Here is a 72,089-nt window from a genome sequence, read left to right on the forward strand (position 1 = left end):
CCTCCAAGTTTCTCCTACTTTGGAAGATCAAATTCGTGAGGCAAAACTTCTTGATTCCATGGTGAAAAAGGTGAAAAATGGGATTGCCAAGAGCCAACCCAAATACAAGTGCTATCGCATTGATGACAAAGACACTCTTTTCTTCGAGGATCGAATTGTGGTTCCTAAAGGTGGTCTACGGAAAGTCATATGAACGAGGCGCACAATTCCCTTCTATCCATTCATCCTGGAAGTACGAAGATGTGCCATGACCTCAAGCAGTCGTATTAGTGGACTCGAATGAAGCGAGAAATTGCTCAGTTCGTGAATGAATGTGATGTCTCCAGAAGACTGAAAGAAGTACACCAATGGCCAGCTGGTCTCCTCTAACCACTTGCTATTCTAGAATGGAAGTTTGATCATATTGAAATTCACTTCGTGATTGGATTTCCCAAGTCCAAGCGTGGAAATGATGCTATGTTCGTTGTCATCGACAAGCTTACTAAAGGGGCTCATTTTCTTCCTATCAAAGAATCTATCACAGCAGCTCAGCTGGCAGAGCTATACACCTCCAGGATTGTCTCCTTGCTCGGCATTCCACAATTGATATCTTCAAATCGTGGAAGCATCTTCACTTCTAAGTTCTGGGACTCCTTCCAGAAGGCCATGTGCACCAACATTTGCCTCAACACAGCCTTCCATCCTCAAACTATTGGCCAAGTCGAGCGAGTCAACCAAATCCTTGAAGATATGTTCAGGGCTTGTGTCATTTCCTTCGGTATGAAGTGGGAAGATCGTCTTCCATATGCTGAGTTCTCCTACAACAACAGTTTCCAAGCGAGTTCGGGCAAGGCCCCATTCGAGATTCTCTATGGCAAAAAGTGTCGTACTCTTCTCAATTGGTTAGAGACTGGTGAACGCCAACTTCTTGGCAATGACTTAATCACAGAGGCTGAAGAAATGTGCAAAGTCGTCCGGAAAATCTCAAAGCCGCGCAATCGCGCCAGAAGAGTTACTATGATAGCAAGCACCGTGACTTGGCTTTCGAGATCGGAGACTATGTCTACCTTCGCGTCTCTCCAATGAAAGGTACTCATCGCTTCAGTATCAAAGGGATGCTTGCCCGTAGATACGTGTGTCCTTTCAAGATCATTGGCAAAAGAGGCGATCTTGCCTATAAACTTGAGCTTGCGTCCAACTTCGCAAACGTGCACGACGTGTTTCACGTGTCATAGCTTCGCAAGTGCTTCAAGACTCCTGAGTGCACCATCAACTTCAAAGAGATTGATCTCCAAGAAGATCTGTCTTATCATGAGCATCCATTGCTATTCTTGAAGAAACCGAGCGCAAGACTCGCAGCAAGTCAATCAAGTTCCTGAAAGTGAAGTGGTCACAACATTCCGACCGAGAAGCCACCTGGGAACGTGAGGACCACCTTTGTTCCGAATACCTGGAGTTCTTTCAGTCCTAGATCTCGGGACGAGATCCTCTCGTAGTGGTGGAGTGTTGTAACACCCGGATGTAACTTACCATATTTGTAACTCCGACTCTGCCATTTTCGGCTTTAAGTTATGAGGTTTCCCTTCAAGGTTGGGTTTTGTCTTCGTTTTGCATTTTGTTCATTCCATGCATTTCATATAATGTCATCATGTGCATCGCATTTGCATACATGTTTGTCTCATGCATCCCGAGCATTTTCCCCGTTGTCCGTTACGCAATCCGACACCCCTACATGCACCGGCGCACCCCTTTTGTCTCTTTTCGTGAGCGGGTGTTGAACATTCTTGGAATGGACCGAGATTTGACAAGTGTTCTTGTTACACCACCGGTAGACCGCCTATCAAATTTCGTTCCATTTGGAGTCAGTTTGAAGATCCAACGGTTAAGCGGGGAACCGCAACGGCTTTTTGTGTGTTGCAGCCCAACACCCCTCCAAAACGGCCCAAAACTCCATCCAAACCACTTCGATGTCCTCTGTCGTTGGATCATGATCGTGTCGGCGAAAACTACACTCCATTTGGAAACTCCAAACTCCCTCTGCCTATATAAATGCATACCCCCTCCAAATTCGCGGTTGAAACCCTAGTTCCCTTCTCCCCGCGCCGCCGGACGTGTCCGTCCGCGTCGGACACGTCTACCGGCCACCTCACTCCGTCCAATCAATGTCCGCCACATCAGCCTTGTCGCCGCCGCATCCAATCGGGAGCCGCCGCATGTCCGACCGCGTCCCTCCGCCACTGCGGCACGTGGGGCCCAAGGCCGGCCCGCCCGAGCCACGACCGGTCCTGAGTGCCCGAGCCACCGCCGCCGCCTTCACCCGTTCGCCGCCCCTCCGCCCGCGCAGCGCCTCCGCTCCGCCGCCGAGCGCCGGCGCCGGCGCCGCCCACCGCTACTCTGAGCCCACGCCGCCTCTCCCCACATGAGCCAGATCCGGCGACCCCACGCTCGGATCTCGCCGCCCCGAGTCGCCGGCGTCCTCCCCGTCCTTCTCCGGCGACTATTCCGGCCATCCTCGTAGACCGTGCCCAGAACCCTAGATCTGAGGTCTAACCCCCCCCCCTCATTTTCGACCAAGTACTTTTTCTCTGACTTTTTCATGTCCTGTTCATTGCATCATAACTCCATGACCGTAGCTCCGTTTCATGCATATGATATTTCAAAATGTTCATGGAGAGTTGCTCGTAATTTCATTCCATTCTGGCATGCTTGTTTGAGTCCATATTAAGGCCGTCATCGTTGATGCAAGAGTGCTATAAAATGTTTACTGCTACTACTTATCAGATTATGATGTTTTGTCATTTTTCCACATTTGATGTGTGCTTCATATGGGCATGAGCTCTACATATGTTTTGAACTATGCCATGCCATCTTTACAGAGGTGCTTGCCGTGTATTTTTGTGATCTATGTGGTGACTAGCACAAGCATGCAAACTAGGCTTCGTGATATTGCTGTTTTCAGGGACTTGTGATTTTTCTAAATCTTTTGCCTGGTGTTATTTTATGCCATGTAAACCTGTTGCTACAGTGATATCCATGCTTGTTTTGAGATACTTCATTATGGATGTTTTGGATATATGGTTATGCTCTATCCATCCATGCCCCTGTTTGCAATTATAGAGTGAACTAGCATGTCTTACTCTTGCTCTACTTTTGCTATAAAATGTTCCTGGTAGATTGTTTACAAGTTTATGAATTTTGCCATGGTTGTTTCTAGTGATCCATGCATGCTATGAACTTGCTCTTGCCATGGTTAGCTTATTGAACATGTCATCTTGCTGATGCTATGCTTGTTTTGTCATGCAATGCTTTTTGGTGAGTGATTTGAGCTCGCAAAGTTGCCTTCATAATTCTGTTCGTGCCATGGTCTGATTTCTGCTGAGTCTGAAACTGTTAATAAAACTTGCTATGTTTACATGGGTGCCATCATATCTTGCGTGCCTTTTTGGCTCATGTTCATTAAGAGACTGTTGATCTATGCATTTAGTAGATTCATGCCATGCCCTGTATTGCTATGATATGTTCCTGTAGCATGTTGTTTGCTTGATCTAAACATGGCTTCCTGATGTTATTTCTGGCATGTTAGTATTTTCACCAAGTCTGTGAAGCTGATATCTTTTGCACTTTTTCCATCCTTGTTTGAACATGCTCTTGTGTGATTTAGCCGTAGCTCTGTGTTCATGGTTTGTCAAGCATCTTGCGTACATCACTACCATGTGCTTTGTTGCTATGTTGGAGCGTAGCAGCTTGGTTTCTTATTGCTTTCTAGATGGCATCATGCTCTTAATCGTAGAATTGTGCTATTCTTGTTTTGCTTGCCATTTGCAAACCGTGCAACCGTTTCCGGTGATCTTTATATCGATTTCAACCAAAATAATCTCATCTTTCCAGCGGCATACTTGGTTTGCCAAGCTGGTGCCTTGTTCAATCTTTCCCTTCCGAAGCATGCATATGCGTTGCATATGATGTCTTGCATATCATGCCATGTTTTACATCATGTTGCTTGTGCAGTGCACCATGATTGATTGTTGGTCCTTTGCTTGTGTGCTTGCTTTGGGTAGAGCCGGGAGAAGAGTACGTGATCGAGGAACCTGTTGAGTACGCTAGCGAGGATCAAGCTTTCGACAACTCTGAGAACTTTGCAGGCAAGATGACCATACCCTCGAAATCACTTCTATCTTTGCTTGATAGTTGTTTGCTCTATTGCTATGCAATGCTACCTACCACTTACTTTATCATGCCTCCCATATTGCCATGTCAAGCCTCTAACCCACCTTTCCTAGCAAACCGTTGTTTGGCTATGTTACCGCTTTGCTCAGCCCCTCTTATAGCGTTGCTAGTTGCAGGTGAAGTTGAAGTTTGTTCCTTGTTGAAACATGGATATTGTTGCGATATCATTATTATCTCTTATTTACTTTAATGCATCTATATACTTGGTAAAGGGTGGAAGGCTCGGCCTTATGCCTGGTGTTTTGTTCCACTCTTGTCGCCTTAGTTTCTGTCATACCAGTGTTATGTTCCTTGATTTTGCGTTCCTTACGCGGTTGGGTGTTATGGGAACCCCTCGACAGTACGCTTTGAATAAAACTCCTCCAGCAAGCCCAACCTTGGTTTTACCATTTGCCACCTAAGCCTTTTTTCCCTTGGGTTCCGCTGACTCAAGGGTCATATTTATTTTAAACCCTTGGGCCAGTGCTCCTCTGAGTGTTGGTCCAAACTAGGCGATGTCCGGCGCCCCCTGGGCAACTAGGGTCTATGCCAACACGACGTCTGGCCCATCCGGCGTGCCCTGAGAACGAGATACGTAAGACTCCTATCGAGATTTGTCGACACATCGGGTGGCTTTGCTGGTCTTGTTTTACCATTGTCGAAATGTCTTGTAACCGGGATTCCGAGACTGATCGGGTCTTCCCGGAGAAGGAATATCCTTTGTTGACTGTGAGAGCTTGTGATGGGCTAAGTTGGGACACCCCTGCAGGGTTTTGAACTTTCCAAAGCCGTGCCCGTGTTTATGGGCAGATGGGAATTTGTTAATATCCGGTTGTAGAGAACTTGACACTTAACTTAATTAAAATGAATCAACTGCATGTGTACCCGTGATGGTCTCTTTTCGGCGGAGTCCGGGAAGAGAACACGGTCTTGTGTTATGCTTGAACGTAAGCAGCTTCAGGATCACTTCTTGATCAATTTTAGCTTCTCGACCATGCGCTGCTTCTCTTCTCGCTCTCTTTTACATAAGTTAGCCACCATATATGCTTAGTGCTTTGCTGCAGCTCCACCTCACTACCCCTTTCCTACCTTAAAGCTTAAATAGTCTTGATCGTGAGGGTGTGAGATTGTTTTGTCCCCGTGACTCACAGATACTTCCAAACAGATGCAGGTGCCGATGATGCCAGTGCAGGGGACACTACCGAACTCAAGTGGGAGTTCAACGAAGACTTGGGTCGCTATTATGTTTCTTTTCTGGATGATGAGTACTGGAGGCCAGTTGGGACGATCGGGGATCTAGCATTTGTGGTGGTCTTTCTTTATTTTGGTTCCGTAGTCGGACCTTTGATTGTACTTGGATGATGTATGATATATTCATGTATTGTGTGAAGTGGCGATTGTAAGCTGACTCTTTATCCCTTTCTTATTCAGTACATGGGATGTGTAAAGATTACCCCTCTTGCGACAGACCTACCATGCGGCTATGCCTCTAGGTCATGCCCCGACACGTGGCGGATATAGCTGCATTGTGGGTGTTTCAAGTTGGTAATCAGAGCCTTCCCCGACTTAGGAGCCCCCTGCTTGATCGAATCACTGACGTTGTTGAGTCTAGAACAAAATGTTTTGAGTCTTAGGATAATATATATCAAAGAGTAGGATTCTTTTTACTCCTTAGTCCCTTCGTCGCTCTGCTGAGGCCTCCTGACATAGAGTTTTGACTCTTCTCTCCTCAAATTTTAGGAAAAAAATTTAGGATCACGCGGGTATCTTGGAATCGTTCCGATGGTTTTGTGACGAGAACATTTTTCTTGGTGCCTCCTGACATTTAGGAGTTGTGGCAGTGTCCCGGGGAGTTGAGCTCCGAGGTGTTGTCATCACAATTTTATCATTGCAGTTCTGGAATACTTGAGTTCGCCGACATCAGATATTTCTTTTATGCAGTTGTTGGTGAGATAACCTCGACACCACCCAGTACTGGGGCCAGAGTTCGGGAGTATTGCCATAACTCGCATAACGGATTCTTTTCGAAGGTTGAGGTAAATGATTTCCGAAGGTTTCTTGGTTATGTGTTGAAGGATGGATACAGCTGGATGTAGGATTTGCTAGTTTTGGGTGAGATATTATGCTTCCCCTGTATCCCTAACACCTGATTGCATAACCAGAAAGTTTCGGGACTTTCATAGGTGGGAATTCATGTAGCTCTAGTATTTCTTCCCAGAGATATTTGGTTTGTGATTGGGTAGTCCTTACCATTTATTTGTTCATATCCGTACCTTGTTGCTTTATTCATCTACCTTTATCTAATTGGCTTCTCAACCTTAATGGAAGTGTGATGATTTAGTTTGGAATTCATTCGTTCATCCTTGTTTGAATGTTAAGACTTTATGTTGCAATTTCGATCCATTGATTCAGCTTGAATATCTGTTTTTCAAGATGCTAACTGATGTTAACCTCTTTAGGATGGCTCCTCCAACGCATCAGAATCCGGACCCTCCGCCACCACCTCCACCTCCGGAGGCATGGCAAGCTGTCATGGTAGCCATCAACGCCAACATTCAGATTGTTTTGCAACTCTTGCAAGAGCGCAACTCAGGGCAAGGCAACCAAGGAAATCAAGGCCAAGGCAATAATCATCTTTAGTTTGCTACCCTCAACTAGTTCCTTGCAAACCAGCCGAAGTCCTTCACCAACTGTGTCGAGGCCATAGATGCCGACGACTGGCTCATGGATATCTGCAAACATTTTGAGCGTAGCAATGTCAGACTTGAGGACTTTGTCAAGTTTGCTTCGTTTCAACTCAAAGACCAAGCTGTTGAGTGGTTTCAATAATACAGAGATTCCATAGGAGGTCGTGTCATTACCTAGGATGATTTCCGCCGAGACTTCAAAGCTCATCACATCCCACAAAGTGTTGCTGAGAGCAAGCGTGAGGAGTTCTGCAATCTCAAGCAAGGCAGCATGTCCGTGTATCAATACAATATTCAGTTTCAGAAACTTGCTCGGTTCGCTAAACAAAACGTCCCTGATGAAAAGAGTATGATTTATCAATTCAGAGGTGGCCTCAGATAATATCTGCATTTAGCTATCGTGCTTCTTGAGCCGACTAAGTTTGATGAATTCTACAACATGGCACTAAAGCAAGAAGCTGCTCAGCTCAAGTGCGAGGCATCTAAGAAGAGAGTCAGGGATGCAATTCAATCTTTTTCTTCATCTCAAGTGGCAGCTAAGCAACAGAAGTTTTGGTTGCCTCCTCCTCCTCTGTTTCATTAGCCTTAGCAGCAAAAGAGCAAAGGTGGCAATGGATCTTCCCACCCACCCAACCCAGGCTATCAGAACAAAGCCCAGTCTCATACTCCAAGGTCAAGTGCTCCTTATCACCGCCCGCTCTCAGTGGTTACTTGCAACAAGTGTCAGCAGAAAGGGCACTATGCAAACAAGTGCTTCAACCAAAGGCGCCTTCCGCCTCCTCCTCCTGTGAGATCTTCCAATAATGCAGTCGTCAAGCATAATTCCAAGTCGGCAAGGGTCAACATGATGAACACAGCTCAGGCAGAGGATTCTTCAGAAGTGATCATGGGTAATCTTCTAGTTAATGACTTTCCTGCTAAATTTCTTTTTGATACTGGTGCATCGCATTGTTTCATTTCAAGACCATTTGCATCTAAGCATGATTTGCCTTTCCAAGATTTGGCTAGGCATTTATCAGTTGTCTCTCCGGGTAAATACATGAAATAAAGCTCTATGGTTCCGGATGTTCCTATTAAGATGGGCGACTATAAGTTTCTATCTTCTCCAATTGTTCTTGGTGACTCGGATATTGATCTAATTCTCGGCATGGACTGGCTTTCTAAGGACAAGGCTCGGCTTGATTGTGCTGCCAGGCGGATTCAATTGACACACTCTTCTGAGGATGTGATCATCTATGCCGCTCGTGATGAGATCATTCGACTGTTTCTCTCACTGAGAAGGGCGAGTTGAATGCCATCTCTCAGATTCCAGTCGTTTGTCAATATCAAGACATGTTTCCAAAAGAGCTTCCGGGAATGCCTCCTCACCGGCCAGTCAAATTCGTTATCGATCTTGAGCCTGGCACGGAACCTGTTTGCAAGCGTCCTTACAAGCTTGGACCAGAGGAGTTGAAGGAGTTGAAGAAACAACTCAATGAACAAGAGCGTATTGGTCTGATCAGACCGAGTTCACCTCCATGGGGTTGCGGTGTTCTTTTTGTCAAGACGAAGGATGGAACGGAACGACTCTGCGTCGACTACCGTCCATTGAACAAGAAGTCAATAAAGAACAAGTATCCTCTTCCCAACATCAATGAGCTATTTGAGCAACTTGAAGGTGCTCAAGTTTTCACCAAGCTTGACCTCCACATGGGTTATCATCAGATTCGCATTCATGAACAAGATATCCTCAAGACAGCATTCAGAACAAGCTACGGTTTTTATGAATATATTGTCATGTCTTTCGGCCTTGTCAATGGTACTCCAACATTCTCTCGCATGATGAACTTCATCTTCAACCCTTACACAAATGATTTCGTCCTGGTGTATCTCGATGATATTTTGGTCTTCTCTAAGAATCAGGAGGATCATGCCAAGCATTTCAGACTGGTGCTTGACAAAATCAATGAGCATCAATTCTATGTGAAGTTTTCAAAGTGTTAGTTTTGGCTTGATGAGGTTATCTACCTTGGTCATATCATCTCCGACAAAGGCATCGCTGTTAATCCCGAGAAGGTGTCTGCAATTGTGAATTGGGAACCTCAGAATGTCAAGCAGCTCCGCAGTTTTCTTGGGCTTGCAAGCTATTGTCGAAGATTCATTGAGCATTTATCTAAGATTGCAAAGGCTCTTTCCAACCTCATCTAGAAGCACATCAAGTATGTATGGACGCCTGAATGTGACGTTGCTTTCAACACCCTCAAAGAGAAGTTAGTCACAACTCATGTCTTCACTCCTCCTGATAAATCCAGGCCATTCGACGTTTTCTGTGATGCCTCCTTGCAAGGTCTCGGTGCTGTGTTAATGCAAGAGAAGAAAGTTGTGGCCTATACATCTCGTCAGTTGAAGCCCAACGAAAGGAACTACCCCACTCATGACCTAGAGTTGGCGGCAGTTGTCCATGCATTATTAACGTGGAGACATCTCTTGTTTGGAAGGAAAGTGGACATCTTCACTGATCATAAGAGCCTCAAGTACATCTTCAGTCAGCCCAACCTCAACCTCAGGCAGACTCGTTGGGTTGAAATGGTTCAAGAATACAATCCGAGTATTAAATATACTCCAGGCAAGGCCAACGTCATTGCAGACACTTTGAGCAGGAAGGCTTACTGCAACAGTTTGATTCTCAAGCCCTTCCACCAGACCTTTGTGAAACTTTCCGCAAACTGAATCTCCAAGTTGTTCCTCAAGGCTTTCTTGCCAACCTCCAAGTTTCTCCTACTTTGGAAGATCAAATTCGTGAGGCACAACTTCTTGATTCCATGGTGAAGAAGGTGAAAAATGGGATTGCCAAGAGCCAACCCAAATACAAGTGCTATCGCATTGATGACAAAGACACTCTTTTCTTCGAGGATCGAATTGTGGTTCCTAAAGGTGATCTACGGAAAGTCATTATGAACGAGGTGCACAATTCCCTTCTATCCATTCATCCTGGAAGTATGAAGATGTACCATGACCTCAAGCAGTCATATTAGTGGACTCGAATGAAGCGAGAAATTGCTCTGTTCGTGAATGAATGTGATGTCTGCAGAAGAGTGAAAGCAGAACACCAACGACCAGCTGGTCTCCTCCAACCTCTTGCTATTCCAGAATGGAGTTTGATCATATTGAAATGGACTTTGTGACTGGATTTCCCAAGTCCAAGCGTGGAAATGATGTTATCTTCGTTGTCATCGACAAGCTTACAAAAGTGACTCATTTTCTTCCTATCAAAGAATCTATCACAGCAGCTCAGCTGGCAGAGCTATACACCTCCAAGATTGTCTCCTTGCACGGCATTCTAGAAATGATATCTTCAAATCGTGGAAGCATCTTCACTTCTAAGTTCTGGGACTCCTTCCACAAGGCCATGTGCACCAACATTCGCCTCAGCACAGCCTTCCATCCTCAAACTAGTGGCCAAGTCGAGCGAGTCAACCAAATCCTTGAAGATATGCTCAGGGCTTGTGTCATTTCCTTCGGTATGAAGTGAGAAGATTGTCTTCCATATGCCGAGTTCTCCTACAACAACAGTTTCAAAGCGAGTTCGGGCAAGGCCCCATTCGAGATTCTCTATGGCAGAAAGTGTCGTACTCCTCTCAATTGGTTAGAGGCTGGTGAACGCCAACTTCTTGGCAATGACTTAATCACAGAGGCTGAAGAAATGTGCAAAGTCGTCCGTGAAAATCTCAAAGCCGCGCAATCGAGCCAGAAGAGTTACTATGATAGCAAACACCGTGACTTGGCTTTCGAGATCGGAGACCATGTCTACCTCCGCGTCTCTCCAATGAAAGGTACTCATCGCTTCAGTATCAAAGGGAAGCTTGCCCCTAGATACGTGGGTCCTTTCAACATCATTGGCAAAAGAGGTGATATTGCCTATAAACTTGAGCTTCCGTCAAACTTCGCAAACATGCACGACGTGTTTCACGTGTCATAGCTTCGCAAGTGCTTCAAGACTCCTGAGTGCACCATCAACTTCAAAGAGATTGATCTCCAAGAAGATCTGTCTTATCATGAGCATCCGTTGCTATTCTTGAAGAAACCGAGCGCAAGACTCGCAACAAGTCAATCAAGTTCCGAATACATGGAGTTCTTTCAGTCCTAGATCTCGGGATGAGATCCTCTCGTAGTGGTGGAGTGCTGTAACACCCCGGATGTAACTTACCATATTTGTAACTCCGATTCTGCCATTTTCGGCTTTAAGTTATGAGGTTTCCCTTCGTGGTTGGGTTTTGTCTTCATTTTGCATTTTGTTCATGTCATGCATTTCATATCATGTCATCATGTGCATCGCATTTGCATACATGTCTGTCTCATGCATCCGAGCATTTTCCCCGTTGTCCATTTTGCAATCCGACACTCCTACATGCACCGGCGCACCCCTTTTGCCTCTTTTCGTGAGCGGGCTTTGAATGTTCTCGGAATGGACCGAAATTTTCCAAGTTTCCTTGTTACACCACCGGTAGACCGCCTGTCAAATTTTGTTCCATTGGGAGTCTGTTTGATGCTCCAACGGTTAACCAGGGAACCGCAAAGGCCTTTTGTGTGTCGTAGCCCAACACCCCTCCAAAACGGCCCAAAAACCCATCCAAACACTTCCATGTCCTCTGTCATTGGATCACGATCGTGTGGGTGAAAACTACACTCCATTTGGACACTCAAAACTCGCTCTGCCTATATAAATGCATCTCCCCCTCCAAATTCGCGGTTGAAACCCTAGTTCCCTTCTCCCCGCGTCGCCGGACATGTCCGTCCGAGTCGGACGCGTCCACCGGCCACCTCACTCCGTCCAATCAACGTCTGCCACGTCAGCCTCGTCACCGCCGCATCCAATCAGGAGCCGCCGCGTGGCCGGCCTGCCCAAGCAGTGACCGGTCCCGAGCGCCCAAGCCACCGCCGCCGCCTTCACCCGTTCGCGGCCCCTCCACCCGTGCAGCGCCTCCGCTCCGCCGCTGAGTGCCGGCGCCGCCCGCCGCTACTCCGCGCCCGCGCCACCTCTCCCAACCGACGCCAGATCCGGCGACCCCGCCCTCGGATCTCGCCGCCCCGAGTCACCATCGTCCTCCCCGTCCTTCCCTAGCGACTATTCCATCCATGCTTGTAGACCGTGCCAAGAACCCTAGATCTGAGGTCTACCCCCCCTCATTTTTGACAAAGTACTTTTTCTGTGTCTTTTTCATGCCCTGTTCATTGCATCATAACTCCATGACCGTAGCTCCGTTTCATTCATATGATATTTCAAAATGTTCATGGAGAGTTGCTCTAAATTTCATTCCATTCTGGCATGCTTTTTTGAGTCCATATTGATGCCCTCATCGTTGATGCAAGAGTGCTATAAAATGTTTACTGCTGCTACTTAACATATTATGATGTTTTGTCATTTTTTCCACATTTGATGTGTGCTTCATATGGGCATGAGCTCTAAATATGTTTTGAACTATGCCATGCCATCTTTACATAGGTGCTTGCCGTGTATTTTTGTGATCTATGTGGTGACTAGCGCAAGCATGCAAACTAGGCTTCGTGATATTGTTGTTTTCAAGGACTTAGGATTTTGCTAAGTCTTTTGCCTGCTGTTATTTTGATGCCATGTAAACCTATTGCTATAGTGATATCCATGCTCATTTTGAGATACTTCATTAAGGATGTTTTGGATATATGGTTATGCTCTATCCATCCATGCATCTGTTTGCAATTATAGAGTGAACTAGCATGGCTTAATCTTGCTCTACTTTTGCTATAAAATGTTCCTGGTAGATTGTTTACAAGTTAATCAATTTTGCCACGGTTGTTTCTAGTGATCCATGCATGCTATGAATTTGCTATTGCCATGGTTAGCTTATTGAACATGTCATCTTGCTGATGCTATGCTTGTTTTGTCATGCAATGCTTTTTGGTGAGTGATTTGAGCTCACAAAGTTGCCTTCATAATTCTGTTCATGCCATGCTCTTATTTCTGCTAAGTCTGAAACTGTTAATAAAACTTGCTATGTTTACATGGGTGCCATCATATCTTGTGTGCCTTTTTGGCTCATGTTCATTAAGAGACTTTTGATCTATGCATTTAGTAGATTCGTGGCATGCCTTGTATTGCTATGATATGTTGCTGTAGCATGTTGTTTGCTTGCTCTAAACATGGCTTCCTGATGTTATTTCTGGCATGTTAGTATTTTCACCAAGTCTGTGAAGCTGGTATCTATTGCACTTTTGCCATGCTTGTTCGAACCTGCTCTTGTGTGATGTAGCCATAGCTCAGTGTTCATGTTTTGTAAAGCATCTTGTGTACATCACTACCATCTCCTTTGTTGCTATGTTGGAGTGCAGCAGCTTGGTTTCTTGTTGCTTTCTAGATGGCATCGTGATGTTAATCGCAGAATTGTGCCATTCTTGTTTTGCTTGCCATTTGCAAACCGTGCATCTATTTCCGGTGATCTTTATATCAATTTGAACCGAAATAATCTCATCCTTCCAGCGGCACTCTTGGTTTGCCAAGTTGGTGCCTTGTTCAATCTTTCCCTTCCGAAGAACGCATATGCATTGCATATGATGTCTTGCAATCATGCCATGTTTTGCATCATGTTACTTGTGCATTGCACCGTGATTGATTGTTGGTCCTTTGCTTGTGTTCTTTCTTTGGGTAGAGCTGGGAGAAGAGTACGTGATCGAGGAACCTGTTGAGTACGCTAGCGAGGATCAAGATTTCGACAACTCTAAGAACTTTGCAGGCAAGATGACCATACCCTCAAAATCACTTCTATCTTTGCTTGCTAGTTGTTCGCTCTATTGCTATGCCGTGCTACCTACCACTTGCTTTATCATGCCTCCCATATTTCCATGTCAAGCCTCTAACCCACATTTCCTAGCAAACCGTTGTTTGGCTATGTTACCGCTTTGCTCAGCCCCTCTTATAGCGTTGCTAGTTGAAGGTGAAGTTGAAGTTTGTTCCTTGTTGGAACTTGGATTTTGTTGCGATATCATTATTATCTCTTATTTACTTTAATGCATCTATATACTTGGTAAAGGGTGGAAGGCTCGGCCTTATGCCTGGTGTTTTGTTCCACTCTTGCCGCCTTAGTTTCCGTCATACCGGTGATATGTTCCTTGATTTTGCGTTCCTTGCGCGGTTGGGTGTTATGTGAACCCCTTGACAGTTCGCTTTGAATAAAACTCCTACAGCAAGGCCCAACCTTGGTTTTACCATTTGCCACCTAAGCCTTTTTTCCCTTGGGTTCCGCGGACTCAAGGGACATCTTTATTTTAAACCCTCGGGCCAGTGCTCCTTTGAGTGTTGGTACAAACTGGGCGATGTCCGGCGCCCCCTGGGCAACCAGGGTCTATGCCAACCCGACATTTGGCCCATCCGGTGTGCCCTGAGAACGAGATACGTGTGACTCCTATCGGGATTTGTCAGCACATCGGGTGGCTTTACTGGTCTTGTTTTACCATTGTCGAAATGTCTTGTAACCGGGATTCCGAGACTGATCGGGTCTTCCCGGGAGAAGGAATATCCTTCGTTGACCGTGAGAGCTTGTGATGGGCTAAGTTGGGACACCCCTGCAGGGTTTTGAACTTTCGAAAGCCGTGCCCGTGGTTATGGGAAGATGGGAATTTTTTAATATCCAGTTGTTGAGAACTTGACACTTAACTTAATTAAAATGAATCAACTGCGTGTTTAGCTGTGATGGTCTCTTTTCGGCGGAGTCTGGGAGGAGAACACGGTCTTGTGTTATGCTTGAACGTAAGTAGCTACAGGATCACTTCTTGATCACTTTTAGCTTCTCTACCGTGCGTTGCTTCTCTTCTGGCTCTGTTTTACGTAAGTTAGCCACCATATATGCTTAGTGCTTTGCTGCAGCTCCACCTCATTACCCCTTTCCTACCTTTGAGCTTAAATAGTCTTGATCGCGAGGGTGTGAGATTGCTGAGTCCCCGTGACTCACAAATACTGCCAAACAGATGCAGGTGCCGATGATGCCAGTGCAGGGGACGCTATCAAACTCAAGTGGGAGTTCGATGAAAACTTGGGTCGCTATAATGTTTCTTTTTCGGATGATCAGTACTGGAGCCCAGTTGGGACGATCGTGGATCTAGCATTTGGGGTGGTCTTGCTTTATTTTGGTTCTGTAGTCGGACCTTTGATTGTACCTTGGCTGATGTTTGATATATTTATGTATTGTGTGAAGTGGTGATTGTAAGACGACTCTTTATCCCTTTCTTATTCAGTACATGGGATGTGTAAAGATTACCCCTCTTGCGACAGACCTACCATGCGGCTATGCCTCTAAGTCGTGCCCCGACACATGGGAGATATAGCCGCATTGTTGGTGTTTCATCGGTGTCAAGATGAGGAGAAGATATCCACGATGGCGCTCGAACTAAAAAAATGTTGCTAGCCGCTGTTTACTCCTTGAGAAGGAGAATGAAGCCAAAACGGCTGAAGTTGACTAGGCCTTACGAGAGCCGAGAGAAGCGCGGTCTGAATCCAGAGCCGCCCATGAGGAGATCCGGGAAGCTAGGGAGATTGCGGCTGGTGACCATTTTTGCTACACACTAAATTCGGGGATCCGAACTATGCTCAGCTGAACCAATTGTGGAGTTCTCCGGACGAGTTTTTAGACTTGCCGAAGTGTTCTTCCGATGCGGCGCTGTTTTACCAGGTGCGGGAGGAAACGGAGAAGATTTTCTGGTCACAATTCAGTGCGTCGAAGCGCCCCCTGTTGCTAAATGTGTAGATGTCCCAGTGGGCTGAGCTTCATAGGATATCGGGCGCTGCCATGAAGAACGTCATAACCCGGTTATGGCCAACTGAGCCTTTTCCGAATAGTTACTTCGGCTTGGTGCAACGGCTTGTTGACGTGGTGCGACGTATCGACGCTGTGAAGCGGTCGGTGTGCATCGAGGGTGCATGAATGGCCTTTGCCTGAGTCAATACCTTCTGGGGGGAAGATGAAGGCCTTCGATATTGCAGTGAAGAGTTCACCCAAGGGCAAGGACCACCAAGAACCGGAGCATTATTTTGAAGACGTCCTAGTGACTGCCCGCTTGATAGAGGGTCAGTGCTCGAAAGACATACTGTAAGTGTGAGGTGTATGAGAATTGTACGAGACAATTTTATAGTTAATCTGTTTCTATATATTGCTTGAAAGTTTGTGTTCCTCCTGTGCGGCTGTTTTAATATAATCTGAAAGTTTTCCAGTCGTCGGCTTCAGCCCCCTCGTGGGAAGTACGGGGGTGTTCGAAAAAGCATTTGATCACTCTTTACCCAATGTCTCTGTCCGTGAAGGAGGTGTCAATGAAGCGAACCAGGCAACCAGACTATAGGGCGTTAACACTTTCACTTAGCCGTAGGAGTTTTATGGTGGGTCTACGACATAGCCCTGGTATGTATGCAGCTTATTCATACGATGCGTGTACATATTTGACCGAAAAGAGGTCCTTCGTGTGACATGGAGGAATCGCTAGAGATTTCGATAAGTCATCGAGTGGTTGACCACCTCTCGCCGCATCATGATAGTCAGTTTTCGGCTTTCTCTACTGAAGTGCTGAGCCAGGTGAACCAAAAGCACAATCGCAGCAGTTCTCCCTTTACTACCCTATCCGATAGAGCGGAACGTAGGGTATTAGGCACAGGAGCCGAGCAACCCAACTATTGACCCAAGACATGATTCGAATCTGCTGGATATAAGGCCAAACTCGCGACGCCGGAGTATGCTACAAAAGTTGTTCGGACTTTGTTGGCAACTCAATTGTTCCCATACCGAGCCCCTGGCAAGTTTAAGCCGGGGTATATCTGTCAAAACAACCATAGGAGGTGTATTCAATTGCGGAAAGACGCGGATAAATAATACTGGTAATGTGAACTAGGACCTGAGCGATATGCCAAAGATTACTTGATATATATAAAGGCCACGACCCCAGCTATTTGATATGCCCTGGGTCGAAGGCAGAGGAAAAAGCATGTTACAGGCTCGAAAAAGTGTGCGGTCTACAAAAAAGTTATTTTGGACCTCTTGTCACATGTCTGCGCCGCTTGTCCTCGGCGAGGGGGATCCTTGAAGGAAGTAGCCCCGTAGGTGAGTGTACGGATCCGAACTCCGATACAGTCGGCTTAAGATGTTTCTCCTTTGCGCCACATGTTTTTAAGAGGTAATGAAGAAAGAAAAAAGGAAAGTAGATAAAAAATGTTACCGGAGTGCTTGCAGACTTGTCCGTATTATGCTTCCGCCAACGCCCATGGTATTTTAAGTGCATAGTTATGTATGCGCAGCATAGTTTTAACGGGTACATTAGATGGGCAACGGAAGCCGAACTCCAATTTCTGCTCCGGATTTGATCGATCTTCGGGGGGAAATTGCTTCTGGCCCTCGGCACTTGGTTGGTGAACTGCTCCGTCGTCCCTATTGCCTGGTGGCCCCCTTCCCTTGTGTTGGGCGTTGAGCTTGCCGGCGTGCTTGAGGACCCAACAGTTTCTGTTGGTATGATTAGCTGGTTTATTAGGGTGGCCATGAATCTGGCAGGGTCGGTCCAGTATCCTGTCTAGGTTGGATGGTCCGTCTCTGTTCGCCCTGAATGGCTTTTTCCGTTGACCAAGCTTAGGATTGCTGAATCCGGTGTTGACCGCTGTGTCACGCGATCTTTCATTATCATTGCGACTGTTGTGTTTACTTTGCCGTGGCTTGTCGTTGTCGTCTCGGATTTCAGAAGTGCCTGAGTCGCTGGTGATATTGCTTCTACGAGTGAGCCAGCTGTCTTCTCCCATGCAAAAGAAGGTCATTAGAGCGGTAAGGGCTGCCATGGATCTAGGTCTTTCTTGACTAAGGTGGCGTGCAAGCCATTCATCCCGGACGCTGTGTTTAAAGGCCGCAAGGGCTTCTGCATCCGGACAGTCGATGATTTGGTTCTTTTTGACTAAGAACCTAGGCCAGAGCTGCCTGGCTGACTCTCCAGGCTGCTGGACAATGTGACTTAAGTCATCGGCGTCCGGTGGCCGGACGAATGTTCCTTGGAAGGTTTCAGGAAAGGCGTCCTCCAAATCTTCCTAGCTGCAAATAGAATTTTTGGGCAGACTGTTTAACCAGTATCGAGCTGGTCCTTTGAGTTTTAGTGGTAGGTATTTGATGGCATGAAGGTCGTCCCCACGGGCCATGTGGATATGGAGGAGGGAGTCTTCGATCCATACCGTTAGATCCGTTGTTCCATCGTCTGATTCAATATTCATAGATTTGAACCTGTCTGGGAATTGATGCTCCATTACTTCGTATTTGAAGTAAAGAGGGTGCGCGGCGCCTCTTTGTTGGGCACACACTGTGGCATACCTCCGATGGAGTCGTTTGCGGTTTTCTGCCCGGGTGTGGCTAGATTTTCACGTCCGAATAGGTGGCCATCATCGCGTGTCGAGGAATGTCCTTGCGATCTGAGGGTCGCTCTTGGGTGTCCTGCTCTGCTACCCGGGTCCTGGTGATGGTCGCGTGCACAACCCCGAGCTATTTTGTTCTTGTCGGCGTTCTGGGAACGGGGTTCCCCAGACTTGCCTGCCTGCGGCCTGCGGCATGGCTCAAAGGGGGCCCAGCACGGCCCGTCTTCATCAACACAGACCCAAGACCCTCGCGAGGGGCCAAGCCTCGCGGGGCGGATGACACGGAGCTTCCTCAGGCACGGCCTCATCAGGCTGGCTCGCAAGGAGGCGGAGAGATCAAGGCGGGGTACCTCACGAGGTGCCCGTGACGCAAGCCATCATGACCAAGGGTGCCAGGCGGGCGCCAGCCCGTGCAGTGTCCTCCTTTCCTCTTTGGTGCAAAGGCAGCAAGCGCAGGCGAGAGCATCAAGCAAAGGCACCCGTTTCGGTGCAACGAGACCAAGACCGGCCCAATGGCAGGAAGGAAGTCATTGTGGAGCCCAAGCCAGCATCACCACTAGAGCCTTTGGCAGGCGAGGACCAACTTTAGTCAGGATAAGTGTACCAGATGTTCCCCTTCAAAATGGCCAATTGTTGGCGCCCTTCCCGCTCAATATTTAGGAAGAGGCCCAGGGCCTTTGCCTATAAATAGGACTAGCCACCCACAAGGTGGAGGGATCGAAATCAGAGAGAGAATCGAGAAGAGAGAGAGAGAAGGGTGACTGAACTCCTCCTAGCAGTTCATCCCCCCAGCCAAGCACAGACCCTCGCGAGGCTGTTCTTCCTTGTATTGCTCATCATCATCAGCCCAAGAGGCAATCCACCACACCACACACTGGAGTAGGGTATTACACCACAACGGTGGCCCGAACTAGTATAAACCCTGTGTCTCTTGTGCTGTTCTTTCCATAGCTTAGATCTTAGCGAGGCGGAGGTGCGCAGGTAGGTAGAAGGCGAAATCTCCGCGAGCACCCCAGTGTTCGAACCTCAAGGGTCTGCCGGAACCCGAAATCGGACATTTGGCGCGCCAGGTAGGGGTGCGCCGGAATCCACCTTCTACCGCTTCGTGTCCCGTCGCGTCGTCATCACCATGTCCGGCGATCAGGCAGGAAATCCAGATCCATGGGCGGCGTGGTCCGCCAGCACAGAGCCGCTCGCCTCAGGCGACCCCATGCCCCAGGCAGCTCGCGGTCCGCAGGGTGCTGCGGGCCGCGGGCGACGGGGACGGGCTTCGATAGCTCTCACACTGCGGCAGGCGCGGTCGGCAGCAAGGGCCTCCAATCACGCCGCGACCACGACATCGTACACCCGCCGGGAGCAGGCGAACTCGAGGGCCGCGCTCATCATGGCCTGAGAGCTGCTGCAGTGCAGGCTGCTGGAGGGCCGCCGCGACGTGCTGCTGGAGCAGGTGGCAGAGCTCCTAGGCTTCGCCGCCTCGAGGGCTCACCCCTTCTGCACCCAGCTCCCATCTCAAGCCCAGGGCGGCCCGCGCGGGGGCTCCGCGCGCGCCCGCGGGCTCCAAGGCTACTCCAACGACTGCAAAGCTGTCGCCACCGGACCGGTGGCGGCGCTGCCCCCGCTCCCGGTCCGCGAAGAAGAAGGACACGATGTGACCCACGGCCCCAATGGACAGCCGCGCTACCACCCCACCATGGGCGCGTCAAGCAGAGCTGCATGGCACGCGGAGCACTACGGCGTGGCCTTCGGGATGACGGCGCCAGAAGAATACGCGGAGCACTACGGCGTGGCCTTCCAGGAGCCTCGGGACGGTCCCACCGGCCACACTGGAGGCAGCGATTATCGGGTACCGCTAATTCCTCAGGAGCAGGCATACGCTAATCATGGATCGCAGGAGGTGCAGGTCGCCACAGCGAGCAGCTGCCCCGCTCCCACAGTCTCCCACCCCTCGGGAGGAGGGCGCAGGGGGCTGCAGGAGAGGGGCCGAGATCCGACATCACCACCGCGGCGTTCGAAGCAAGGTGTTCTCAGGAGGTAAGCCCTCTGCTAGGGAGGTGCCTCAGGGCCTGCCCCTAGCGGAGGACCCGTGGTCGTCGGGGGAACCGCTGGCAACCGCTCTACCGCATCGGCGGCGTCCTGGTTTCCAGTCGTCGTTGATGGCACTAGAGTGTGGCGCAAGGCGGGGCCCTCGTCTGGCGATATGAAGCAAGGCCGGTACCTGTGAAGAAGGCCCAGTGCCTGTGAAGCTCGCCGCCCCATGACACTCTCACGTAATAATGAGTGGGGCTGTACACACTCGGAGTCTCAAGGGTGCCGGCCTTAGGCCCTAGGGCTCCCTTCCACGCCCAGTGGCAGCACTTAGCTCCGCGCTGGTGAGAAGACGTCCAAGACTAGATTAGGTGCCGGACGCGGCCTTTTGTCTGCTTTCATTGCTTTTCCCTTTGGTTGTCACTTTCCCCCGCTGGATTTAAGTTGGATTCGAATTTGAGATTTGCGTGTGTTCGGGGAAGGGGTGCTTAGTCTCGTTCGAGCAATTTCTCGCGTTTTGATTACCACTTCGCCTTAGCTGCCTCCCCTCATGAGCCCCTCGCTAGCCGGGTCAGGCCCAGCTTGCGCGTAGCCCAGACCGCCGCCGCCGCGTCCTCTCAGGAGGTTTTTTTTACTGCAGATCCTACGGATTCGATCAGGGAACACTCGGGACACCACAGCCTCTCACAGGCTACCTCAGGCCCCGCACAGGACAAAGGTTCACTAGCCGACCAGCGCGTCGCTTAAGCCAACCACTTGGCGCGGGCGCATGGGCAATGTAGCGTCTACTAATACGATGAACACAAGTTTTACATGAGGGGCTCCCCCTCCAAAATGCTCTCACAACCATCAGGCCAAAACCCGAGTTCTATTCATGAAGGGTAATGAAGCAGGAACGATGCACAATCAGTCGGATAAATCCCCCAATGCGTCCCCAAGAGCACCACCCGAACCGTTGCTGGCGTTGCTGGACTCGCCATCGCTGTCTGCGTTGCCGCCAGCGGCGGCAGGGCCGTTCACCACACCGCCCTCGTCGGCAGCCACGATCACACCGTCGTTGTCCGAAGCGAAGGCCCTAACAAGAGCATCCACATTGTCTTCCACCCAGTGCGCCAGGTCGTCTCGGACGGCCTGGGGGACTGGGGCAATGGCGGCGTCGAAATCGAAGTGGGGATCCATGTTCCGGAGATGGCTGAAGATGCGAGAAAAGGCGCGCCCGAGCAGCGCGCAGCTCCTCTCCTCCACCAACCTGTCAGCCCTAACCGACCGCGCCTCCAGCTGCGTCACCACGTCGGTGAAGAACTTAAGGTTGCCGGCGTAGTTGACTGCGTGCGGTTCACCAATAGTCGCCTCGCAGATGTTTCCCAAGGCTGTGTTGGCTCTCTCCCGGAGCGTGGTGAGCATGGGGCCGTGCACATGCTCCAGGATCCGCCGCTGACGTATCTCGTCCGCATTCTGGCGCGCGATGACCTCAGCCTCCTCCACCCGCTGGCGAAGAAGGAGCACCTCGGCCTGGGAGGTGGTGGACTACCCTTGCGCTACCTCAAGGGCGGCCCGAAAAGCATCGGCCCGCCGCGTCTCCTCCTCCAGCTTGGCCCTCAAGGCAGCAGTCCTACCTTCAGCCTCGGCCCGGATCAACCCCAGCCTCTCCTCGAACTCGTGCCCGAGGTCCAAGCGCGTAATCACCACCCGACGTCCGACCTCCTCCAGGAGACGGGCTTCCCGTGCAGCGACATCATCCTCCGCCTGCGTCACCAAGTGCTCCCTCGTCTCCAGACGCTCGTACTCACGGGTACGTTCGGCGGCTTCCAGCATCAGCGCCTCCTCACACTTCTGGAGCTCTGCTGGGTCACCAGAGGCCACCTTCATCGACGCGAGGGCTGCCTCGCGCGGCTCCACTTGCTCCTCCAGTGAGTGGCACCAGGCCAGGAGGTCCCGAGCCCGCTCCTCCGCCGCCTCTCGCCTCCGGTCAGCTTCCCGGGCCTCCTCAACGGCACAAGATCGGGCCTCCCGAGAGGCCACCAGCGACGCCTTGTCCTCTGCGTCGTCAAGATCGCGCTGACGGCGCCCAAGGGCGATGGCGCCCTCCAGCTCGCGCCTCTCTGCAGCCAGGCGCAGGCCCTCGGCCTCAAGGCGCGCGTCTTCATCAGCAAGCTCCTCACCAAGCAGGCTCACCGCGTCAGCTGCCCTTCGAAGGAATCCTTAGCGAAGAGCGCGACGCTCCCAGGCGCGCTCGAGCACGTCTTCCACACCATCATCTGCCCCAAGAAAGCGCCGGGGGCCATGAATCAGCACTCCCCCTCCGGGCAGGGGGCTGGGGGCTAGCACCCTCGCGACGGCCGGGCACGCCACGCCAGAAGCCCGGCCTGGAGCCAGCCCGTCCCCAGATGAAGAGCGTAGGGAGTGCCTCAGCCAATCGTAGTCCACGACCAGGCGAGAAGCCCACGGTAGGCTGCCTATGCCACGAGAAGGCCCGCGAAGGAGGATCGCGAGGTGCGCAGGGCCACGATGCGCCTCGGGCCGGTTCGCCTCTCTGATCGCCCTCACCACAAGGGCTCTGCTGCTCGGAGTAATTGAGGACGGTGGAGGGGGCGAAGCCAAGGGGGACGGCACCTCAGCCATCTCCGCGAGCTCGGCTGGAAGGGGCCTGCGGAGCAAGGATCAGTAAAAGCAACAGAAGGATCGGGAGCTGGGAAAGGAGAAGGCTTACTCATCAGTGGCCAAGTACTTCCTATGCTTCAGCAGGCGACAAGGGTAATCGTCGCCCAGGGCCTCCCTTCTCTTACGGAGGACCTCAAAGTCCATGCGGAAGCGGCCCAAGAGTTGAGCGCAGGGATCAACCTGCGACGAAGATGGAGCGTCAAGGCGATCCGCGTCAGGGGCGCCTTCCTGATGCGCGCTGCCAATCGCCTCGCCGAGAGAAGCGGCTAGAGCCTCAGGGGCCTCAGTCGCAGGCGCTGAGGGCAGCTCCTTGCCACCCTCAGCCTCAGCGGCACGATCCCCAAGAGCTGCTCCCTCATGAGCATCGCCCGGCGCTGTCACCCCGCCAGGAGCCCCCTCGGCCTCTGGCGCCTCATGCCTCCCTGCTCCGCCACTTGAGGAAGAGTCGCCTTGGCCGACTGGAAGGGCAGTCACCGTCACTGGGTTCTCGCGAGACCCCCGGAGGCCGAGAGGGCGCGGCCCCCACTCATCAAAGATAGGCATCTGATTCACAAAATCACCCCTATTCTACAGATGTACAGCAAGGCCCCTCCCTGCTGGATGCTACCAGGGTTGGGGTCCCCAGTCAGGATCAAGAGCACTGTCCTCAGCACTTCATGCGTCAGGTCCTCTTCCTGGAGCCTCATACGATCATCACGCCCGCTGAAGGTCCACATCCGGTGGGAGTGGCGTTGGAGAGGAGCAATGCGGAGAAGCAGGAACTCCTTCACCACCTTGGGCGCTGTCACGCCGGGGGCTCTCAAGCGTCTCCTGGCCCCAGCCCGAATTGGGGACAGCAGGCGAAGTTGGCTCCGATAGCAGGGGGCTGGGCACCCCTGCATCCACATACAGCCACCGCTCGCAGAACCCAGCCGCGGGCAGAGGGAGCCTGAAGTCAATCCCTGAGGCCGCTGTCTCAGATGCGGCAGTGAAGCTCACGCACGCCCAGCATTGGGTAGGGTCGACAAGGCGCAGAGAGAAGAAGTGGCGCAGCAAGGCAACCAAAGGAAGGATGCCCATGATTGCCTCGCAAACAAAGGTGAAGACTGAAAGAAGGGTGATGGATTCAGGACCCAGATGCATCATGTGGATCTGATAGTGGGAAAGCATGGCATTGAAGAAATCAGAAAAAGGGGGGAACCAGACCCGCCCACGGGGCATCGGCGAAATACTGGACCTCGGTGACTATCATGTCGATGGAGAAGTGAGACGCGGGCCAGGCCGTCGTCCTCCCGCATTCATTGAAGATAGTGGCCAGAGCTGAGCTGACCTTGCCCAAGCCCTCGGCGGGGGCCGCCAACGGCGGCGAGCAAGGCGGAGGCATGGGTTTCTCCCCACCTCCCTTCTTCGTTGGAGCCATGGCGATGGGAAGAGGGGGGGAAGGTTCGAGATTGGGTTGAAAATAGAAGCTGGAGTTCAAGCGGAGGAAGGACAGAGGGCGCTCGAGCGACAGAAAGGGGGGCGGCTGTGTACGACTACGAGTCAGCCTAGCATGGCGCAAAATAAGGGGGGCGTGGGGGAACAGTCGGCGTTCTGGCAACGGGGGTCCCCAGACTTGCCTGCCTGCAGGCTGCAGCCTGGCTCAAAGGGGGCCCAGCATGGCCCGTCTTCATCAACACAGACCCAAGAGCCTCGTGAGGGGCCAAGCCTCGCGGGGCGGATGACACGGAGCTTCCTCAGGCACAGCCTCATCAGGCTGGCTCGTGAGGAGGCGGAGAGATCAAGGCGGGGTACCTCACGAGGTGCCCGTGATGCAAGCCATGACGACCAAGGCTGCCAGGCGGGCACCAGCCCACGCCGTGTCCTCCTTTCCTCTTTGGTGCAAAGGGAGCAAGCGTAGGAGAGAGCATCAAGCAAAGGCACCCGTTTCGGTGCAACGAGACCAAGACCGGCCCAACGGTAGGAAGGAAGTCATTGTGGAGCCCAAGCCAGCATCACCACCAGAGCCTTTGGCAGGCGAGGACCAACTTTAGTCAGGATAAGTGTACCAGATGTTCCCCTTCAAAATGGCCAATTGTTGGCGCCCTTCCCGCTCAATATTTGGGAAGAGGCCCAGGGCCTTTGCCTATAAATAGGACTAGCCACCCACAGGGTGGAGGGATCGAAATCAGAGAGAGAATCGAGAAGAGAGAGAGAGAGAGAAGGGTGACTGAACTCCTCCTAGCAGTTCATCCCCCCAGCCAAGAACAGACCCTCGCGAGGCTGTTCTTCCTTGTATTGCTCATCATCATCAGCCCAAGAGGCAATCCACCACACCACACACTGGAGTAGGGTATTACACCACAACAGTGGCCAAAACTAGTATAAACCCTGTGTCTCTTGTGTTGTTCTTTCCATAGCTTAGATCTTAGCGAGGCGGAGGGGCGCTGGTAGGTAGAAGGCGAAATCTCCGTGCACACCCCAGTGTTCGAACCTCAAGGGTCTGCCGGAACCCGAAATCCGACAGTTCTTGCTTTTATGGCGAGGTGGGCGGTCTGGTGTTTGGCTTGAGTTGCCGCTTTACCTGGACCAAGTTGTGGTTGACCTGACGTCTTGTGCAATAATGGCACGGGCTCGAGCGCCCTGTCGTCGCCCTGGGTAGTGATCTACTCTTCGGGTAGCTTTTGGCTGGGCAACTAAGGTCATATTCCTCGGCGGCTAGGACTTTGGTCCATCAATCATTGAGCAGATCTTGGTCGGCTTGAAGTTGGTGCTACTTCTTTTTCAGGCTCCTTGTAGTGGCTATTAGTTGGTGCTTCAAGCGCTCCTGCTCAAGCGGTTCCTCAGGCACGATAAAGTCCACGGTGCTGAGGCTCACCTCATCCTCAGAGAGCGGAAGGTAATTGTCGTCCTCCGAATCTTCGTACTTCGCCTGCTTACCAGGGCTAACCTGCCCATCTTCTCGTTCATCTTGGTCATTAGCGGTATCAACAGGGTCTTCGCTGTCTTCGGCATCATCGTCCATACCGTCAATGTTCTCGGAGTCGCAATCAAGTGTATCGGTCGAATCCTTGACCATGGCTATGAAGTGGGTGGTGGGTGGGAAGCAAAATTCTCCGCCGCCAGCCCCTGGTTCGAGCCTAAAATAGTTCGGTTGTGAGTTCTCTATGAAGGACAGGTTCTTTAATGAGTTTAGCACATTGCCCAAAGGCGAGTGCTGGAAGATGTCCACGGCGCTGAATTCGAAGATCGATAAGCGATCAAGCTCGGTATCCACGGGTTCTCGTGGTTCGAAACTTACGGCCGGAGACGAGTCCGGAGTTTCGGTGACGAAGACATCATGAGAGGTTGAGTCTATGTGCGGCTCCAACTCCATGGAAACTGTGGCCTCCGTAGTGGGATCAATCCTCCCATCCCTGGATGCATGACTTGCTTGGGATCTAGGGCAAGAGCGGTTATAAGAGCAATCTCCTGGATGCGGCCAGATGACAGATTTAGGTCCTGATCATCTGGGAGACCGAGAGCGGCTGCCGCGGTGTCGAATCCGGCGAAGATCAAGTCTCCACAGATGTCCGCAACGTAGTTCAAGCTCCCAAATCTGACCTGATGGCCAGGGGCGTAGCTTTCGATCTGCTCCAGATGGCCAAACGAGTTGGCCCACAGTGTGAAGCCGCCGAACACGAAGATCTGTCCGGGGATGAAGGTTTCTCCTTGGACAACGTCATTATTGACGATCGAAGGGGCCATCAAACCTTTTAGCGACAGCATAGAGGAACTCATATTGAAAGCACCAATGTCGGTGTCAAAACAGCGGATCGTGGGTAGGGGGTCCCGAACTGTGCGTCTAAGGTCGATGGTAACATGAGACAAGGGACACGATGTTTTACCCAGGTCTGGGCCCTCTCTATGGAGGTAATACCCTACGTCCTGCTTGATTGATATTGATGAATAGGAGTATTACAAGAGTTGATCTACCTCGAGATCATAATGGCTAAACCCTAGAGGTCTAGCTTGTATGGCTATGATAATGAGTGTCCTATCCAGACTAAGTCCTCCGGTTTATATAGACACCGAGAGGATCAAGGGTTACACAAGGTCGGTTACAAAGAAGGGAATCTACATATCCGGTCCCCAAGCTTGCCTTCCATGCCAAGGAGAGTCCCATCCGGAGACGGGTGCGGTCTTCGGTCTTCGTATCTTCACAGCTCATCAATCCGGCCCATGGCTAACAGGCCGGACACCCGAGGACCCCTTAGTCCAGGACTCCCTCAGGGAAGGAGGCACTTCCTCATGTCAACGATCCGCCTGTGCATGTCGTAGCTCGTTTACGCCTCCTTGGCCGTGTACACGACATGAGCTTTGTCGAGTTTCTCCATCTAGGCTGAGTACCAGGCACGCTTGTCCTTGTTGCATGAATCCTTCATGTCTCTGTAGTAGGGGTCATTGATGGCCTCGGCGAGGTGAACCAATGAGTACTTCTCATGCTCCTTGCTGCCCCAGATCTTGTATTGGCCCTGGATGTCGACAAGATTCTGGCAGGCAATGCTCGAATTCTCGAGCGCCTTTACATTGTTGGTGATGTCCACTGTAGCGAACATGTAGTGGGGGCTGTTGACAAACCTAGCAAACCGCTCGCAAGGCCTTGTGGCCAGGCAGTAGTGGTAGACGAGGACGTGGTGGCACACGCACATCTAGGCGACGACGACCTTGGGACGAGACCTGGCACCCCTGAGGCGTGGTGTACTCGAGGTCGAACCCGACCACCTTGTACTTCTCCGCGGCAAGCAACAGCTCCATGATGTGGATGGAGTGCTCCACCCAGACCGGGTCGTTGGTGTACACCACCGAGAGGTCCATGAACCTTCTGTGGGTGTCCACCTCGGCATGCACGGTGAACTGCTGCTCATCATCGGCAGCCGCTCAGAGCGCCATTGGAGCCACGCAGGATACCCTCTAAGAATGTCTCGTGGTGGGTGTGCTTCTTGCAATGGTGGTGCGCGATTGAAAGGTTGAAGAGACACAAGGGTTAAATGGCCGATGTAATAAATGGGGGCCGGCCGGCCTGTAATCACACGTCTTGTCACGGCGTTCATAGCGGAGGATTGCAGTGCACGCTTGACAACACTGCACCGCACGCATGGGCTCAAAGAGGCGCCAAATGTATCATTGGTGAGCCTGTTCCCTCACTACCGCGTTGTTTACCACGCAAGCTTCCCACCCGGCTGGTTTGGCCACACGCCGGCTAGAAGAGGGACAAATCATGGGCATTTATTGGCAAAAAGCTTTGTAATAACAAAGTGTGTGGAATGACATTGATCATAAGTTTACCGGTGGGTGATGAGGTCAAAATTACATACAAGGGTGATGATGGACACTCGAGTGCGATAATTAATTCTGTGCTATATAGTGCACACAGTGGAAGAAACCAACTGTGTGCTGTAATTCTAAGATCGCAGTCGAGTTAGCTATATAGATCGTGTGCTGTGAGATCGACAAGGTAAACTGATTCGAGAATGGTTAATAAAATCTAAGACCATTGCATATTAAGATCAAAATAGTTTTAGCAATATACGAGTCTCATACGATGCCATTTCAACGATTGTACCACAAAAGCTCGAAATGTTACAAGGTTCAAATTCCAGAGTTATATGGCCCAAATTGGAACATTACAAGGTTCAAACTGATATTAGAAATGAAATTCAGCTCATCAGCTCAAACGCTCGCACTGATTCGCTGAACATGGATATCAGAGAGGTTCAAACTAATATCACCGCTTCTAAGTCTGGTTTCGAAACCTCCCAATTTTTGCAAAGGGATCGGCCACTGAGAAGTCATGTATGGGGTTGACACAATGACTTCCGATTACTCTGTCATCTGAAGTTCCAAAATGAAATTCAGCATTTTTGGAGCCTACTCCATTCCGGCGCAGGCGCCGACGCTGATCAACAAACCATTCATTTTCTGTGAAATAAATGTAGGGGAAACCTCATTTCCTTTAGCACCCCTACTCTGAGAACAAAGAACCTGGCGAATATAATCTCCGGTAAGGTCCCTCGGTAGGAGTTCAAAGTAATTTCTGAGAGATGCAGATCTACGCATTCAACGTGATTGTTATATTGTATCACATTATCCACCACTGGGCCTAGTCTTATCTGCAAAAGAAGAAAATGCGTTAGTGCCTACATGCAGTTTTGAACATTACTATAGGCCTATTTGGTTGGCAGGATTTGTAAAATGCACTAACATGCCATCTTCGACCTGACATGATTAACATGGGCATTTGATAACATTCTAGAAAAATGTAGCCTTCTTCACAAGAGGCTGGAGTGGACGAAAAGTTCCCTAAGAAAACTTGAATTGGTTAACATTTAACAGGAAAGGAACATCACCTTGATATATAGCTTCTCCAGGCACGGAAAGCATATCAGGAAATAAACAACTTGCTCCAGGTTGGGGCCGATAGATTCTAGTGCCAAGACCTTCACTGTGCGCAGTTTCGGGGTCAAGCTTGTCGGAATCATTTTCTGAATGATAGACGAACAAACATCTTCAAAATTAGAAATAATGTTAATTTGTAGAAGGAGATGTAGAAGGGGGCTGTTGTACCTGAACGTGTGTGGATCCAATAACAAGTTTGGAGTATTTGTGAGACGAGTAGCCCACCACTGTCAATTTTGGCACAGAAATGACATTGATTCTTGATGGACCTTCTTAATCAACTACAAGTAATCTCTCAAGTGCAGGTGTATCCTGAATGACCATACCATGGTACACATCTTGTGATGTCTTCCTGCCGCACCAACAACACACATAAATAGTCTGGAAAGTCATGGAGGTGATGTGGAAGGTACTCAACCCATCACTACAAAAAAAGACACATCTGTGACATTTTGGGCCGAACGAATTTTTTCTGTCATGCTTATGACACTTCTATGAAGATAATTGTGACAAAACCCGGTATCATCATAGATGTGTTGGGCTCCTACTTCTGTGACAAAAAATCATGACAAAAAATGGGCTTTTCGTCCTGGGCGGGCCGGTGACGCAGCTACATAACATTCTTTGGGTTGTGCATGACGGAAAAAACCATGGTAGAAGCGAGGGCGAGGAAAATATTTGGGAGTTCCCGGTTATGGTGGGTGGTCGGGGCCAAGAGATGCGCGTTTCTCTCATACACGTACGTGCGTGTGTGCGAGGCCTTGCACTCTAACTGAACCTGAGCGAGGTGTTGGGCTCTAACTGAACCCGAGTGATTGCACTAGCTACGTTACTGAACCCCGATCGATCCCTTGCTGTTAACTGAACCGAGTGATTCCTTCGCTACTGCTACTAACTAAAGCCGATCGAACACTGCTGCCTCCTTCCCTTGATGAACAGTGAGCGTTGTTGGGGGGGGGGGGTTGAATGAACAGTTCCCGGTGGGGGTTGGATGAACAGGAACCCGTGGTAGTAGAGGTTGTTGCCGCTGGATGAACAGGACCCCGATTGATCGAGCCGGTGGATGAACAGGACCCCGTGGAGGGATGGATGAACATGACCCCGTGGAGGGCTGGTTGAACAGTAGCCGGTGGAGGGTTGGTTGAACAGGAGCCGGTGGAGGGTTGGATGGATAGTAGCTCGTGGAGGGGTGAGGGCGTCCTTGATTAGGGGGTCTCTGGATGGCCGGACTATACCTTCAGCCGGACTCCAGGATTATGAAGATACAAGATTGAAGACTTCGTCCCGTGTCCGGAAGGGACTTTCCTTGGCGTAGAAGGCAAGTTGGTGATACAGATATTCAGATCTCCTACCATTGTAACCGACTCTATGTAACCCTAACACTATCCGATGTCTATATAAACCAGAGGGTTTTAGTCCGTAGGACAACATACACATCAACAATCATACCATAGGCTAGCTTCTAGGGTTTAGCCTCTATGATCTCGTGGTAGATCAACTCTTGTAATACCCATACCATCAATATTAATCAAGCAGGACATAGGGTTTTACCTCCATCGAGAGGGCCCGAACCTGGGTAAAACTTCGTGTCCCCTGCCTCCTGTTACCATCCGGCCTAGACGCACAGTTCGGGACCCCCTACCCGAGATCCGCCGGTTTTGACACCGACATTGGTGCTTTCATTGAGAGTTCCTATGTGCCGTCGACATCAGGAAGGATGGCTCGTCCCGTCTTTAAGGACGGCACCGTTGCTAAGGGAGCTTTGGCTGTCGGCCAAACCCTCCGGCTAGGTGGTTTTCTTATGACCGCATGTTCGGCTTCTACGCCGACGATGACCTCTCAAGCCATCGAAAACAATCTTCATGTTAGTTCGGAACTCGCCGAGCAGTTAGATCCAATGGAGCTTTCCTCCATAAATGAGCTCTTGGATCGCTTCGCCGCCCTGGGAGTCGCTACGGATTACGACCAGATTGGGCCTAAAACCGATCTGAGAGAGATTAACTCTCCCCAAGTCACCCATCACATTGCCATGGAAGAGGGACAGTGCGGTGACCCTTCGTCTATCTTAAGGACTCGCTACGTCCGGATTCCCGATCCCTCCAAGCCGGATACCCGCAGAGGGGAGGATATCACTCAAGACCTGAACTTAGAGTCAGGCGACGGGCTGGATTCATTGGACAACACCCAGGGATCCAAATTTTTGAGTTCAGAAATTCCTCGGCCTTTGAGCCGCAGACAGGGTGAGGCTTCGGATTTACTCCACCCACCCACCCCAACATATGCGATCTATCCAAAATCAAGCAAGAGCCCGACGAAACAGTACATCATTACTGGACTAGATTCCTCCTAGTTAAGAACAGGCTAAGGGACTACCGCGAGGAAGACGCAATCTTAATCTTCTGCAATAATTGCACGGACAAGGGAATACTCAACGCCATAAGTCGCCGTGATATCACACGTTTCGCTGACTTAGCGTCCATTGTACGAAAGTATTGTGCGATGTAAAGCGCCTGGAGAACCAAAATAAAATTTTGGGATAATCCGGCCCTAAATACAAACCCAGTCCGAAATAAAAGGGTGCAGCATAAACCCAGGTCAGATACCAAAAAGCAAAAACCCTCTATAGGGCATGGAACCGTACTGGAAGGATGGCTTAACAGACCCTGTAAAATTCACCGTACAGAGGACGCCACACCAACTCACAGCCTTAGAGCATGTTGGATACTCCGGCAGGTGGCCAAAATTGGCGAAAACCTCCAAATTCCGGAGGCCACAGAAAGCCGCCCCAGAGACACCCATACGGTATTAACAGTCTTCGAGACTTTCGCATCAAATAATATGCGAAAAAGGACACTCCACAGCCTGGCCGAAGTCTATCAAGTAGCAACAATAAACCCATGGAGTGACATGGCTATTACCTTTAACGCCAGTGATGAACCTAGATTCCGAACAGCCCGAGCACCAGCCGCACTGGTCCTCAGCCCAATAGTGGACGGCTTTCGTCTTACCAAGGTACTCATGGACGGCGGCAGCGGATTGAACCTCATTTACGAGGAAACTCTTCAGAAATGGAAATAGACTGGAACCGCATTGAGCGAAGCAGCACAACCTTTAGAGGAATAATCCCCAGTCGGGAAGCGCGCTGTACAGGAAAAATCACACTAGATGTGGCATTCGGCACGCCGGATAATTATAGGTCCGAAGGGATCACGTTCCATGTGGCTCCGTTCAGCAGCGGTTATCACGCTCTGCTAGGGAGGGAAGCGTTTACAATCTTCCAAGCAATACCCCATTACGGGTACATGAAGCTCAAAATGACCGGGCCTAACGGGATCATCACTCTCGCCAGTGATCCGGACATAGCACTCCGCACCGAAAACAAGACAGACGCACTGGCCCTCGAGGCACTATCCGAAGCCCTAGCGGCTGACGAACTGACTGCGCTGCGCTCTACGGTGAATAGGGATGATGTGGTACTCGACAAAAGATCAAAGTCCACCACCTTTAAACCAGCGGACGAAATAGTAAAATTCCAAGTCCATCCAACGGACCCAAATAAAACAGCTTCCATCGGGGCACAGTTAAACCCTGATGTAGACGCTGCACTGCAAGAATTCCTACGAGAAAACTGGGACATTTTCTCCTGGCACCCTTCAGACATGCCAGGAATCCCACGCAGGCTGGCCGAGCACGGCTTAAATATTCAAACAGGATTCAAACCTGTCAAACAGGATCTTGGGCGTTTTTTCCGAACCTAAGAGACAGGCTATGGGAGAGGAGCTAGCAAAGCTATTGGAGGCCGGATTCATCAAAGATATAAAACATCCGGACTGGCTAGCAAACCTGGTGATGGTACCAAAGAAGGACAAATCCTGGCGCCTGTGCGTTGATTTTAAAGACCTTAACAAGGCTTGCCCAAAGGATCCCTTCCCCCTCCCCCGCATCGATCAAATTATTGACGCTACCGCAGGACACGATTCGTTGTGTTTCCTCGACGCATATTCCGGCTACCATCAAATCAAGATGGCAGAATCAGACCAATCCGCAACGGCATTTATCACACCATACGGTCCATTCTGCTTCAACACAATGCCCTTCGGGCTGAAAAACGCCGGCGCAACATATCAGCGCATGATTCAGACATGTTTGGCAAGCTAGATCGGCAAAATAGTGGAGGCATATGTAGATGATGTGGTCGTCAAAACAAGACATGTCAAATCTTTAGTAGACGACTTGAGGCTCACATTTGATAACCTCCGAACATACGACATCAAGCTCAACCCGGAAAATTGCGTTTTCGGTGTTCCAGCCGGAAAGCTCTTGGGCTTCATTGTATCCGGTAGAGGAATCGAAGCAAATCCTGCCAAGATCCGAGCTCTGTCGCAACTGGATATCCCAAAGGACCTCAAACAAATACAAAAGTTAACCGGATGTGTGGCGGCTCTAAGCCGCTTTATCTCCCGCTTGGGAGAAAAGGCCCTACCCCTTTACCGCCTCCTTCGGCACACCGAACACTTCAAATGGACGGATGCAGCCACGGCCGGACTCGAGAAGATAAAAGCCATACTCGCAACAAACCCGGTCCTGGCCGCGCCAATATTGGCGAACCAATGCTATTATTCATTGCAGCAACACATCAGGTTGTAAGCGCAGTGCTCGTCGTCGAACGAGAAGCGGACGGACACAGATTCCCCCTTCAAAAGTCAGTCTATTATGTGTCCACTGTCCTCACTCCTTGCAAATCACAGTACCCGCATTATCAAAAGATCATGTACGCGGTATTCATGGCATCCAGGAAGCTACGACACTACTTTCAAGAGTGTTCAATAACAGTAGCCTCGGAAGTACCACTTAACGATGTTATAAAAAACCGTGACGCAACGGGCCGGATTGCAAAATGGGCCATTGAGCTCCTCCCGTTCGACATAACTTATAAGCCACGGCGAGCCATCAAGTCACATGTCTTAGTCGACTTTGTCGCAGAATGGACGGAGGCCAAACTCCCTAAAGAGTACGGCACATATTCAAATTGGATCATGCACTTCGACGGCTCCAAGATGTTGGCCGGACTGTGGGCTGGCGTCGTTTTGACGTCCCCCACAAGGGACATGGTTCAATACATACTCCAGATTATCTACACGGACTCCAACAATGTAGCCGAATATGAGGCCCTTTTACATGGTCTCCGGATGGCAGTATCCATGGGTATTCAACGCCTAGAGGTGCGCGGGGACTCGAACCTCGCAATATCCCAAATAAATGGAGACTTCGATGCCAAGGATCAAAAAATGGCAGCTTACCGCAATGCCGTCCTAAAAATGTCAGCTCGGTTCGAGGGGCTTGAATTTCACCATATAGCACGGGAAAACAATCAGGCGGTAGATGTCCTGGCATGCATCGGCGCAAAATGCGATGTAGTCCCCCCCAACATCTTCTTGGAAAGGCTGTTCAAGCCATCCGTAGTATGGGAAGGGGAGCCGAATAATAAAACCCCGGACCCAACCACACTGCCCGACACCGAAAATTCTGACACTATCGAAGGCTCTGCCAATGAAATAACACCTTCAGCCCACGTAATAATGGCCGTCATCGCCCCATGGACAGAACCATTCCTCGCCTACCTCACTAGGCAGGAACTCCCCGAGGACCAAAATGAGGCACGCTGCATAGTGCGGCGATCCAAACCCTACAGAGTCCACGAGGGAGAGCTTTATAAGAAAAGCACTACCGGAGTCCTTCAAAGGTGCATCTCTGAAGAGGAGGGGCGGAACCAATTGACTGAAATTCATGCTGGACTGGGCGGTCATCACACTGCAGCTCGGTCCCTTGTAAGCAAGGCCTTCCGTACAGGCTTTTATTGCCCGACGGCCCGGGCAGACGCTCAGGACTTAGTCCAACGATGCACCGGTTGCCAGCTCTTTGCAAACCAAAGCCATATGCCACCCACCGCCTTCCGAACTATCCCCATTACTTGGCCCTTCGCGGTCTGGGGGCTTGACATGGTTGGACCCCATAAAGGCGGAACCCACAAGCAAAAATAACTACTGGTCATGGTGGATAAATTCACCAAATGGATAGAAGCCAAGCCTGTTAAGACGGCCGAATCCGGACCGGTGATAGACTTTATATCCGAGGTCGTACACCGTTACGGCATTCCCCATAGCATCATCACTGATAACGGCACGAACTTCACGGCCGACGAGGTAAAACTCTAGTGCAAAAACATGGGCATTAAGCTCGACTATGCTTCCGTCTATCACCCACAAACTAACGGCCAGGTCAAACGTGCAAATCGCCTCATCATGAGCGGCATGAAACCCAGATTAGTGCGGTCCCTCAAGGAATCTAACACATACTCGGTAGAGGAGCTCGACTCCGTACTCTGGGGGCTGCGGACCACGCCGAATCACACCACCGGATACACACCATTCTTTATGGTGTATGGCGCAGAGGCAGTTTTGCCCTGCGACATAATCCATGACTCACCTCGAATGCGCATGTACGAAGAAAGAGAAGCCAAGCTTGATCGGCAGGACGCTTAGACGCATTGGAGGAGGAGCGTGACATGGCAAAAGCCCGTTCCGCATTCTATCAACAACAGGCTCAAAGATACCAAAGCAGAGAAGTACGGGCCAAAACTTACAACGTTGGCGAATTAGTTCTACGGCTACCGGACAAGAAAAAGAACAAACTCCAGCCCAAGTGGGAAGGTCCCTTCATAATTGACCAAGTCCTGACTGGTGGAGCGTACCGCCTGCGAGATGCATCGGATAACCGACTCGAGCCGAACCCATGGAACGCATCCCATCTCTGAAGATTCTATGCCTAACGCCGGACTCTATGTTCGTCTCCTTCCTCTGTCCATTTTTTATATATTTTCTGTCCTGCATTTCTCTTATTCTTATTCTCTCTCTCTCTCTCTCTCTCTCTTATAGCCCTTAAAGGCTCATAAAGTGACGTGCTATCCGCGCTCATTAAACCTGGGGGCTTCTTTAAACAGAAGCTTATTTATACGGGCTTCATGCCCAACACTTGTGTCACACTTCCGCATGTACCTTTTCTTCACCATTATATGCATCGATATGACTTGAGTTTTGGCCAAGCTGGGTTGCCTGGCTCCTGTGCTTACCCCTACGTTCCCGATTGTTCGGCTAGGTGGTAAAGGGAGCACCTCTGCGATTGTTACTTCTGGGTCAGCCGGATGTGTACCTCAGACTGGGTGAAGCCGAAAGCTAGCGTTCGTAAGGGAATATTCGGTCGGTGAACTAAAGATGATCTTTTTTATTTTTTATGCCCCCAGATGTTTTTCCTGCGTTTCTTTTCGCAGCATGGACATGCACTTTAGGGCATGCCTCCCAGGGAAAGGAACCCCTAAAGGAACTATTCTCCCTGGAAGATGTTTCTTACTAACCTTGTAATATAACATAACTAGTCGGGCACTTGTCTGTTCACGCACTAATGACCCCTACGCCTGGTCTCCATGCATTCCCCGGTTCTTATATAACCGCATGGGAATTCAGACACACTCCGGACCGTCAGGTCCCGAGGCTGAAGCGAAAAGGTCGGCCATGACAGACGATCTACAATCCGGCTAGAAGGCATCATAAATGTCAATTACATTACATAGTCATTTTGACTGATCGTATTCCTCTTCAATACCATCTAACAGGCTGTCTAATTTATAGTCCTGCTGGGAATACTTTGCGGCCAACTCTACTTGGCCGTATACCAAGCTTACAGGGATCTCCTTCCCATCGGGCCCTATAGGACCGACCTCGGCCATGTGGTTGGGGTCAGCCTTTGCGTACCGCGTCTTCACCATGGCCCAGGCCTCCCTAGCACCTTGACGGCAGGCTGATATCTTCCACAATCGGAAGCGCCGCCGTGCTCCTTTTAGCTTCTCCGCAAGGTCTCCAAGACCTTCGGGCATGGAGACGGATGGCCACAGGGCTTGGGAGACGCCTCGCATCGCCTGCCGAACTTGATCGAGTAGTTGCGAGAGCTCAGGAAGAAGGTCACCCGTAGAACTGGGCATCTCCTCTACAGGACGACCTGTCAGCACACCTACAGACATTGCTCTGTTAGTTGACTTCCCCGCCGAACTTTCTTTCAAAAGGTTCATTCAAGCACTTACTAAATATGCCGCGCCGAAGCCGCTGATTCTCCTTCACGGAGTCTGAGAGCTGGGCACGAACATCTTTCAGCTCGACGCCCAGCTTGGTGTTGGCATCTCGGAGATCGTTCTTCTCCCTCATCACCTTTAACAGCACCCTCTCACCAGCCTTTCGTTAGCGTAGGAGGTGTTGCCTTTCCGGATCTAATCCGGCGCCATCTGTAATTTAATTTGTCAGATTCGCACCAAAGCCGTGCTTCGCAAAATACTTATCTTTCGAAGTGTATATTACCAAAGGGGGCCTCCTTAGGCTCCCCTGCCGCGGCTAGTGCGGCCTCAAGTTGGGCTTTGCACTCTTCCAGCTCCTTGGACAGTAGGGAATTCTTTTCTGTAAGAACCTTCATAACAAATGATCCTTAAATCAGTTATCTTAACTGTTTCAAGTCTCGGGGGCTACTGGTATATATAATTACCAAAATTTCTTACCCGTATGTCTTTTATGTATTGCTCCATGGCTCTGGTTAGGCCATTTTGAGCAGCACGGAGGTGCGCATCTCCTGACTTAAAGGCATATAACGCCTCTTGGGAGAAACACGCGTCGCGAAGAACTGTCCGGCGACGCCTGTGCTTCATGGCACTCTCCACCTCAGAGTTGGTGGCAGATAATCTGTCCACATCCTCCATCGAAGGAGCGTCCGTGCACACCTTGTGTTCGGCCCCGCTTCCGGGCCAGGCTTTGGAGCCTGGCTGGTGGAGGCGCGATTGGCGGTCTCTCCGAATATAGCTCGGCGAGGTCTCTTTGTCCTGAAGAGAGCACAAGTGTTAATATGCCCTAAATGTACGACACCTGGGATAAGGGGATGCGCCATACCTTTGCGCTGACGCCTCGGTCCGGACTGCACCTCTTTTCTGCCCACGGGGCCCTGCGGCCCCTCGTTGGCTTGTCGCCGCAGGTTTGGCCTCCTGTTTCTAGAAGGCCGGGATTAGCCCTGGATAATCGGCCGTAATGGCCACCAGGGCGTTGTCCTTGCTTAATTGATGGAACACTCCATCAATCAGATCCACTGAAAGCTCCGGATCCTCTTGCGAGTCCGGGTCGAGGGACCGTCCTGGGTCCTCGGGTTGTGGAGGAGGGCTGTTCATTTCTTTAACAGCCTGGCGCAGTTCCTGCGTCGAAATCGCTAAGATTAAATATTTAACAATGTGGATATAAAACGGATGGGCAAAATGTTATCACTCACCCAGCTTGGAGGATTGTACATGGAAAATCCACCCTTTGGGTCAACGCGGAGAAAATCCTCCTCTTCTCCCTTGTATAAAGCGGATAGGGTCTTTATTAGAGCCGCAGGCGAATCCGGCTCCTTACGGCCGTAGCGGGTGGTGTCGTCCTCCCCGTTGAAATCCCACATGGGGTGGCCTCTATACTGTAGCGGCTGCACCCCTCGCATAATGCATGTGGCCATGACCCCGATCATGGTTAGTCCGGAATGAGCTAACAATCTTATCCGGCCCATCAGGTAAACAACGTCCCAGTCACTTTCCCTCTGAGGGCTCCGTGGGCGCCAGCTTGGGCGCTTCTTTAAGGGAGCATTGTTGAACTCAGGGAGGCCAATCCGGACAGGATCCGGCAGCTGGACGTCTTCTATGTAAAACCATTCCGAGGGCCAGTCTTCGGACGCCTTCTTAGGGGTTCCGGACAGATAGCCGGTCCCGGCGATGCGCCATACTTCGGCTCCGCCCACTTGATACATAGACCCCTTCTTGGAACGGGGAACAAGGCAAAATAGCTCCCTCCATAGTCCGAAATGAGCTTCAACACCCAAGAACAGCTCGCAGAGGGCTACAAAGCCCGCGATATGCAATACTGAGGCAGGCGTGAGATGATGTAGCTGGAGGCCGTAGAACTCCAGCAGCCCCCGGAGAAATGGATGGATTGGAAATCCGAGCCCCCTTACTAAATAAGGGACGAGGCACACCCGCTCTCCTTTGGAGGGATTAGGGGCGCTCTCCGCTTGCTCTCCGCCGTTATAGACGGCAAGACCGGCTCGAAACGGGATCATATAGGCCGGGGGGAGAAATCTCTTGGTTTGGAGCGTCACCAACTCGCTATGCGGGATGGAGCATCTTTCCCAATATCCAGGCTTAGGGCTGGAAGGGCGGGAGGAGGAGTCACGATGGCTGGCCATGGTGGAATGGATCTTTGTCGAATGCGCTCTGATGAACACTCGCGAAGGGGGAAGGTGTGGTTTGGATCTAAATCCTCGTCTCCTTAAATAGGTCAGCTTGTTTACGCGGTTAGGGGTGTGAATGTAAAAACACTCAGACCTTTCATATTCGTTTGACACGTGGGGAGTGGCCATTATTGGGCGCAGAAGCCAAGGAGCGCAACATCTACAAGAAACCGGACTTTATTCGACAGGTACATGGAATTTGGATGAGAACCCGCCTTGTAATGCCGAAGACAATCTGTGCACCGGACTCATCGTCATTGAAGCCTGGTTCGGGGGCTACTGAGGGAGTCCTGGATTACGGGGTGTCCGGGTGGCCGGACTATACATTCAGCCGGACTCCAGGATTATGAAGATACAAGATTGGAGACTTCGTCCCGTGTCCGGAAGGGACTTTCCTTGGCGTAGAAGGCAAGCTTGGCGATACGGATATTCAGATCTCCTACCATTGTAACCGACTCTATGTAGCCCTAAACCTATCCGGTGTCTATATAAACCGGAGGGTTTTAGTCTGTAGGACAACATAGACATCAACAATCATACCATAGGCTAGCTTCTAGGGTTTAGCCTCTCTGATCTCGTGGTAGATCAACTCTTGTAATACCCATACCATCAATATTAATCAAGCAGGACATAGGGTTTTACCTCCATCGAGAGGGCCCAAACCTGGGTAAAACTTCGTGTCCCCTGCCTCCTGTTACCATCCGGCCTAGACGCACAGTTCGGGACGCCCTACCCGAGATCCTCTGGTTTTGACACTGACAAGGGGTGGTTGAACAGGACCCCGTGGGGATGGCTGGTTGAACAGTAGCCGGTGGAGGAGCGCGGTGGAGGCGGGATGAATAGGAGCCCGTGGACGAATAGTCGCAGGTGGAGGCTGGAGGAGGTCGACGGTGGAGGAACAGTAGCCCGTGGAGGCAGTCGACGGTGGAGATGAACAGTATCCCATGGAGTCCCGTTTTGTGGTATGCCACACCCCTCCCGATGAACAAGACCCCCGTTTGGACCGTAGCGCTCCAACACAAGTCCGTTTCCTCGGTTTTGCGGTACGCCACACCCCTCCCAATCAACAGGACCCTGTTTCTACCATAGGAGGTCCAAGAGAAGTCCGTTTCCTCCGTTTTGCGGTACGCCGGACCCCTCCCGATGAACAGGACCCCGTTTCGACCGTGGCCGGTCAGACACAAGGCCGTTTCCTTCGTTCTGCGGTACGCCAGGCCTCATTTCCATCGGCTGTTCCATCCAAGCCGGTTGGTTCCCGATGAACAGCACGCATTCCATTGCCTCCCGACGAACACCACGCATTCTGTTGCCTCCCCGTGAACACGACGACGATGAAACTTCTCCCGTTCCGACCCAGCCATGTACACGAGCCCTGGCCGTACGTATACGCGAGTAGGCATTCGAGACCCCGCCCGTATGTATGTACGTGGCTATATTTACTTTCTTGCACACTGACTGTGCGTACATGTACATGCTACGCGCGTGCCTCTACTACGACACGTGCACGCCTCTACTATGACACGTGAGCGCCTCTACATCGACCACTATGTACGTACACGTTCGCGACCAGCATGACAACACTAGGTACGCTTCAACTAGGTGGGTCCCTACTGTCAGGCACTTCCTTCCATGCGAAGATGTAGCTTGTGGGTCCCAGTAGTAAGGGGGCGAATCATTTTTTGCCCATAATATGGACGCACTTCCTTGCGTGCGAAGATATAGCTGGTGGGTCCCGGCAGTCAGGGAGGAAACGTTTTTTTTTTTAGAAATACGGTGGCCCGTCCGGTGGGTCCCTGCTGTCAGGTGGAGGAATCATTATTTTCCGCGTAATAAGGAGGCACTTCCTTGCTGCGGCCATGGACCCAGCTATCAACCTCTTCACGTACAGTACTCTTCCGATGGAAGTCGTTCCTTGACCACATTGACCACGCCGCGCCGAGAGCACCAGGGTGGTGGATGACGGCGTGCCCTAGGAAGGGGACGACGTGGAGCTGAGGAAGACGCGCCAGTGGAAGCCCACGCGGACAGGAGTATGAGGGTTCGCTGGTTCGGCTGCGGTGTGATCTTGCCGTCGCCCAGGGCCTGGCCAGCGGTGGGAGTAGTAGGGGGCGGTGAGGCCTCCGCGGCATCACAGCCGGCCATGAGAGCAGGAGCACGCGGCACGACCGGCGCTGGTTTGGGCGGCTAGAGCAAGAAGACCAAAGGTTGAAGAAGCACTATGGCCGTTGGATGGACATCGTACGGTCACTGGAGCTAGAATCGTTCATATTGACTATGTTGACATGGCCCTCCGTCCGTTTCAACTTAGTAGGCCCACAAGTCAGCCTTCCATATGGTGGGTCCTAGCTAGCAGGGTCCGAGCTGTTAGCGGAGGGAACATTTTTTCGCGAAATACAGAGGCCCTTTCGCTTGATCCCAGATGTCAGGTGGAGGAATCATTATTTTGCATGTAATAAGGAGGCATTTCCTTGTGTGTGGCCATGGACCCAGCTGTCAGCCTCTCCATGTACAATCCACTTTCGATGGATGTCGTTCGTTCGCCACGTTGACCACGCCGCGCCGAGAGCACCAGGGTGGTGGACGATGGTGAGGCGTATGAAGGGAATGACACAGAGCCGGGGAAGACACGACAGTGGCTGCCCACGCAGTGCGGAGTACGAGGATTGACTGGTTCAGCTTTCGTCACCGGAAAATAACAGGAGGTGTGGGTGAGTAGAGGGATAGCCAGGCAAGGGATGCGAGTATGGTGGGGCCGTGAAGCCTGCCCAGCAGCACAGCTGGCCACGGGAGGCGGGAGCAGGTGGTTTGGCCGGCGCTGGTTTGGGCGGCTAGAGCAGGAAGATCAGACACTGAAGAAGCATGATTTCCGTTAGATTGACATCTAACGGTCTGACACTGGTAGAGTCGATTGTTGACTAAGTTTCTTTTTTGAGAAACCTTGTGTACCCATGAACTTAGTAGGCCCACAAGTCAGCCTCCAAATCTATGGAAGACAACATAGAGCCCATTTGCTATTTTTTAATAATTTGCAGCCCATTTGCTAATTCTTAAGTAATTTATTACAACCCATTTTCTGCCCAGGACCACGGTCAAAAAGTTCAACCTTATTTTGCATATTTCGGAGGAGTCCAAACTATTGTAATCCTAAAATGATAAACATTTTTTTAAGAACTTATAGATTTGCCAAAAAAACCATTTTGTTTTTGTAAGCAAACAAGACGTGGGACAATTGAGTTGGTTTAAGGGAAAACCAGTGGTAAAAAAATCAGCGCTGGGAGGGAAAACAACAACAAAAATACGTGTATATGACTGGTAAAACTACAGGTAGAGATTAGAAAATGGAAGTAGGACATGGTGTTTCAATAGGAAAATAGAATTGGGTTGTGTGTTTGATTCAGTAAAAAAACTACCTGCGGATGTTGTAAGACAAAATATAACTAACGCTGGCGGGCCAGAGGCCAGTAGATACTTGTTGGATCTTTGTGCCCCGTTGTCATCATGAGCTAGGCCTGTTAAAAACAAAACCAAGCCTGGGCAGTCTACATCCCAGTTGAAACTTGCTCGAGCTGAAAAAACAATATACCTGCTCAATAAACGAGAGAATTCTGCAAGTACAGACAGATAACTGGGATGCAGTATGTATATTGTTTTTTTCATCATGATAATAAGTGCATGCACTTGTTTTGAAAAATTTGGAGAACTGGGAATTCCAACTGTAGGTGCTTATGCTACCCATCAAATAAAAATGATGTGCCTGAAAATTCGTTTTGAAACAAATGATTCAGCTTTATATCCACGTCGACCCTCGGCATGATGGTTGGAAGAAAATGCCAAGTTCCTACCGGAAGATCATTAACAACAATACCAACTTGCGGACGACAAGTTAGTACAAGGACAAATACCAAACTAACTTATAATATTTTTACTCCTGGCCCTAGTGTTTGTCTGGTAGAACATCTTGCAGAGGACCAGCTCCCGCTCATTCTCTTGATCCAGGTCCCCAAGGTGGTACTGGTGCATCACCCAGTTAGTCCTCTGCTGGTCAAAATTCTTGTTGGTGTGCAGCACCAGAATCTTTTTGATGCCCATCTGCTAATTGGTGTCCATCACCGGCAAGGTATTGCCGGTCTTGTGACACATCGCGGGCATGCCACACACTCCGACTGTATCTTGTGACACGTCCACATGCCCGTTTTGAATGCCCTGGAATTGCACTGGAAGAAATGTCGCCTAGGCCACTCAGTGTGATACCTGCAGTATTGTCGAATACAGGTTTTAGTGTACGTAGTTGGCATTTTCATAACATCTTTGGCATGTTGTAGTCACTTGTTTCACTTTTATTAACTTTAAAATTGTAATTGCTTCACTAGGTCTATGCCTAAAAAGAAAAATAGAGCTATAAACAAAGGAATATGTTTGTGAAAATAGATGGTCGGTCGGTGTCTTACCTAGAAGTTTCTCAGGATGTGTGTAGCATATGTCATTCTCACTATCAATGGTTAGTACGAACAAATCGATGAGAGGGTGAGATCTCGCGCTGTCGGCACTCACTTTGGCCTCAAGGTGCTCGATCAGCTCCTGATCCATGGTATCGAACTTGATGCCAGCCGGCAGCACTGGCCAATCCTTCTTGGAGTTGCATCGGTTAATTCCAGTTATATGGTACTCAATGTATGATCAATCGTCTGTTTTAAGTGAATGATGAAAGATTTCAACAGGTAAGTGGTAGTACTCCAAATCTGAAGTGCACAATACCCGAACATGCCGCCGGGATTCTTGTGTCACCTCACGCACGGCGTGTTGTCACGTCAATTCAATGTGAGGACATGATAAATAATTTGACCAATGTATACTAGTACTGCTATTGTACTACTTACTAGTCGTATTTAGTGTCACATTTTAACCATAGGTTTAACTAACAAAATGTCAATGCTTGTCACTAAAAATTATTCCATTGGAAACTATGTTCAAATAAAAATAGAACTATATAATTTTTTGTGACATGCATTAACATTTAGTTAGTGAAATTTATGGTTAAAATTTAAAATTTGACACAAATTACGGAGGGGACCAGTAAACCAGGAGGGAGGTAGTAGTATGAGTAGCGCAATATACGGTATAGAGGACTAGTACGAATTTAGAAATGGGGTAAGAAGTTACAAGGCTGTGCGACGACTTTGTAGGCTACATGAGTAATACAAAATATAATTCCCATTGGACAACACTTTCACCAACAAGTACACACTTGAAGCCTAATTGATATATGGCTTCTGCACAACATCTCCATCATCATTATCAGTACATCCTACGCAGGTGACTTAGGATGCACTTGATCCCTAGAAAGGTATCTATCCTTCAAACCAGAGGAGTGCTTCAAACTAACAACAATACATAATATGCAACAAAGGAGGGTCATGCTACAACAGCAGGATACATGGCTCAGTCTAGAATCAAGTTGTGCATATTTGCTGTTGACATGAATGATACGTCTCCAACGTATCTATAATTTTTCATTATTCCATGGTATTATATTATCAACCTTGGATGTTTTATATGCATTTATATGCTATTTTATATGATTTTAGGGACTAACCTATTAACCTAGAGCCTAGTGCCAGTTTTTGTTTTTTCCTTGTTTTTGAGTATCGCAGAAAAGGAAATCAAACGGAGTTCAATTGACCTGAAATTTCATGGAGATCATTTTTGGACTAGAACAAGCCCACGGAGTACGAGATGGGCCAGAAGAGTCCCGAGGCCACCACGAGGGGGGCGCGCCCTACCCCCTGGGCGCGCCCCCTACCTCGTGGCCGCCTCAGGGGACCCCCTGACTTGTTCCCGACTCCAACACCTCTTATATAACCCCAAACTCTAGAAAGAAACCTAGATCGGGAGTTCGCCGCCGCAAGCCTCTGTAGCCACCGAAAACCAATCTAGACCCATTCCGGCACCCTGTCGGAGGGGGAATCCCTCTCCGGTGGCCATATTCATCATCCCGGTGCTCTCCATGACGAGGAGGGAGTAGTTCACCCTCAGGGCTGAGGGTATGTACCAGTAGCTATGTGTTTGATCTCTCTCTCTCTCTCGTGTTCTGATTCGCACGATCTTGATGTATCGCGAGCTTTGCTATTATAGTTGGATCTTATGATGTTTCTTCTCCCCCTCTACTCTCTTGTAATGGATTGAGTTTTCCCTTTGAAGTTATCTTATCGGATTGAGTCTTATAAGGATTTGAGAACACTTGATGTATGTCTTGCATGTGCTTACTGTGGTGACAATGGGATATCATGTGATCCACTTGATGTATGTTTTGGTGATCAACTTGCGAGTTCCGTGACCTCGTAAACTTATACATAGGGGTTGGCACATGTTCACACCCTGCATTTTGTAACATGTCATTTGCATTAATACAAAGCATGAAAATTTGGACCAACAAAAACTTTTGCATCGTTTGGCTTTTTATTTTGGAGTTGGTTTTCTCTCTGTGATTTTCAAGTGCTCTTTAAAGTCAACTACTCCACCTTACATACTTCACCTCCCTGCCCAAACTTCTGCCCAATGATCATGCCATGTGTATATTGCAATATAGTATTTCTTACAAAAATAATTTGGCCAAATAGTATTTTCAAAATTAGTTTTCCAAAAACCCCTGAATTGAGGTTTGCACCGCAAGTACTCTTTGGGGTATGAAAAATATTTAAAGGAGTATATTTGAAACCTATTAGATATAGGATTCCCATAAACCACAAAAATATAATTTTAAAAGTTATTTTCCTATTTTATTTAAAAGCTTTTTCTTAAGGACAGAAATGGTCTTTAATAGGAAAAAAAATATTTTATTATTTCAAAAATATTTGACAAAAATCAGGGAAACTCAGTGGACATATATTTTCCATATATAAGAGTTTCAACACATGGTCACGGTCAAAATATTGGACAAAACCTCCCAAAACCATTTCTGCCCATTTCAAAGATTTGAAATATTTCTACAGGAAATATTCATAAAAATCCAAGGAAAATCCAGCAAGTCACAAATGCATATTGTGATCACCTTGCAAAGCCTCATATCAATCAAGGTCATTTTGGTTCACCAAAATGCCCCAAAACCCTCTCTGACCAGAATCAAATTTGAACAACTTTGTACTACCAACTTTCTCTCCTTGACCCCAACTTTTGTGAGCATGTTCACATGACCAAATGAGGCCACTAATTATCTATGTCATTTCACCTTGTGGAGTCTCATGCCAAATGGAAATCATCTACTTGCCCAAACCATTATCAAACACCTTCTGACACTTTCCAAAATGCCATTTTAACCTCTTCCACTAATCTCCATGGGCTCAAAGTTTTACCACAGCCCCTCCTAGTCCCCTTGCAGCTCCAGTAACAATGCCAAATCCACAGCTCAATTATTGGAGCGGTAAAACCCCACTATCTCTCTCTGGACAACCCATTTCCCTCTCTCCCTCAACCTCCCTCCTCACTCCAGTGGTCACACAGGGCATCGAAAGCCCCTCCCCCTTATTTACTACACCCTAGAGCCACCAGACATTTTTGGCTGCGCCCACCTGGCCTAAAAAAATGCCATGGCATGCCATTTGCACGCTCCAGAGCACCAGAGCACCCTATAGTGCAACCATAACTGGTAGAAAAAGGGCCTATAGTCCTGGTTCGTAAGGGCCTTTAGTCCCGGTTCCTGAACCGGGACTAAAGTGTCGGTACTAATGCCCCGACCCTTTAGTCCCGGTTCAATCCAGAACCGGGACTGATGGGCCTCCACGTGGGCAGTGCGCAGAGCCAAGTCAGGAGACCCTTTGGTCCGAGTTGGTGGCATGCGTCAGCATTTCTGTGGCTAGGGTTTTTGTTTTTTTTTGAAAGGGGGGGGGGTTGGGGGTTTTGGGGGGTTAATTTAGGTGTTTCATATATTGTGTTAGCTAGCTATAATTAATATAGAGAAGTGTCCTCTCTTATGTCCGTGCTTGGTCGACACTACATACTATACATACGTATAGAGAGGACTAGACACGCTGGCTAGCTAGTAAGCTAACGAAGGAAACAGAAGATCGTCATGAACATATATGCATACAGAGAGAAGTGATATCGACCACCTCTCCTTCTCCGAGAGATTGGTCGAACAACAAGTTCTCGTATATCTATCTAACACTACCGGCTACATATATACAATAATTATCTCTTACAAATATAATCATACGGACTCAGGGTCCACATAGAATTCTCCGTCTTCAGGGATCACGTGGTCAAAAAAGAATGCCGCCAATTCCTCTTGAATTGCTCGCATGCGAGCTGGTTCTAGGATTTCATCCCGCTTCCAAAACATCTAATTTGAAGAAGGGGGACAATACATATATATATGAATGAATGAAACTCAACACAAGAAAGAATAGAGGAGAAGAACCCTCGAAGCCTCGAACCATCGACGACCCTGGAACCCTCGACCCCTAGACGACCCTCTTCTTCCTCTCATGTTTGAGAGGATCGCCGAGGGGTCGGGAGGTTGCCTAGTGTCAAAGGATTCAAAAAAACCATGTCTTCATCATTAGGCGAAAGTAACATGTGCATGATGGTACGAAGCTCTTCAAAGTTGTTCTGGAACGGAGTCCCAGATAGGATAATTCGCTTTTTGATACAAAGTTCAGAAAGAGCCTTCTGAATATCGCTATTTGGAAGGCCTTTGCTGAATTCGTACCAAAAGGCGGATTATTCTATCCGGGACTCCATTCCAGAACAACTTTGCAGAACTTCGTACCAACATGCCCTGGTTACTTCCGGCTAATGATGAAGGCATGGATTTCTTCAATAATTTGACACTAGGAAACCTCTCTCGACCCCTTGGAGATCCTCGACCCCTTGAACCCTCGACGAACCTGGAACCCTCGACCCCTAGACGACCCTCTTCTTCCTCTCATGTTCGAGAGGATCGCCAAGGGGTCGGGAGGTTGCCTAGTGTCAAAGGATTCAACAAAACCATGTCTTCATCATTAGGCGAAAGTAACATGTGCATGATGGTACGAAGCCCTTCAAAGTTGTTCTGGAACGGAGTCCTAGATAGGATAATTCGCTTTTTGGTACAAAGTTCAGAAAGAGCCTTCCGAATATCGCTATTTGGAAGGCCTTTGCTGAATTCGTACCAAAAGGCGGATTATTCTATCCGGGACTCCATTCCAGAACAACTTTGCAGAACTTCGTACCAACATGCCCTGGTTACTTTCGGCTAATGATGAAGGCATGGATTTCTTCAATACTTTGACACTAGGAAACCTCTCTCGACCCCTCGGCGATCCTCGACCCCTGGAACCCTCGACGACCCTGGAACCCTCGACCCCTAGACGACCCTGCTGGAACCCTCGACCCTCGAACCTATAGAACCCTCGAACCCTCGACCCTGAAACCCTCGACCCTTGACCCCTTAACGACCCTTGACCCTCTACCCTAGTTTCCGACCCTCGACCCCTCGAAGAGGAGAAATAAATGAGAAGAAAAAAGAAGAAAAAGAAGAGGAGAAGGAAGAAAGGAATAGTGGAGAAGAAGAAAAATTAGAAAAAAAAATTCTATTTTTTCTTCTTCTCCTCTATTCCTTTCTTCTTCTCCTCTTCCTTTTCTTCCTCTCCTCGTCTTCTCCTTCTTCTTCTCCTTCTTTCTCTACTTATTTTCCTTTTCCTTATTTTACTTTTTCCTCTCCACTAACATAAAATGCACTAACCTAAAATGCACTAACCTAAAATGCAACAAACATAAAATGCACTAAAGAGGCTCAACTAACCTAAAATCAGTGATAAAATGCACTAACCTAAAATCGATATCTACTAACAACTTAAAAAAATTAATACATATATGAAAAAATGCATATATGAAAAAAACATCATCATATCATCAACAGAAAAAAAACATCATCATATCATCAACAGAAAAAAACATCATCATATCATCAACAGAAAAAAAAACATCATCAACATCATCATATCATCAACATCATCATATCATCAACATCATCATATCATCAACATCATCATATCATCAACCTAAAGGGCGCCGGCGCGGGGCGACGACGGGCTCGGGGCGGCGACGGGCTCGGGGCGGGGCGACGGCGGCGGGCTCGCGGCGGCGACGGGGCGGGGTGACGGCGGCGCGGGGCGACGGCGGCGGGCGCGGGGCGACGGCGCGGGGCGACGGCGCGAGGCGACAACGGGCTCGGGGCGGCGACGACGATGACGAACGGCCTGGGGGCGTCGGGGCGAATGGGAGCGGTTGGCCAAAATTTCACAAGTGATGGCTTATATAGCCAGAGAAATGGTCCCGGTTCGTGCTACGACCCGAGACTAATGCTCCCTTTAGTCCCGGTTGGTGCGACGAACCGGGACCAATGGCCTTGTGCTGCATCGCTACCTGAAGTTTAGTCCCACATCGCTAGCTGAAGGGCGCCGGCACTTGTTTATAAGCGCTGTTGTGCCTCCCCATTCGAGCTCCTCTCTAATGCAGGCTTTCGGGCCTAAACTTGTAACTGCCTGTGGGCCTATTGGGCCTCTGCGGGCCTGAATCCTGGCCCATGTAGGGTTTCTAGTCGTATTCAAGCCGTGGAGGCCCAGTAGGTGGCATTTTTTTGGTTTTTTCTTTTTATTTCCACATTTTTTTGGTTTTTTATTTTTTTATTTCTACTTAAAACTAAATACTTACAGTTTTTTAGTGATTTCTTTTTGCTTTTAGGTCACAAAAATTATAAACTTTCTGTTAGTGCCATTAGTTTTAAATTTTGAATAGTTTAAATTTGAATTTTTAAAAATTTGTGTGAATCACTAGTTTATGAATAACTTTACTATAAAAATAGAATTTTTTTTCTATTTATTTTTTATTTATACTTACAACTAAATACTTATAGTTTTTTAGTGATTTCTTTTTGATTTTAGGTCACAAAAATTATAAACTTTCTGTTAGTGCCATTAGTTTTAAAATTTTGAATAGTTTAAATTTGAATTTTATAAAATTTGTGTGAATCACTAGTTTATGAATAACTTTACTATAAAAATAGAAATTTTTTTCTTCTTTGCTATTTATTTTTTATTTATACTTACAATTAAATACTTATAGTTTGATTTTAGGTCACAAAAATTATATTCTTTTTGCTATTGAAGAATATTATAGTTTTATTTTAGTTGATCATAACATAATATTTTAATTGATTGTTTTTATTTTCATAAAAGTTTTGTAGTTCATTCTGTTTGCTATTAATTCATTATTTGAGCTAAATGACTCTGAAATTGGAAAGCATTTCAAAATGATCTCTGAAAAGGTTGAAAGTTGGCATGGTATCATAATTTCACCCACATAGCATGTGCATGTATAAAACGGACAATGGTAGCATGTTCGTCTGTTACAAATTTGGCATGGTATCATCATAATAGTTGCGGGAGAAAGTCTTCACTTTTTCTTTGCTTGTGTCATTTGCTTATTGCGCCGTAACCATGGATAATCTTCATTGTTTATCAGGATGCTTGGGTCAGCCTTGACATTGAAGGGAGGAATTTCATGAAACTTTGCATAATCTTTAGACATGTCTGTCTTGCCGTCCACTCCCAGGATGTCCCTTTTTCCTGAAAGAACTATGTGGCGCTTTGGCTCATCGTATGATGTATTCGCTTCCTTATCTTTTCTTTTTCTCGGTTTGGTAGACATGTGCTTCACATAGATAACCTGTGCCACATCATTGGCTAGGACAAACGGTTCGTCAATGTACCCAAGATTTTTCAGATCCACTGTTGTCATTCCGTACTGTGGGTCTACCTGTACCCCGCTGCCTAACAGATTGACCCATTTGCACTTAAACAAAGGGACCTTAAAATCAGGTCCGTAGTCAAGTTCCCATATGTCCACTATGAAACCATAATATGTGTCCTTTCCGCTCTCGGTTGTTGCATCAAAGCGGACACCGCTATTTTGGTTGGTGCTCTTTTGATCTTGGGCGATCGTGTAAAATGTATTCCCATTTATCTCGTATCCTTTGTGAGTCAATACAGTCAAAGATGGTCCCCTGGACAACAAGTACAACTCATCACAAACAGTGTTGTCACCTCTGAGACGTGTTTCCAACCAACTGCTGAAAGTCCTGATGTGTTCACATGTAATCCAGTCGTCGCACTGCTCCGGGTGTTTGGAGCGCAGATTGTTCTTGTGTTGAGCGACATACGGGGTCACCAAGGTAGAGTTCTGTAGAACTGTGTAGTGTGCTTGAGACCAAGAATATCCGTCCCTGCATATTATTGAGTCTCTTCCAAGAGTGCCTTTTCCAGTCAGTCTCCCCTCATACCGCGATTTAGGGAGACCTATCTTGTTAAGGCTAGGAATGAAGTCAACACAAAACCCGATAACATCCTCTGTTTGATGGCCCATGGAGATGCTTCCTTCTGGCCTAGCACAGTTGCGGACATATTTCTTTAGGACTCCCATGAACCTCTCAAAGGGGAACATATTGTGTAGAAATACGGGCCCAGGATGACAATCTCGTCGACTAGATGAACTAGGACGTGCATCATGATATTGAAGAAGGATGGTGGGAACACCAGCTCGAAACTGACAAGACATTGCGCTACATCACTCCTTAGCCTTGGTATGATTTCTGGATCGATCACCTTCTGAGAGATTGCATTGAGGAATGCACATTGCTTCACAATGGCTAATCGGATGTTTTCCGGTAGAAGCCCCCTCAATGCAACCGGAAGCAGTTGCGTCATAATCACGTGGCAGTCATGAGACTTTAGGTTCTGAAACTTTTTCTCTAGCATATTTATTATTCCCTTTATATTCGACGAGAAGCCAGTCGTGACCTTCATACTGAGCAGGCATTCAAAGAAGATTTCTTTCTCTTCTTTCGTAAGAGCGTAGCTGGCAGGACCTTTATACTGCTTCGGAGGCATGTCGTCTTTTTCGTGCAAACGTTGCAGGTCCTCTCGTGCCTCAGGTGTATCTTTTGTCTTCCCATACACGCCCAAGAAGCCTAGCAGGTTCACGCAAAGGTTCTTCGTCACGTGCATCACGTCGATTGAGGAGCGGACCTCTAGGTCTTTCCAGTAGGGTAGGTCCCAAAATATAGATTTCTTCTTCCACATGGGTGCGTGTCCCTCAGCGTCATTCGGAACAGCTAGTCCACCGGGACCCTTTCCAAAGATTACGTAGTGTAAATCATTGACCATAGCAAGCACGTGATCACCAGTGCGCATGGCGGGCTTCTTCCGGTGATCTGCCTCGCCTTTGAAATGCTTGCCTTTCTTTCGACATTGATGGTTGGTCAGAAGAAATCGACGATGGCCCAGGTACACATTCTTCCTGCATTTGTCCAGGTATATACTTTCAGTGTCATCTAAACAGTGCGTGCATGCGTGGTATCCTTTGTTTGTGTGTCCTGAAAGGTTACTGAGAGCGGGCCAATCGTTGATGGTCACGAACAGCAATGCCTTAAGGTTAAATTCCTCCTGTCTGTGCTCATCCCACGTACGTACACCATTTCCATTCCACAGCTATAAAAGTTCTTCAACTAATGGGCTTAGGTACACATCAATTTCGTTGCCGGGTTGCTTAGGGCCTTGGATGAGAACTGGCATCATAATGAACTTCCGCTTCATGCACATCCAAGGAGGAAGGTTATACATACATAGAGTCACGGGCCAGGTGCTGTGATTGCTGCTCTGCTCCCCGAAAGGATTAATGCCATCCACACTTAAAGCAAACCATACATTCCTTGGGTCCTTTGCAAACTCATCCCAGTACTTTCTCTCGATTTTTCTCCACTGCGACCCGTCAGCGGGTGCTCTCAACTTCCCATCTTTCTTTCGGTTCTCACTGTGCCATCGCATCAACTTGGCATGCTCTTCGTTTCTGAACAGACGTTTCAACCGTGGTATTATAGGAGCATACCACATCACCTTCGCAGGAACCCTCCTCCTGAGGGGCTCGCCGTCAACATCACCAGGGTCATCTCGTCTGATATTATACCGCAACGCACCGCATACCGAGCATGCGTTTAGATCCTTGTATGCACTGCGGTAGAGGATGCAGTCATTAGGGCATGCATGTATCTTCTCCACCTCCAATCCTAGAGGGCATACGACCTTCTTTGCTGCGTATGTACTGTCAGGCAATTCGTTATCCTTTGGAAGCTTCTTCTTCAATATTTTCAGTAGCTTCTCAAATCCTTTGTCAGCCACAGCATTCTCTGCCTTCCACTGCAGCAATTCCAGTACGGTACCGAGCTTTGTGTTGCCATCTTCACAATTGGGGTATAACCCTTTTTTGTGATCCTCTAACATGCGATCGAACTTCAGCTTCTCCTTTTGACTAATGCATTGCGTCCTTGCATCGACAATGACCCGGCGGAGCTCATCATCATCGGGCACATCGTCTGGTTCCTCTTGATCTTCAGCAGCTTCACCCGTGGCAGCATCATTGGGCACATCGTCTGGTTCCTCTTGATCTTCACCAGCTCCCCCCGTTGCAGCATCACCGTATTCAGGGGGCACATAGTTGTCATCGTACTCTTCTTATTTGCCGTCTTCCATCATAACCCCTATTTCTCCGTGCCTCGTCCAAACATTATAGTGTGGCATGAAACCCTTGTAAAGCAGGTGGGAGTGAAGGATTTTCCGGTTATAGTAAGACCTCTATTCCCACATTCAGTGCATGGACAACACATAAAACCATTCTTCTTGTTTGCCTCAGCCGCATAGAGAAACTCATGCACGCCCTTAATGTACTCGCGGGTGTGTCTGTCACCGTACATCCATTGCCGGTTCATCTGCGTGCATTATATATAATTAAGTGTCCAAATTAATAGAAGTTCATCATCACATTAAAACCAAAGTGCATACATAGTTCTCATCTAACAACATATAGCTCTCCAGAAAGAAGATAAGAACAAGAGGCTCACCACGGTGGTGTCGGTGATGACATCGGCGCGGGTGATCGACGGCGGTGAAGACGGGGACGGGGCGTGACGGACCGCTAAATCTAGACAAATCTCGAGGAAAGTGGAGCTTGGAGGTCGAGCTTCGAGAGGAGAAAGCTTAACTAGTGTGGCTCGGGCATTCCATCGAACACCTCATGTGCATAGGAGGTGAGCTAGAGCAACACAAAGCCCTCTCCCCCTCCGCCAGAAAAAACAGAGCACTGTGCTCTGCTCTTGCGCGAGGGGGTATATATAGGCACCTCATTGGTCCCAGTTGATGACATGAACCGGGACTAAAGGGAAGCCTTTGGTCCCGGTTCAAGCCACCAACCGGGACCAATGGTGGTGGGCCAGGAGCGAGGCCCATTGGTCCCGGTTCGTCCCACCAACCGGGACCAAAAGGTCCAGACAAACCGGGACCAATGGCCCACGTGGCCCGGCCGGCCCCCTGGGCTCACAAACCGGGACCAATGCCCACATTGGTCCTGGCTCTAGACTGAACCGAGACTAATGGGCTGAGCCGGCCTGGACCATAGCCCTGTTTTCTACTAGTGCAGGCACTCTAGCCGCCCCCTGCCAACCACTCCCGGCCACCTTGGGCCTCCTCAGCGCGCCCGACGATGCGCCTCGACGTCTGCGTCACGCCACGCCTCTGTCCCCCTCCTCCTTCTCCCTCCTCTCGCCCTAGCTCACACGCGCGCCGGCCGCCCGAGTGCCCCATTGAGCGCGCTCATACGCGCGGTGCCATGCCCGCCTTCTTTCCCTCTCTTCTCTCCCCTCGCCCTAGACCAACCCCACAAGCACCCCAGACACACCCACGCGTGCCCCCGTGACCCGTAGCAACCGCAGCAGGCTCGCCGGCGTAAGGGTCCTCGTTGGACCGTCGCCCGCCTATTTAAGGGTCTCCCCGAGCTCTCCTCTCCTCACCACTCGCTCTCTACACCACCGAATCATCCCCCTGCACCCCAGTTCCTCTTCAGAGCCACCCGAGCTCGAGATCGAGCTCGAGCTCCGCCGCTTCGGCTCGCCGGAGTTCGCGAGGTACAGGCCTCCCCCGCTCCTCCTCTGCCTCGATCTGGAACCCCCGAGCACCCCTGATCATTTCCCCTTTCTCCCCCGCTTCTTTTGCAGTCGAAAATGTCTGGAACTGACGACGCCCGAAACTCCTCCGCCGCGAGACCTTGTCGCCGGCGAACCAGGCCACCCCGGCAACCGCAACCACCTCCATCCGTACCCTCGCCCGACCTCGCCGTGCCCTACATCGACCCTGGTGAGCTTGCCGTCCCTCTGTCACAGGGTTAGGGATGACAGGCGGGCCCCGCTTGTCAGCCTCTCCTCTCCATCGCCCCGCTCTGTCTCACTGACGCCTGGGCCCCGCCCGTCAGGTTTAAACCTGGCGCGCGCGTGCACCAGGGCGCTGGGCCGCCTCTCTGGCTGGGCCTGCTGCGCTGCGGCTGTTCTGGCCCAGCAGGCATAGAGCCCTTTTTCCTTTTCTTTTTCTGTCACTTTTCCAAAAATTCCTCTGGACTAAATATTAATCCAAATGCAATAATTCCAGTTCCTAAATTCTTGTAAAAATCCCACCTATTTAATGGTATAACTTTCATTCATTTCGAACCAACTTTTATGTACTATTCATATTCAAATTCAAATTTGAATATATTTAAACCCCTCAGAAAATCCATCTCATCTATTGTGCTACTCCAAGTGCAAAACTAGGAACTTTCCCCTTCTTAGTTTTCACCCTAGTATTTAACAAAAATGAGTTGACATTTTTCTGAGCACTTTGGTTTTTCGGTTTTATTATTGCCTTGTTTTTCTCGTTATTATTTGCGACGATAGATTGCGTTGCTGACGAAGGAGTTGGACCAGAAGACTTTGAACACCCAGAAGACTTTGTTGAGCCAAGCAAGCAGCCCTTTGACCATGTCTGTGAAACCCTTTTTATGCATTTCATATAGCACCTTATTATTGTTGCATCGGAATCATAATGAGATGGTAGCCACTTTGGTGGGTTACCCTCATTTCCTCCTTGTTGATACTTGCATTGTGCATGACCCTCCTGTAAGGGTTATGCACGTGGGAGTAGATAGGATGCTAAAGTAGATGCTACGCAAATGGGACGGGTATATGCATGGTGATGGGGACAAAGTATTTTCAAAAGACTTTTTTTTTGAAAACCCCATCGGGTGCCACTTATGCCCGAGGGTGATAATGAGATGGGTAAGCACTTGATAACGAAGTGGTGTACTGAGGCAAGTGTGTGTGTTGTTTTTGAAAACGGATTAGATTGAAGATTGGTCGACTGTCCCAACCTTACATGCGCAACCACTCTACCCTCATATGGGAAAGGGCATTATTGATTACCTATGCCGATACTAGTTTGGAGCCCGCATTACTAGTGACGGGAGAGTCATTGTTGCGCTCTCTCGGGACGGGGTCATGCCAGGTAGGGCGGCCATGACTGTTTTCGCAAGGCTTGTGACATGTGATGAATATGGGAGCAAGGCTCCACACTTTTAAGATGTGAAATATTGTGCACGGGGGTTACTACCAATCAAGTGGACTCTATGTTAGTGTCGTCTAGGGAAAGATAGTGATCGGGTGCTTACCCCAGGTACTTGAAGTACCGCGGGTCGTGGATGACACGGAAGTGCCCCGGATCTTGTGGGTAAAGTGTGCAACCTCTGCAGAGTGTAAAACTATTCGAATAGCCATGTCCACGGCTAAAGGACAGTTGGGCGGTGCTGCTTAAACTACGTCCAGAGTTTTACAAACTGCGTGTGCGTGTGTGTTGATAAAACTATTTGGGTTAAGCCAGATGGCTTGACATGATGATCAAGTTGGATTGGTGTCCAACTCTGCTTATGTTGATATCTGCAACTTGTCCATACAGATATCTGCACTCCCATGATGCATACTTTACATGCTGATAGATCATGTCATTGCACTCAAAACTAGCTTTCTGCAAACCACCTGCTTAGTGCTATATCATTGCATTATTGTGCCTTGTTCCAATCATGGGTTGCTTGCGAGTAAATTTAGAGTACTCATTGGCTTGCCACTGGTTATTTAATTGTCTAGGCATGAAAAAACAGGAGTTCGATGAAGAGTTCTTTGGACACAAACATGCGAACTAGGACGTTTCCCAGTCAGAATGCCTGTAGGGTTAAGGCAGATGGCATGGGTTCTACTTATCGACGAAGATTTCCGCTGCTTAAGTTTATTTGGTATTCAGCCCTTGTGGCTTTATCTATGTAAGACTTGACCATAATGGTCATAATCCGTGTAAGACGGTATGTATGGATGTAAGACTCTTGTTATTCAGCTTCTGTGTGTTCAGTGAGCATTGATCTCTAGGATCACTGTACACGTGCATTCGGTGATCATGACTTATGAAGTCGGGGTCCCCACAGAGCTGGTATCAGAACCATCCTGACTGTAGGAACCCTTAGTTAGCATGGACGTTAGTTAGGATAAAACCCGTTTTGCAAAACCCTCTATGCTCCTCTTCTTTTCTAAGCTCACCAAACCCAAGATATATTTCCATATTGACCTCTCCCATTCAACCTTTGTAGATGGCTTCCGTACCCGAAGACTTCCTGACCACCGGATTCCCCGTACTTCTCTAGGATAGCCTCAAGAAGTGCCAGTTTCACCGAGCCCCCATTCTCACCTACCATGAGCATTGGATCAATGACACCAAGACGGAGTATAACGTGGAAGTGATCGTGAAGGCTAATGACTCTCCAACAAGCTGATTCTTCGAGGGACCCCAGATGGCAAAACTGGTTCTTGCCGTCGAGACGGCAACCCTCGAGGCACTCACACGCCTCCGAGACCTTCTTCCTGAGATGGCAGATGAATTAGCAACCCGCTTCTTGCCTTATCGGAAGGAGGGTGAGGACGAGAGCAGTGCACCAGCTCCACCATTGGAGGAAGGACTTCCACTCCGATTCCAGACCTACTTCAGCCTTTGTGTCGATAGCTTGGCACAACACTTGGGCTCGGAATCAATGGAGCTCCGAAAGAAACTTCACGAGACCAAGGCACTTCTTAGCCAAGCACAAGGGAAGACGGATAGGATCAAGAAAGAGGGTGCTCCCCCTGGACAGCCCGCAATCGCATACCGAGGCGGAAGATCCCCAAAGGATGGAGAACCACCACATCAGCACCGCATGAGCGCAAGGGATTACCGCAAGCTCTTCACACCACTGACAAAGCAACACCGTGTCGAGCTCCTCCACTCCCCCCACCCCTTCGAGAAACTAAGGAAGTCATGCTACTGATGACGAGGAGGAAGACCCGGAAGAGCCAGACCACGCGACCGAGTGTTCCACCACTTAGGCATCATTCGCAACTCAGATATGCCAGTTCGTAACCCCTACGGTAGGATAGGTCATGTACCCCCCATGTGAAGTCGAGTCCTTGTAATGGTTCATATGAAACCATGTAGTGTTGTGTTTGTTTTGATGTGTTTGATGAACGTCGTACCTTCCTTCGGGAACTTGTAAGCAACTACATCACCCATTTGGATTTTAATGAATGTGTTTGGCCTTTTGGCCCTTGCCTAAAAACAATTAGTATCATACCGACCCCCTTACTAGGCATCCCATCCAAATTGCTTTTCCTCAGTTTTCCCCAGTCATGAGACCTTGACCGCTCCAACAGGATGCCTGTTATAACACGTACTGGTACCTCTACCCAGCAGCAAGAAGCCGGAGCAGGAGCCAGTCAGGACCAAACCCAAGGACAAGCTCCACCACTGCCACCACCTCCAAACATGGACATGGCTCAGCTTCTCTAAGCCTTCCGAGAGGAACACCAAGCCAACACTGCAGCCCTCCAGATGATTGCTCAATCTGTCAACCGGCAGCCGGCGGGGAACGGCAATGGACGCTCCATGTTGGCGGAGTTCAAGAAGCATGCACCACCCACCTTCATCAAGACTGTTGAACCCCTGGATGCTGACGACTGGGTCCGCGCCATTGAGGATCTGCTGGAACTAGTCGGCTGCACTGAGAACCGTGAAAAGGTGGCATATGCTGCTCAGTGTCTCAGGGGAACTGCCAGAGCTTGGTGGGATGGATTCAAGGCTATGCATGCTGAGCAAAACATCACATGGAATGACTTCAAGGCAGAATTCCACAAGGCCCATATTCCTTCTGGAATTATGGCCATCAAGAAGCATGAGTTCCGAGCCTTGAAGCAAGGAAGTAGCACTATCAAGGAGTACATGCAGAAGTTCAGTGTTCTCTCAGGTATGCTCCTAAAGATGTCAGCACTGATGCTGCCAAAAGAGAGCGCTTCATGGAAGGCCTTAACCAGACTCTGTAGTACTCGCTTGTTGTGTGTGACTGCCCAACCTTTCCTGATCTAGTGAACAAGGCACTCATGCTTGAGGACAAGCGCCGTGATCTGGATGATACCCGTAAGCGCAAGATGATCAGCAAGGGTAGCTCCAGCAACCAGAAGCCTCGCATGTGGCAGCCAGCCCCGGTGAAGCCAACCTATCAGCAGCCAAGAGCCCCTGCACCCCGCACCAACTATCAGCCTCAGCAGTATGCCAACCCCAGGCCAACTTTCAACAACCCCAATAACAATGCCGGCAAGAGCAGCAACCCCAATCAAGTTACTTGCTTCAGATGTGGTCAGGCAGGACACTACTCCAAGTATTGCCCCAACAAGAAGCCCGACGCCCCGCGCCCCAACACGCAGAACCAAGGCCAAGGCCGTGGGATGCCACAAAGGAACCAAGCCCCTCGCAATCCACCCAACAATGGCAAGGGTCGTGTGAATCATGTCACTGCAGAAGAAGCCCAGGAAGACCCGGACGTCGTGTTGGGTACGTTCCTTGTCAACTCAGCACCCGCAACTGTCTTGTTTGATTCTGGAGCCACGCATTCATTTGTCACCCAAAAGTTTTCATTAAAAAGTGGCATGACCCCTACACCCCTGAATAACCCTATGGTGGTACGAACCCCCGGAGCAGAGATGAGATCCAAGATAGGATGTAAAGGAGTCGGGATTGTCATTAATGGGGTAGACTTCCTAGCAGACCTTATCATCTTAAGATCGCAAGGCTTGGATGTGATCTTAGGAATGGATTGGCTCATCAAGCACCAAGGCTTGTTAGATTGTGCCAACCGGACTGTCACTGTGACCAATGACCAAGGAGTCGAAGTTAAATTTGCCTCCAACCCCTCCTCTGCTCAAGCCAACCAAGTCAACTGTCTGACTGAAGTTGGATTGGAGCAAGTGCCAGTAGTATATGAATACCCTGATGTCTTTCCTGATGAGCAACCGGGAATGCCTCCTTACCGAGACATTGAGTTCATCATTGAGCTCATACCCGGAGCAGGACCCATCTATAAGAAGCCTTATAGAATGGGATCGGAAGAGTTAGCAGAGTTGAAGAAGCAACTGGAAGAGCAGTTGAGGAAGGGATTTATCCACCCTAGTGCCTCCCCTTGGGGATCACCTGTTCTGTTTGTGGCAAAGAAGGATGGTACCATCCGCTTGTGAATTGACTACCGCTCCCTCAATGAAGTTACAATCAAAAACAAGTATCCACTTCCCAAGATTGAAGATCTGTTTGATCAACTCAATGGGGCCAAGGTGTTCTCCAAGATCGACCTCAGATCTGGGTACTACCGGCTGAAAATCAGACCCCAAGACATTCCGAAGACGGCATTTGTAACCAGATATGGCCTGTATGAGTGCACGGTCATGTCCTTTGGATTGACCAATGCCCCAGCTTACTTCATGTATCTCATGAATAAGGTCTTCATGGAATATTTGGACAAGTTTGTCGTTGTCTTCATTGATGACATTCTTGTCTTCTCGAAGACGGAAGAAGAGCACGAGCAACACTTGAGGATGGTTCTAGACAAGCTTCGAGAGCACCAACTGTACGCCAAGTTTAGCAAGTGCGAATTTTGGCTGCGTGAAGTTGGATTCTTGGGTCATAAATTGAATTCTGAAGGATTATCAATAGATCCCGTCAAGATTCAAGCCATGACTGAATGGCAATCCCCAAGCAATGTGAAGGAAGTCAGAAGCTTCCTCGGACTCGCGGTATATTACCGCAAGTTCGTTGAAGGATTCTCAAGAATTGCCCGACCCATGACCCAGCTCTTGAAGAAGGACAAGTAGTTTGAATGGACGCCAACGTGCGAAGAAAGCTTCTAGGAGCTGAAAAAGAGACTGACCACCGCCTGAGTTCTGGCCACACCAGATATACACAAGGAATTTGTGATATATTGTGATTCGTCGAGAACCGGACTAGGAGGCGTTCTGATGCAAGAGGGCAGAGTCATAGCTTACCTTTCAAGGCAACTACGGCCTCATGAAGAGAACTATGCTACTCATGATCTTGAGTTAGCAGGTGTAGTTCATGCCCTGAAAAAATGGCGACATTACCTCCTAGGGAAGCAGTGTGAGATATACACGGATCACAAAAGTCTGAAGCATATTTTCGCTCAAAAGGAATTGAACATGAGGCAGAGAAGATGGCTAGAGTTGATCATGGATTATGACCTCAGTGTTCAATACCACCCCGGAAAGGCTAATGTGGTAGCAGATGCATTAAGCAGAAAGGCTTGTTCCTTGAATGCTATGCTTAAGGAAAGACTACCCGCCTTGTATGAGGAACTTGAAAGCTTCGGGTTAGAATTGGTTGCACCAGGGTTCTTGGCCAACCTCAAAGTCAATCCTACCTTGATGGATGATGTCAAGGAAGCTCAGAAAGGACACAAGAGTATTGAAGGCATCAAGAGGAAGATCAAGGCAGGCAAGGCCCCAGGATTCTCAAAGGATGAGCAAGGAATTGTGTGGTTTGGGAATCACATTTGCGTACCCAACCAGATTGAGCTCAAGAATTTGATCTTACAAGAAGATCATGACACCCCATATGCCATCCACCCCGGAGGAACCAAGATGTATCAAGACCTAAAGGAAAGATTCGGGTGGCATGGCATGAAGAGAGAGATAGCCACTTTCGTCGCTAAGTGTGATATATGCCAAAGGGTCAAGGCTGAATATCAGCGACCTGCTGGATTGCTGCAACCACTCAAGGTTCCCGAGTGGAAATGGGATAAAGTTGGAATGGATTTCATCACTGGACTACCTAGGTCAAACAAGGGACATGACTCCATCTGGGTCATAGTCGATCATTTGACCAAAGTAGCCCATTTCATTCATGTCAAGACTACCTATGATGGCAACCAACTAGCAACCCTTTACACCAATAGAATCGTAAGCCTTCATGGTGTTCCCAAGGAGATTGTGTCAGATCGTGGAACCCAATTTACCTCAAGGTTCTGGAAGAAGTTCCAAGAGGCCATGGGGACCAAGTTGTCCTTCAGCACTGCTTTCCACCCACAGACCGGAGGTCAGACAGAAGGAGTGAATCAGATACTCGAAGACATGCTCCGAGCCTGTGTCTTAGCATATGGAGCTAGGCGGGAAGATTGCCTCCCTTTTGCCGAGTTCTCCTATAACAACAGTTATCAGTCAAGCATTCAGATGGCACCATTTGAGGTATTATATGGACGGAAGTGCCGCACACCCCTCAATTGGTCAGAAACCGGAGAAGGACTAGTATTTTGGCCCGATATCCTCCGTGAAGCAGAAGAGCAAGTTCAGCTAGTCAGAGAGCGACTGAAGACCGCCAAGTCAAGACAGAAGAGCTATGCTGACACTCGTCGCCGATAAGTAGACTTCCAGGTCGGAGACCATGCATACCTGCGATTGACTCCTCTTAAGGGAACCAAGCGTTTCCATGTTAAGGGAAAGCTCACACCAAGATTTATCGGCCCCTTCGAGATCACCGCATGACGCGGAGAAGTGGCTTAGCAGTTGGAACTGCCACCTGAACTATCCGATGTGCACAACATATTCCATGTGTCACAACTCCGGAAGTGTCTCCAAGTTCCAGACAAGCCTGATCTTTACAAGGACGTCGATCACCAAGCCATTGACCTTTAGCCTAATCTAACCTACCGTGAGAGGCCCATCTGCATTTTGGACAAAGCTGAACAACACACTCGAAGCCGCACCATTAAGTACTTCAAGGTCCAGTGGAGCAACCACACTGAAGCAGAAGCAACCTGGGAACGTGAAGACTACCTTAGATCCGAGTTTCCCGATCTCTTTTAAAACCTAGTTTAGGAATCTCGGGGACGAGATTCTTGTAAGGGGGTAGGTCTGTCACACCCTGCATTTTGTAACATGTCATTTGCATTAATACAAAGCATGAAAATTTGGACCAACAAAAACTTTTGCATTATTTGGCTTTTTATTTTGGAGTTGGTTTTCTCTCTGTGATTTTCAAGTGTTCTTTAAAGTCAACTACTCCACCTTACATACTTCACCTCCCTGCCCAAACTTCTGCCCAATGATCATGCCATGTGTATATTGCAATATAGTATTTTCTTACGAAAATAATTTGGCCAAATAGTATTTTCAAAAATTAGTTTTCCAAAAACCCCTGAATTGAGGTTTGCACCGCAAGTACTTGCTTTGGGGTATGAAAAATATTTCAAGGAGTATATTTAAAACCTATTAGATATAGGATTCCATAAACCACAAAAATATAATTTTAAAAGTTATTTTCCTATTTTATTTAAAAGCTTTTTCTTAAGGCCAGAAACGGTCTTTAATAGGAAAATTTTATTTTATTATTTCAAAAATATTTGACAAAAATCAGGGAAACTCAGTGGACATATATTTTCCATATATAAGAGTTTCAACACATGGTCATGTTCAAAATATTGGACAAAACCTCCCAAAATATTGGACAAAACCTCCCAAAACCATTTCTCCCAAAATATCAATCAAGGTCGTTTTGGTTCACCAAAATGCCCCAAAACCCTCTCTGACCAGAATCAAATTTGAACAACTTTGTACTACCAACTTTCTCTCCTTGACCCCAACTTTTGTGAGCATGTTCACATGACCAAATGAGGCGCTAATTATCTGTGTCATTTCACCTTGTGGAGTCTCATGCCATGGGCTCAAAGTTTTACCACAGCCCCTCCTTGTCCCCTTGCAGCTCCAGTAACAATGGCAAATCCACAGCTCAATTATTGGAGGGGTAAAACCCCACTATCTCTCTCTGGATAACCCATTTCCCTCTCTCCCTCAACCTCCCTCCTCACTCCAGTGGTCACACAGGGCATTCAAAGCCCCTCCCCCTTATTTACTACACCCTAGAGCTACCAGACATTTTTGGCCATGCCCACCTGGCCTAGAAAATGCCATGGCATGCCATTTGCACGCTCCAGAGCGCGCTACAGTGCGACCAGGCACTGTAGCCGCCCCCTGCCAACCACTCCCGGCCACCTCGGGCCTCCCTAGCGCGCCCGATGATGCGCCTCGATGTCTGCGTCATGCCACGCCTCTGTCCCCCTCCTCCTTCTCCCTCCTCTCGCCACAGCTCGCACGCGCGTCGGCCGCCCGAGCGCCCCAGTGAGCGCGCTCGCACGCGCGGTGCCCTGGCCCTCCTGCTTTCCCTCTCTTCTCTTCCCTCGCCCTAGACCAACCCCACAAGCACCCCAGACACGCCCACGCGCGCCCCTGTGACCCGTAGCAACCGCAGCAGGCTCGCCGGCGCACGGGTCCTCGGTGGACCGTCGCCCGCCTATTTAAGGGTTTCCCCGAGCTCTCCTCTCCTCACCACTCGCTCTCTGGACCACCGAATCATCCCCCTGCACCCCCAATTCCTCTCCAGAGCCACCCAAGCTCGAGATCGAGCTCGAGCTCCGCCGCTTTGGCTCGCCGGAGTTCGCGAGGTACAGGCCTCCCCCGCTCCTCCTCTGCCTTGATCTGGAACCCCCGAGCACCCCCGATCATTTCCCCCCCCCCCCCCCCCGCTTCTTTTGCAGCCGGAAACGGCTGGAACCGACGACGCCCGAAGCTCCTCCGCCGCGAGACCTCGTCGCCGGTGAACCAGGACATCCCGGCGACCGCAACCACCTCCACCCGAACGGCGACTCGACACTGAGTCCATCCGTACCCTCGCCCGACCTCGCCGTGCCCTACATCGACGCCGGTGAGCTTGCCGGCCCTCTGTCGCAGGGTTAGGGATGACAGGCGGGCCCCGCCTGTCAGCCTCTCCTCTCCATCGCCCCGCTCTGTCTCGCTGACGCCTGGGCCCCGCCCGTCAGGTTTAAACCTGGCACGCGCGCGTGCACCAGTGCACTGGGCCGCCTCTCTGGCTGGGCCTGCTGCGCTGCGGCTGTTCTGGCCCAGCAGGCATAGAGCCCTTTTTCCTTTTCTTTTTCTGTCACTTTTCCAAAAATTCCTCTGGGCTAAATATTAATCCAAATGCAATAATTCCAGTTCCAAATTCTTGAAAAGTCCCACCTATTTAATGGTATTACTTTCATTCATGTCCAACCAACTTTTATGTATTGTTCATATTCAAATTCAAATTTGAATATATTTAAACCCCTGTGAAAATCCATCTCATCTATTGTGCTACTCCTAGTCCAAAACTAGGAACTTTCCCCTTCTTAGTTTTCACCCTAGTATTTAACAAAAATGAGTGGACATTTTTCTGAGCACTTTGGTTTTTCTATTTTATTATTACCTTATTTTTCTCGTTATTATTTGCGACGATAGATTGCGTTGCTGACGAAGGAGTTGGACCAGAAGACTTTGAAGTCCCAGAAGACTTTGTTGAGCCAGGCAAGCAGCCCTTTGACCATGTCTATGAAACCCTTTTTATGCATTTCATATAGCACCTTATTATTATTGCATCGGAATCATGATGAGATGGTAGCCACTTTGGTGGGTTGCCCTTATTTCCTCCTTGTTGATACTTGCATTGTGCATGACCCTCCTGTAAGGGTTATGCAGGTGGGAGTAGATAGGATGCTAAAGTAGATGCTACGCAAATGGGACGGGTATATGCATGGTGATGGGGACAAAGTATTTTCAAACGACTTTTTTTTGAAAACCCTGTCGGGTGCCACTTATGCCCGAGGGTGATAATGAGATGGGTAACCACTTGATAACGAAGTGGTGTACCGAGGCAAGTGTGTGTGTTGTTTTTGAAAATGGATTAGATTTAAGATTTGTCGACTGTCCCAACCTTACATGCGCAACCACTCTACCCTCATATGGGAAAGGGCATTATTGATTACCTAGGACGATACTAGCTTGGAGCCTGCATTATTAGTGACGGGAGAGTCATTGTTGCGCTCTCTCGGGACGGGGTTGTGCCAGGTAGGGCGGCCATGACTATTTTCATAGGGCACCAGACACACCGTTGGTACCCCGTGCTTGTGACATGTGATGAATATGGGAGCAAGGCTCCAGACTTTTAAGATGTGAAATATTGTGCACGGGGTTTACTAGCAATCGAGTGACTCTATGTTAGTGTCGTCTAGGGAAAGATAGTGATCGGGTGCTTACCCCGGGTACTTGAAATACCACGGGTCGTGGATAACACGGAAGTTCACCGGATCTTGTGGGTAAAGTGTGCAACCACTTCAGAGTGTAAAACTATTCGAATAGCTGTGTCCACGTTCAAGGACAGTTTGGCGGTGCTGCTTAAACTACGTCCAGAGTTTTACAAACTGCGTGTGCGTGTGTGTTGATAAAACTATTTGGGTTAAGCCAGATGGCTTGACACGATGATCAAGTTGGATTGGTGTCCAACTCTGCTTATGTTGATATCTGCAACTTGTCCATACAGATATCTGTACTCCCATGATGCATACTTTACATGCTGATAGATCATGTCATTGCACTCAAAACTAGCTTTCTGCAAACCACCTACTTAGTGCTATATCATTGCATTATTGTGCCTTGTTCCAATCATGGGTTGCTTGCGAATACATTCAAAGTACTCATTGGCTTGCCACTGGTTATTTAATTGGCCAGGCATGGAAGAATAGGAGTTCGATGAAGAGTTCTTTGGAGACGAACATGCGAACTAGGACATTTCCCAGTCAGAATGCCTGTAGGGTTAAGGCAGATGGCATGCGTTCTAGTTATTGATGAAGATTTCCGCTTCTTAAGTTTATTTGGTATTCCGCCCTTGTGGCTTTATCTATGTAAGGCTTGACCGTAATGGTCATAATCCGTGTAAGACGGTATGTATGGATGTAAGACTCTTGTTATTCAGCTTCTGTGTGTTGAGTGAGCATTGATCTCTGGGATCACTGTACACGTGCATTCGGTGATCACGACTTGTGAAGTCGGGGTCCCCACATCACATGTTTTCGTCTTGACTCTCTGGTAGAAACTTTGGGGCACTCTTTGAAGTTCTTTGTGTTGGTTGAATAGATGAATATGAGATTGTGTGATGCCTATCGTATAATCATACCCACGGATACTTGAGGTGACATTGGAGTATCTAGGTGACATTAGGGTTTTGGTTGATTTGTGTCTTAAGGTGTTATTCTAGTACGAACTCTAGGATAGATTGAACGGAAAGAATAGCTTCGTGTTATTTTACTACAGACTCTTGAATAGATCGATCAGAAAGGATAACTTTGAGGTGGTTCCGTACCCAACAATAATCTCTTCGTTTATTCTCCTCTATTAGTAACTTTGGAGTGACTCTTTGTTGCATGTTGAGGGATTGTTATATGAAAGTGCAACTATCCCTAGGTGGTTTTGGTAATTCCTAACAACATACAGCTCATTGAGCTAATGCCATTTCAAGAAGAATATCTCAGGAAAGCTCAATGATTGGCATGGCATGTATGAGGAAAGTGGACCCCTCAAAATGCTAAGGACAAAGGATTGGCTCAAGCTCAAAGCTCAAGACTCTACATTTTCTATTTTAGTGATCCAAGATCACATTGAGTCTATAGGAAAAGCCAATACTATCAAGGAGGGATGAGGTGTTGCTTAATGAGGCTCTTGCTCAAATGCTTAGTAATATGCTCCAAAACTCTCAACTACTTTCTCACATCCACATATGACCTAAACCAAAAGTCAAACTCGGCCCCACCGATTCTTTGTATACGGCGCCACCGAGTTTCAAATGTCATAGCCACTGCCACAAACCCTAGGCAAATCGGTCTCACCGATAGGGATCTCGGTCTCACCGAGATGGGATTGTTATCTCTTTGTTTCCCTTCGTAACGTTTTGGTCCCACCGAGATGAGCGATCGGTCCAACCGAGATTGTAATGTAAACTCTCTGTTTTCCCTTCGTAACGTTTCGGCCTCACCGAAATGAGCGATCGGTCCCACCGAGTTTACCTGGCCCACTCTTTGGTTAGCTTATTACCAAAATCGGTCTCACCGAGTTTGTGAACCGGTCTCACTGAGATTACATTACGCCCTAACCCTAATCATATCGGTCCTACCGAGTTGCATGTCGGTCCCACCGAAAACCCTAACGGTCACTAGCTTTGCTGAATCGGTTTGACCGAGTTTAACTATTCGGTCCCACCGAGATTGCAAGTTGTGTGTAACGGTTAGATTTTGTGTGGAGGCTATATATACACCTCAACCACCTCTTCATTCACTTGTGTTGAGGCCAAGATATTCCATTCATACCATATGAATCTTGATCTCTAGCCTTCCCAAGTTGCTTTCCACTCAAATCCTATTTCCACCAAATTCATATCCTGTGAGAGAGAGAGTTGAGTGTTCGGGAGTCTATCATTTGAAGCACAAGAGCAAGGAGTTCATCATCAACACACCATTTGTTACTTCTTGGAGAGTGGTGTCTCCTAGATTGGCTAGGTCTCACTTGGGAGCCTCTGACAAGATTGTGGAGTTGAACCAAGGAGTTTGTAAGGGCAAGGAGATCGCCTACTTCGTGAAGATCTACCGCTAGTGAGGCAAGTCCTTCGTGGGCGACGACCATGGTGGGATAGACAAGGTTGCTTCTTCATGGACCCTTCGTGGGTGGAGCCCTCCGTGGACTCGTGCAATCGTTCCCCTTCGTGGGTTGAAGTCTCCATCGACATGGATGTACGATAGCACCACCTATCGGAACCACGATAAAAACATCTGTGTGTCCTATTGCGTTTGCATCCTCCAAACCCTTCCCTTTACATTCTTGCAAGTTGCATGCTTTACTTTCCGCTGCTCATATACTCTTTGCATGCTTGCGTGAATTGTGTTAAGATTGCTTGAATTATCCAAAGTAGCTAATATCTGTCAAGAACTAAAATTGGGAAAAGGATAAGTTTTTATTTGGTCAAGTAGTCTAATCACCCCCCTCTAGACATACTTTCGATCCTACAAGTGGTATCAGAGCTTTGGTCTCCATTTGCCTTGATTTTCATAGCTTTTGGAAGTCATAGCCTTGGTTTCACAACCTAGGAGAGTATGGTGCCTAGTGAGGGAAACTACCATCGTAGAGGTCCTTACTTTGATGGTACTAATTTTGCTAGTTGGAAGCATTAGATGAAAATGCATATTCTTGGACATAACCCCGTCGTATGGGCTATTGTGTGTATTGGCTTGCAAGGTGAAATCTTTGATGGGAGAGAACCGAATCGTGAAGCTACCTCGGAAGATTTGAAGATGCTGCAATACAATGCTCAAGCTTGTGTTATCCTCTTCAACGGATTGTGCCCCGAAGAATTCAACAAGATCAGCCGTCTTGAGAATGCAAAGGAAATTTGGGATACTTTGATTGATATGCACGAAGGTACCGACTCCGTCAAGGAATCCAAGTTGGATGTGCTTCGAAGTTAACTTGACAAGTTCAAAATGAAGGATGGTGAAGGTGTCGCTGCAATGTACTCTAGGCTTGCTCTTATCACAAATGAGATCGCCGGCTTAGGCAGTGAAGAGATGACTGACAAATTCATCATCAAGAAGATCCTAAGAGGTTTGGACATAAAATATGATAGCGTTTGCACATTGATTCAAATGATGCCCAATTACAAAGATCTCAAGCCAACGGAAGTCATTGGAAGAATTGTTGCTCATGAGATGTCACTTAAGGATAAGGAGGATCTCCGTAACAAGTCAAGTGGTGCTTACAAAGCCTCGTGTGAAGCTCCCACATCATCAAGTGAGAAACAAACCTTCAATGTTGAATTGAGTATAATGGTGAAGAACTTCAACAAATTCTACAAGAGTAGAAGCAAAGAGAGAAGTTCCAAGTCTATGTCCTACAATGACAAAAGATCTTCTAGTTGAGAGCGAAATTGCTACAATTGTGGAAGACCCGGACACTATTCCAATGAGTGTACGGCACCCTACAAAAGAATATAAGATTCTCCAAAAAGAAGAAGTAGAAGAGAAGAATCACCATCAAGAGAGAGAAGGAGTAGAGATGATTGTTATGAACGAAGAACATCCCGGAGAAGCAAAGATTCAGAAAGAAAGGAAAAGTCATCAAGGAGCTACACAAAACTAAGACATCAAGCTCATGTTGGTGAATGGGTATCCGGCTCCGACTCTGACAATCACTCTGAGAGAAGCTATCACTCCGACTCCGAATATACTAAAGATGAAGGTGTTGCCGGTCTAGCACTTGTGTCAACCAACTCCTGCGACATATTTGATTCACCAAATGAAGGACTTGGAAGATGCTTCATGGATAAAGGCCCAAAGGTATCACACCCTGAGTATGTTGATTTCAATAGTGATGAAGATGACTTGTTAGGTGATGATGATTTACTTGTTGATAACTCTAGTGATGAATACTATGATGAAACGTCAATTAATCATGCTAATCAAGATAAAACGAATGACAATGATAAGGAGAAGATTGAGTTACTAACTAAAGAACTAAACACTCTTAAGTTAGCTCATGAAACAATCTTAGGAGATCATCGAGAACTTTTATGGACTCATGAGAAATTACGTTTTGAAAAGCTCAACCTTGAGCAAGAGCAGGAGTTCTTAAAGTCAATCAATGATGATCTTCGCAAGAAAAGTTCTTCTTACATTGCCAAGCATTTACTCTTATCCACTTACATGCCTCAAGTCAAGTCTAGTAACAAGAACAAGAAAGATTCTTCCTCTAGTAGTAACAATAATCATGCTAAATCTAATGTTGTTGCTTCTAGTAGTTCTCTTGATTCCACTAATGATTCTCTTGGCCAAGTTACACTTGAGCAAGAAAATAGCTTATTGAAGGGAATTATAGAGAAAGGTGTTTGCAAAAGCCTTGCCGGGAGTGAGCAATCCGAGGAAATTGTACGCAAGCAAGGAAGGCACTGGAAGAACCAAGGTATTGGTTTTGAACGAAAGTTCAATGCCAATGGAGTTGAGTGGGAAGAAGATCAATACCCCAAGACGAAGTTTGTTCCTCAACAAAAGAAGTATGATCCTACTTCCTTCAAAGGGACACAAGCTCAAGATGATCTTCCACCACAGGACCACGAGCAAAAAGGGAAGGATAAGCTGCAAGAGGAAATTGATGCATTTGAAGAAGCACCCAAGGCCTTGGTCAAGTGGGTTCCCAATACTACATCAAGTTCTACTTCATCAAGTACGACTACAACTCCAAGGATTCCCATCAAGATGATGTGGAT

The sequence above is a fragment of the Triticum urartu genome, chromosome 7, assembly GCF_003073215.2.
Source record: "Triticum urartu cultivar G1812 chromosome 7, Tu2.1, whole genome shotgun sequence".
NCBI classification, from domain to species: Eukaryota; Viridiplantae; Streptophyta; class Magnoliopsida; order Poales; family Poaceae; genus Triticum; species Triticum urartu.